The 71,841-nt window shown below is 45.9% G+C and overlaps 1 protein-coding gene and 6 long non-coding RNA genes across 8 annotated transcripts; 2 read left to right on the forward strand and 5 right to left on the reverse strand.

Annotated features, from left to right (window-relative positions):
• Positions 1-4,432: 4,432 nt before the first annotated feature.
• On the reverse strand, positions 4,433-12,253 carry LOC135378909 (uncharacterized). The gene is made up of 3 exons (XR_010418626.1): positions 12,164-12,253; positions 9,086-9,210; positions 4,433-4,782 (listed from the first exon to the last, which is right to left on the reverse strand). It is a non-coding gene; the product is annotated as an uncharacterized LOC135378909 (long non-coding RNA).
• A 13,479-nt stretch (positions 12,254-25,732) lies between these two features.
• Positions 25,733-41,575, reverse strand: LOC135378908 (uncharacterized). 2 transcript variants are annotated; one of them, XR_010418625.1, is made up of 4 exons: positions 41,561-41,575; positions 41,265-41,391; positions 38,514-38,638; positions 25,733-26,061 (listed from the first exon to the last, which is right to left on the reverse strand). It is a non-coding gene; the product is annotated as an uncharacterized LOC135378908 (long non-coding RNA). The 2 variants fall into 2 exon arrangements; XR_010418624.1 differs by lacking the exon at positions 41,561-41,575 and having other exon boundaries at positions 41,265-41,396.
• LOC135378910 (uncharacterized) lies at positions 30,323-31,652 on the forward strand. The gene is made up of 3 exons (XR_010418627.1): positions 30,323-30,414; positions 30,538-30,656; positions 31,640-31,652. It is a non-coding gene; the product is annotated as an uncharacterized LOC135378910 (long non-coding RNA).
• A 4,716-nt stretch (positions 41,576-46,291) lies between the features above and the next one.
• On the reverse strand, positions 46,292-47,257 carry LOC135374547 (uncharacterized). The gene is made up of 3 exons (XR_010416954.1): positions 47,213-47,257; positions 46,464-46,611; positions 46,292-46,379 (listed from the first exon to the last, which is right to left on the reverse strand). It is a non-coding gene; the product is annotated as an uncharacterized LOC135374547 (long non-coding RNA).
• Positions 47,258-48,133: 876 nt separating this feature from the next.
• On the forward strand, positions 48,134-49,605 carry LOC135374553 (uncharacterized). The gene is made up of 3 exons (XR_010416955.1): positions 48,134-48,220; positions 48,344-48,461; positions 49,460-49,605. It is a non-coding gene; the product is annotated as an uncharacterized LOC135374553 (long non-coding RNA).
• A 6,390-nt stretch (positions 49,606-55,995) lies between these two features.
• Positions 55,996-56,942, reverse strand: LOC135374558 (uncharacterized). The gene is made up of 2 exons (XR_010416956.1): positions 56,741-56,942; positions 55,996-56,141 (listed from the first exon to the last, which is right to left on the reverse strand). It is a non-coding gene; the product is annotated as an uncharacterized LOC135374558 (long non-coding RNA).
• Positions 56,943-64,136: 7,194 nt separating this feature from the next.
• Positions 64,137-66,282, reverse strand: LOC135392731 (uncharacterized). The gene is made up of 7 exons (XM_064623456.1): positions 65,932-66,282; positions 65,750-65,833; positions 65,190-65,348; positions 64,592-64,880; positions 64,362-64,427; positions 64,246-64,302; positions 64,137-64,152 (listed from the first exon to the last, which is right to left on the reverse strand). Exons 1-7 carry the CDS (start codon positions 65,948-65,950, stop codon positions 64,137-64,139), a joined length of 690 nt encoding a protein of 229 aa, XP_064479526.1. The 5' UTR covers positions 65,951-66,282.
• Between the last annotated feature and the right edge of the window lie 5,559 nt (positions 66,283-71,841).

The following is a 71,841-nucleotide window of genomic DNA, read 5'->3' on the forward strand; positions in this document are numbered from 1 at the left end:
TGCTCCGTCGGCCAGCAATGATCAGCGGTCGTTCCGGACCGCTTTCTTCAAGGTGGCGTGAGTGATCTTAGCTAAACTCCTTCTCTCCACTGTCTTTCTATCTTTTTATTTGATTTTCTACGTCTTTTTATTTGTTATCAGCTCAAGTAGGCGACAACACACACTGTGGTCTGGACACGTCTTAGATCCTCCCCAATTAGTGTAATGACTCACTGAATGATCGTTAGTTACGTGCACGACACTCCTCCTCCTCCTCCTCCGGTCCCAAATTGCTCTAATTGCTAATTAATGGCGTCCAGATCACTGTGTGGGTTGCCGGCTTCTTGAGCTGATAATATACTACTGTTGAGAAGAGCTCACAGTTTCCATGATCCAACAGCTCTGTGGGTTACCTTGGTCGGACGGAACCCTCTATAGCCTACCGCCATAACTGGATTTTCTCGCAAACGGGAGAAGCCGCTAGGGAACTCAGAGAAAGCCTCAACTTTCATCCAGCCAGAAGCACAGTACCCCAACTATGTAGATGATGCAGGTTTTCGACATTTACGTCATAAAAATGGCTGCACCCATGGCCATGGTTTCGTTGATTAATTAATTTTCGTAATAGGAAGACAGAACTGAGAAACGAATGTGCGTGTCACGTTGTGGTGTACCTTATTTTATGTTATTAGATATTCGAAACATCCATACGTCTTGTTATGCCTTTAATTACTTTGTTTTCATATGTCATTTTGAAGGTTTTGCGTAATTGCCGTTCCCACGCAATGGCCAGCACGTGTTAAAGTTATAAGCCACTTGACACAAGGCGAGGTCGGATTCCCCGAAGAGCTGAGACAATTAGAGCAACCGCAAGACCATAGGGTAAGAACAAGCAGCAGGAACACAACAGAAAGTCGCCACTGAGAGCCCAACCCCGTTGGTTGGATTTATCGCGGAGCAATGATCGATAGAAAAAAGCTACCGTAACGAAAATTACCGCGGTAAGAACAAGCAGCAGGAACCAGAATAAAAAGTTGTCGGACTTCTTGGACTCGATACGAAGGCAGTAAGCACAGTGTGGAATGACCCTCATCATTCGAAAGCAGAGGTGCAGCCACCACGACCATCCACCATCTCAATGCTCCAATCCATGTGTAGATGAATCCATGTGTGGACTGAATAGAAGAAGTGTAGAAGTGGGTGGAGAGAACTATATAGATGTCGTACAACTCGCAAATTTTATTCTGTGTAAGTCATTACTTTATTGTTTAATTACAATTCATTTAATTGTTTATTGTTTCGTGGCAAAATCCGTACACACGAAATATCCATTGCTAAATATTGCTACGCGAATGAGGCAAAAGTACACAAAGATGCGCTGGGGAAAAAGCGTTCAATCCACGTCAGAGCATGTGACCCTATGATGTTGATGTTTAAGCTCCAATAGGGCAAGTCACTTTTACTGAATGCCTACGGACGAGGCACATTAGGGTCTGGTCTCCCAAAACAGGAAGTGAGCGATCCACTTCCCAACGAAAGAAAGGCGCAGCCGCTGCACGGCCACCTTTGTATTTGTTAATCCTGCTCGCTTTTCCTGGGAACAATAACACTTTCGCCCTCAGTACGTGGAATTTTGTGTTTGCATTTGATTTGCGGAAGCTCTGTAATTCCTGATTGGATGGCTCATTACACGTCAGTTTCTGACACTGTAATTGGACAAAAACTTGAGAAAGTGAGTTTATCCTCATTAATTATGTATTTGATTGGTTAGAAAATATGATGCCACATCGTGGGCAGCACGTGACGCCAGTCCTGTGATATTCATTTAAAGCTGAAGTTTTCTTTGTGTAAATTATTATGAATTTCAACCTGAAATCTGAGCTTTACGAGACGCCATGTAGATACTGAAAATAAACTGCTGTCTTCATCGATCATCGGCTGACTGTTCGTTGACCGCGTCCACCACCGATCCACATCTTTCACTATGCGTTTCAGGGGCAGTTGAGTGTGCTCTTTCTGAATATCACAACCATTTCAACACATCCTTTAATTGTTTCAATTCTCGCACGACTTAAAATGGAAAACATACCAAACATGTTCTCCTCTGATTACTTTTGTTAATTAGCTTCATTTTCAAATTGGCAGTCTCTTCATATAGCGCCCACCGATTTATTTCTGACTGAGCACAAAAGATGCGTGCAAGCCTCGACTTCCAAAACTGAATGACTGAGGTGTCAAAACCTGGTAAGCGACAAGAAAGGCATACACCTGTCTGCTTAATGTTGAAGAGAAACGGTATTTCTAAAGTCTAGGTGGTTTCTTTGCCAGTCGCCTGTTTGGCGGTGTTTTCAAAGAGGTGTTTGTGAACACCAATTGTAGAAGCCCTAACACTGTTCAGTAATTTGAGACATCACCTCAAATTAAAGTGCAATCTACCTTCGGCACGCGAGACGGAAAACCATGCGCTCGTTGAACCGCCTGAGTTCTGTGGGAAGTCGTTGCACACTTCGTTTGTCTGCTCTTCGTAGAAACTAAACAGACCCCAATTCCCAGCAATTCGTGTGTTCCTTTTGTGTGTGTGTGTGTGTGTGTGTGCGTGCGCGCGCGCTGTTGTTCACGTGATTTCTCCTATACAGCAGTGCGACGTCGTCGATACCCGCAAAAGAGCAAAGCAACGCAGGGATCTTGGGCGCGTGTGTCACAATCGAAGCCCGCTCACCGGCACCGCTCAAAAAGGAAATGTGCACGCTAATAGGGTGCTTGAGAAGCAGCTAAGGAGACATAATTGTCATTAAAAACAAGTGTAAGAAATTAAACATCTCCTTTGTTGGTCCACAGCTCTGCGTCGCAACTGCGCCAACGGTATATTGCATATTGCAACATTGCATATTCTCTTCAAGAAATCCTGGAAGAAAGTCAAGAAATCCAGCCGGGATTCGGGATGTCCCGGATCCCGACACTGTCTGCCCTTTTGGTGATGCTTGTTCTTTCCTGCATATGCTTTCATTTGTTGCACCTGATTCACGCCAAGCAGTGTGTTTGACATGTATTTTAGGTCAAGTGATTGCGTTTGTTCCGTTTTTGGAACCGGAAACAGCGGTTATGTGTGCTGAGAGTTGCGCGTTTTCTTTTTTGAATTATCCACATTGTCTTTCGTTTGTCTCACCAACCAGGAATCAGTGCTCGCTCCTCACTCTTCGGAAGGATTCGAGAAAAAAAAAATATGTCGGGTGCCGCACAAAAACGTCGAGTGCAGCGCGTAGACCTAGACTGCAAGAGAGCCCCCCCCCCCACACACACACCCCCCCCCCTCAATCTCGCTAGTCGGAAAAGCTTTTCTCGTTGGCTACCAGTCCGTCTGCAACGTCATTTGCCTCGCCAATACTGAGGCCAGCGACTTCTTTTCTTTCTTTCTTTCTTTTCGCTGTTGCATTACGCGCCGCCCGTCCCGCGTCTCGACCGGTCTGGTCTGTCTCGCTAGCAGATGGTTCTCGGTGGACAAAGAAAAGTGCTCTGTCACATGACGTCACGAGACGCGAGGAGTCGCTTGGGCGAGGTCGCCGCCGCTGGTTCTCTTGCAGAGTAAGTTTCTCGGCAAATTCGCGCTTCCCAAAGGAAATATTTTGCGTGAAGGTTCTTGAAGGTAGTAGGCTTATGTGACGCAGAATAAAGAATATATGTTCGAGGTGCCTTCCATGCTCTTTTATAGGCTGATTCACACTACTGCGTTTACGGTCGCGCTTACGTGTTACGTAAGCTGACACCGAATCATTACAATGAAACATCCTTCAGGATAGAACGATGATGATGATGATGATGATGATGATTCCGGTTTTTATGGCGCACAGACAACTAAGGTCATAGTGCGCCAAAACTGTGGTGAAATTATGATTAATTAAATATGTGCGTGAACAATGATAGGGATGTGATCAGTTAAACTTCTATGCGATGTCCAGTAAAAACTTCTTTAAAAATACATAAAATAGCTATACAAAATTACACGAGATTGACTATCCCGGTGTCTTTCAAGAAGTTAAAAATGCTGTTAAAAGGGACGATAGCCTCATCACCCAGCAAGGATAGAACGAAGGTACACGTAAGACTCTGTACACGACCATAAACGCAGTATCGTGAATCAGCCTTAAAAGTCTTCTCTGTATATATCTTTTTTTTTTTTTGGGGGGGGGTGGCTCTCCTTGTTGGTGTCTTCCATTAGAACAGTGCTGTTTTTGTCTCGACCTGCTGAGACGTGTTTTGCAAACGGGATCATATCATCTCTGATGACGGGAGTGTGGTTGCCACAACCAAAGCCCCTGCTTCAGCCCCGTGCGTAAGTTTGAGGAGAATTAAACTATGTTAAAAAGTGTTTCCCTCTGAGCGCATCTTCAATTTCCAGTGCACGTGAAATCTTGTAATGCTTTCATTCCGGGTTTTTTTTTTCGAAAAACTGGCACAAGACTCGTAATTTGATCAATAACGTTCTCAATTCAGGTAATTCGATTTATCCCAAAGGTACCAGAAGTGACAAAGTAGCAGGTTGAGGCACCTTGTCGCAACGATTCATCTTCGGATATTGTTCGATGGTTCCGCATTCATCCGTGTCTAGCACTTCCTCTCAAAAGGTTCACAAGCTGCTTTTTATCAGGAACGGATCTTCTCTTTCGCCGGCCGAAGCTGTGTGCGCCTGTTCCACCGGAATGCTCCAGTTCGGGTTTAGCTAACCAGTACATCAAATTGTGTGTCTGGCACGTACCCAGCTTGCAGGCTGTTGTTCTACGCTTGGCACGGCTGTGAGCGTCATTGCTGCAAGTAAATAAAGATTAGTAAAATGCATATTTATTGCAGACATCTCGTGTACAAAGTACAATAGCGAATGTTAAAACACAGCGGCGACAGGATCCCTAAATTGAAGTAGGATTATTATTTAAGGCATACGTTGAAGCTTAAAGGGGTTGCGGCATATCATCCACGTAAACGTAAAAGACGGTTCTTTGCACTGATGTGAACCTGTATTGAAAGTTTCACAGCGAAGAGAGTAATAGAAACTGACAAAATGGGCACCGCGAATGCAGCAACTCATGCGGCTCTGACATCACAGCACTCGCAGCCGCCAATATGACAGCGCCCGAGAACTCAAGTGCCTACGACTGCCACTGGGAACGGACGGAACCCTGATCTCTCTGACGTCTACGCTCTGCTCGGGAGTGTGTTCGAGGGCGTGTACCACGCTGAGACACGTAGAATAATTCTTTTTTCTACAGCATTCTGCCGTGCAGTACAGTGCGTCCATGATGTTATTAACCACACCTACGGAAGCGTCCCAACTCCTTTAAGGTGACAGAGAGCCCTTCTTTCTTCTTCTTCTTCTTTTTTTGAAGCCAACTGGCGCTTAAGACGGCTTTATCGCTGCCGACCTTCAACGTAAGGTGCCACTACGGATTAAATTTCGTGTCTTCAGAATCCTACCAATGTTACGTTACCGAAATTTTCTTGTCTTGTCTCACTTTACATTCCTGTAAGGTATTCTGGCAGTACGTGGCGCGAAAAGTAGAGAGAATTAATTTTTATTTTTGAGAACTTTGACGGCATATTGTGCTCCGACATAGCGCCTTGTTCTCATGTGGCAACGTTGTTGCCCTCCGCGTCTTCCCTTGGGGTCACTTTTTGCATTCCGTTAGCAGAGCTCCATGTGACAAATCGTCCGAACGCTGCAACCTTCGAGAAAACGCTAAGGAGGGATAATTCATTTGTCCCATTTTCCCCTCTTCCGATCAGCCTCAGATGATATCTCCACCACGTGACCCTCCCAGGACGCCGGCGTCGTTGCTAAAAGACGAGTGCCCTCCCCAGAACATGACATCATCGCAATTTGTGGGGTCATGATTTCGCCACTCGCTCGTCGCCTTATCAAAACTTGTGGAGGCTCAACAGATCTTCACAAATTGACAGAAATGCACAGCGTTCGAAAACAGGATTGCAATTTTGCGTATAGAATTATTGAGGTACCTTCTTCTGATGGACTAAATAAAATAAACGGAGTTTTCTGAGTGCGGAGTGGCACTTTAACGACACAAGACCGCTGAAGCAGTTGTTCAGGTTAACGAAACGAGCAACTTTATCGATGCTTTGCTGTGGTCACAATGTGTGCTCCTCGTGAAGCTTGTGCACGTTACGAGCGCTCACGTGACGTGTTGCGGTGACATCGCAACACGTGAGCGCTCGTAACGTGCACAAGCCGCTGTCGCCGTTGTCGGCCTCACAGAGGTGGCCAACGTCACGACTGGAAGTCCCTAGGGGAATGCGCGTCCTGCGCCTGCTTCCAAGGGAACTGTGCCGACATATGTCTGAAAGCGTCTGAGGAAAACACAGGAACAACTCCAGACAGTACAGTCGGCACTGGAATTCTAACCTGGGCACTTCGTAGTCTCGACGGGACATGGCCAGCACGCTAACCACTCAACCACGCAAGCTGGTAGGCAGCGTAGGCTTCGCTGGCCAGAGCAGGCTGCCAGCTAGGCTGCACCGACGTTTTGTCCGACCAATAGGACTGTCGGAAGCGTGTCACGTGTCCGTAACACGGACACGTGACCCGTTTCCCATGATGCGTGACGCGCTTTTTTCGTTAACGGGACAAAGCCGTTATATCTTGGTCGCGTAACGTAACGACCAACCGTGTCGTTCGGCTAACGACTGTCTTTATGTGCTCTCAGGCTTCATCGCCTACATTGCCTTCTCTGACGAGAGCCCCGCCCCTCGTTAGTTGGCGAGCGGTGGAGGCAATTAAACCCCCGAGACGTGAAAGTGAGAGAGCTTCATAAAAGCTGCGTGGTTTACCCCGAATTTATCGGGGAATATAAATCACAACATAGTCTTAAAACTATGCGCCTCAGCACAACCTTAAAACCAAAAGCCAATACAAAATTGGCCCGCTTGAGATACGGAAAACTTTATGCCTACATGGCGAAGTAGCGGTACCTAAGTCATAAAAACACAGCTTTTTTTTGTTGTTGTTAAATTTAACGAGTGCAGCGATTAGTCCCCCAGTGTTTCCTCGGACATTCATTTATATTCTGCGCTTTTCTGATAGAATCCAAAACGCGGAATTCTAGTTATGCAATATGAGTATGTGTCTGAAAGGTTGAAGGCGGCGTCAGGGGTGCTTCTGAGACGGCTTGTTTCCTTAAAGAATTATCGAGTCCATCCCGGTCGATTCCGAAACTTGTATGCACTGAGCAATCTGATAAAACATATCCCTCGACGGATTGCGGAAGTCCTTCTCCGCAAACACCTCGAAAACGTCACGCGTAATTACACCAATGAGAACATGTCTTCTCGTACAGCTGGACAGCGGGCGTCGGAGAGGCGGGCGAGCGCTACTTATGTTAAAATCGTCGGAATCGCGACGTCGCTTCGCTTGCAAGCGATTCTGAGTATCACACCAGTGTTGAAATTGGCTAGATGATGACTCCGTGCACCGTCAGCCACTCCATATGCAGGCAGCGCGATCGAACCATCCCATGACACTTTCGTGTACGCTTCAGATGTGGTCGCTCATGAAAGTGCAACAAGCACAATTTCGGCAAAGCGTTTTTACCGTTGTCTACTTGAAAGCGAAAATAGCGTTAGCTATGTGTCAGCTGTATTCGACGTGTGTCTATGGACGGAGCTCCCGCTGGGTTACGCTACGCAATCCATCTTTTGTCGCGGTGGCCACAGCATGCGTCTTCTTGAGCCACTTCACAATAGGTAGAGTGACAAATAAGTCTCATACTTATATTGCCGTTACCTATACCTATTGATTAGCCTATACCTATTGATGATACCTATTATTACCTATAACGTTGATTCCATACAAACACGCCGGTTTCACTTGGAGCATAACGCTGCACTGAAAATATATTTTGTGTGTTATACATGACGTACACTGCTGGAAAAATGTATACCTTTTGGGGTATAAATGGCTTGTCCCAGGGCGCATACCTTTTCAGGAATAAACGCTATACCGTCCTCAGGGTATACTGTCTTTATACCTCCCTGAAGGTGTATTACTTGCACCTCAGGGTATAAACATATACCTTCTAGAGGGTATATCTTCAAGACCTTGTGGTATAATTGACGAAAGTGGTAATATTCGATTTATTTCACCGCCATAAACGAATGCGGTTTTCCAGCGAAGCTTTCCACAAATTTTGACGAAAAAAAGGACCAACGGTACGATAACGAAACAAGAAAATATCTGGAGACGCTCGCGCACAAACTCACAAACCATGGATGTGTATCGGAGGGGAAAGAAAAAAAGAAAACAAGTAACAATTAGCATCGAATTTGAAACCAACAAGCAACACCAACACATATTAGGAAAAATGTTTCCACGAGCAGTTGGCATTTTCTGGAGAACACATACATATACAACGCACCGCAGGGGGGGGGGGGGCGCACACCGTTGCAGTGCGGATGTGACGACACCACGTACAGTTGACCAATCTGCTGCTCGTTTTGAGACCGGGCAAAAAGTGCTAGCTGGCAAATTCCAAGCGCTCGGAAACCACCACGCGAACATGCGAGATTGCTTCATTTCGAACAAGCGAACATGACTGCTCGAGATCTGGCAAAAAAAGTCGCTACGAAATGATCACTCGAATTCGCCATTAATGTCGTACTGCCAAAACACAGCTTGTAGCGACGGCCAAGTCACGGGCGAATGCGAGGTTTAAAGAGAACGATATCCCGCGTGCCCCTGGATAAAATAAACACGTCCTCTTTATTGCCTTCACATCCTTTCAGTGAGACGCCATCTAATGGCATGCTCATTAACTGTTCTAAACAGTTCAGTATATAAGTATTTTGCATGGTGGTGGTGGCGATAGACTGCTTGGTGAATGAAACAGTGTTATGAGCAATGCTGGGTTAAGCACCATATCTTATTGATACACACAATATCACATTGTGAGACTGACGATTGCCATCGTTATTATCGTATCATCGTGTCCCGCACGCTGGCTCGCTCCCGTTTCTGCAAGTTCCGGGATTCATCCCAATAAACAGTTTTTCAGTTACATGTTTCCTCGCCATGACATCAATAGCAAAGAACGTGAGCACAACTTACCCACCTTTGGACGTAACTGGTGTGCTGCCCACAGCAATGATAAGCAAGGTCACACAACACATCAGCAAGAGAACGGCGTAAGCCCGTGCCATTCCGAATAAGGCCTTGGTGATGAACTGATCAGCCTTGGAAATAAATAATGATTAAAGTACGTTAGCCAAAAGAGCTACGGAGAAGTATAACATATTTGACGTATTGGTTGGGTTATATATGTATATATATATATATACAAGTGAAAAAAAAATGCAGAAGCTCTATGCCTGCACACGCGGAATGTGTTGATGCCATCGTGCCGTCCCGGCTGCGGACGACCATTTCGTCCTACTTGGGCGTGGTGCAGGCAAGGTATATCTACACTATTAGAAAAATGTATACCTTTTAGGGTATAAACGGCTTGTCCTAGGGCGCATACCTTTTGAGGTATAAACGCTATACCTCCTCCGAGGTATAGTAACTTTATACCTCCCTGAAGGTATATTATTTGCACCTCATGGTATAAACATATATCCCCGTGAGGGTATATTTTCGAACCCGGGCTGTAATCTTGAAAAACTGGAATATTCGATTTTTTTCAGCGCTATATAGGGGTGGCACTTCCCTGATGCAGCTCGTAACAAAATTAGAACAAAATAATATTGAGCGACAAGGGCTTTAATAACAACAACTACCTCAAGAAGGAAAAAGAGAAAGAAAATACCTGGACACGCACGCACACAAACGTACCCACAAACTCATATTCACAAAGTGCAGGTGTGAAACGTAGAGGAGAGCTCATGCAGATTACTCGCAACGCAAGAAGCAACGTGGGAGAACAGATACTGGTACAGATACAGGTACTTGGTGGAGAACAGATACTGGTATAATACATCGTGGCTTCGCAAAGTGTGGGGCACCTTCGCCCGGCAAGCAACTATATGAGTGAGGACGCGTAGATTTGGTCATTTCAGAAACAAATAGCACGCAGCTATAAACCATTCCCCTTATTAATTACGATGCAACTGTATTGGTGACTGTGTTTCCTAATTAAATTACTGTTTAGCTGAAATGGTATACTGTGTCCACCACTATAATTACTGTGGTACCACAGGTTCACATCTAAAGGTATACAAAACACCGAAGGTATAAACGCAAGAGAGAAATACCTTATTATACCCTCAACTGGCGTTGAAGGTATAGCCTCGGCGATTTATACCTCCCACATGGTTTAAACGGGGTATAGACGTTGGTGATGAGGTATAAATATGGTAGTTTAGTCCTGGTTTATCCCTTCGTTATACCTCTTCTATACCTTTTCTTCTAACAGTGTAGACAGGTAGCGAATCTCCCATAGGGCCCCGTGTCTTCAGCATGACAATATGATAGATACCGTTAGTGCCATCCAACCCTTGAGCAGACTACTACGATTGTAAATGAATAACGTCCGATAAAACGTCAGAGGTATGAATAATGAGCAGTGCATCATTACCAATAGCGTGTTTGCCGCTGGCTCCTCAGCCTAAACAAAATCTCTTTTATCACGACTGAATCATATGAGAGCATAAAAAAAAAACATATCCTAACATGTTTAATGGAGACGGACACATAGCAATTCGAAGTGCATGCAGTTCTCAAAGGTGTTGACAATTTCAAACTGCAGGATATCGTGATGACCACAGACAACTTAAGTAATCGGAAATTAAATGGCGGGTCCGTTGCATAAACATGACATCGTTGGCTCCTAGTGAAAGTTCGAAAGCCCACGTTACCACAATTACCAAGGACGTCGAGATATTCCTTTCCGAAATAAAATTTGATTGAATGATTTTAGTTAAGAAATGCGCGTTTTGGGAACAGATAGGAATGGTGCTGACGAAATGCTTCTGTAACATGAATATCACTATATATATAGTGAAATATTTTGGCCACCGATTTCGTACTGCAGTGCTTTACTTGATAGCTCGGATTTTCGAAACGTGCTTAGCCAGTGGCTTCATTGCACTAAAGAAGTGTTCATCAAGGAAGTTATGTGTATGTTATTCTCAGAGTTACTCTCACTTAAGTTAAAAAGTAATGAAGTTACATGTACAATTACCTGCAAAAAGGTAACTGAGTTAGTTACAGTTATTTTTTCTGAAAACTAACTAGTTGGCTATACAGCTACCACATTAAAATAGCTCGGTTACGTTACAGTTTCATTTTAAAAAGCCAATAAATGTAACTAAAAGATCCTTAGCCCATGTACTGTCGAAGCTAGCTATGCTGCGCTATAAGAGCATTTCGCATGCTCGGCTGTAAAGTTACGGGAGTTACACCCGTGCACCACGGACACGAAAAATTGCCTCTAGTGCGTCATGAGTTAAATTTGACTGTCATTCGTTCCGGCGTTATACGGATATATTTAATGGCATTCGTCTGAATGAAAGTTTTCGCGTAATGAGACTGGTAAAAGAAACAAGAAAGGTTTTCAACAAACATAAACATTCGCCAATGAAATGCGCACCCTCTCTCCTTTTATCTGAGCACAAGAGCAATTCAAAACATCCATAAAGACGGCGCGCAAATATTATATAAATTGTATGAAAATCAGCATTTTTGGCTAAATGCCTGGAGTGGTTAAAGATATTTTACACCAGCGTTTTTGGCAAAATGCCTGGAGTTGTTAAAGATACCTTTTTCCCGCGATTCGTGTCCCACAATTCCGCATACCTGGTCCTTTTCCGGGTTGTTACTTTTGCCATGCTCTGCACCGTTCATCGATAATTCTGTGGCACCACATCATATGGCGCTACACGGTGTATTATAGCACTGTATTTGTAGTATTTGGTAATATACCCAAGTTAAAGAATGCAGTTACTACCATTCCCAATTCCAAGAAACCGTTCCATCGCGAAAGGTGTGTGACTCGTTTTGCCGGACTTCTGGTCGAGTCTGGTTGAGATAACATCATTGACAACTTTTTGCAATACAAAGCCAAGAATTATCATTCTGAAAAAGAAGGACTCCACATCACGAATGACGTGTAGCTGTCTCGTGGGCCCCACGAAACTTACAGCACGAAGCAGCAAAAACTTTTGGGAAACACCATCATCAACTTCTCACCTGTTTTCTTTGTCCAATGCTTCTTCTCGCAAGCAGCTTTGTCTCTCGGAAGTCTGCTGAACGTTGGGACATAATGACTTTTATATTACTGATCGCACGTTATGATTGATTGCTGTTGTGTGACTGACTGAAAAAAGAGAGGAACAATGTGGAGTAAGATGTTGTATGGAGAGCTGCAGACTAATGGGTGATCTGTTGCAGAGATAGGTTTCAATTACTCAATTATTTTTCCATATATTTTCACTTGTTCTGCATTGTTCTATCTACGATACTGCACGATACGATATTGGAATTAATAATAATTGGGAGTGTATTTACACGTCAGTTCAGTCAGCCTACGCAATACATTGCAATTGGCTTTTAATATGCGCAGCCAGAAATGTGAGTACGTTGTGCTAATGATGATCGATTGTAGTTTTTAGGGCGCACGGGCAACATTGGCTCTATTGCTCCAACTTTATGATGAGAGATACGGGTTGTTATGTGGAAACAACTTAATTAAAAGCAGTGCATGTTTCCTTGAAACGTACAGTTCGAAGGAGAGCTAACTGCAACGCAGCTTCGACCGCGGGAAGGGACAGAGAGGCACCCTAGCGATGCTTATGAGAAACAAAGGGAAATAGTATTTCGACTGCCCCACTTGTGCTGCGGCGGTGTCTGATTCGGTATTACCCTCCACTCAGGTTATCGTCCGGACGTTTCTTTGCGTTTACGGCGATCATGTAAAGATGTATAAAGGTGTATATCGCAGGGATGCGATGCTGTTATCTCAGTGATACAAGCGAAGATGGAATGTAAACCCAATACGTTTGCACTATACACGGTAGAGCCTTGCACGGGCCGACTTTTCCGGGCCCAACTCGGCCCGGGCGCATCGAAAAATGGCCCGGCCTGGCCCGGGCCCGGACCTTCATATTTTTATGCGGTACGACCGGGCCCGGCCCGGTGACCCAGTGACTAGAGCCCGACCCGGCCCGGAATCTAAGCAAATAGAGCCCGGCCCGGCCCGGTGAGTACATCCCGGCATAGTGTTTCCAGCCGCGACGTTCGCGTTTCTGGCGATTATCAAACAAATATATCAGTAAATTTATAAGGAATGAAGACAAACATACAAGTGATGGCGGTTTAACACCATGACCGCACCAGACAAAATTAAATCCAGAACGTACGCGGGCATGGGCGTTATCGTTACACTGTCAATATTCTGCGGAGGTAGAGGATGCTGTCGACGAACTCCTTCTCCCTGTCCATACCCCTCTCACCAAGCTTTGCCAAGTGATTGTGAAATACGTAAGGACTGAGGAGCCCTGTAAAGTGGCTTTCAGAATGTTCTAAAGGGTCAAATCATTGGCCTAATGCAGCGTCCCTTGCTTGTCTTTGCAAAATATGCACAGGAATGACGCAAGCGCATGATGATATGAGCTAATGCATCTCCATTGTGTGGAATTAGCTGCGTGGCCCGGCCGGGCCTGACTCTCGGAAACATATTTGTCGGCCCGGCCCGGCCCGCTGTGGTTGCGTATTTTAACGGCCCGGGCCCGGCCCGCGGTGCTAGGATATTTTGTCGGCCCGGGCTCGGCCCGGTGCGGAGCACACAGCCAATAACAAGCCCGGCTCGGTCCGCGGGTTGGGCCGGGCCCGTGCAGGGCTCTAATACACGGTGCATCCTCGTTTGTTTGATCACAATGCTGAAGACGCCCCACTCAGCGAACGCGATCAACATCGCTACATCTGTGACTTCACGGCATCGCATTCGTTCGATATCGGCCATACATACATTGCCACAACCTCAACGAAACGTCATGTTTGTAATCACAACTGAGGGTAATGCTGAGTCAACAGTTCATAGCAAGGCGGACACCCCAGCAGCACCAATGGGACAGACGAAACACTATTTTCCTTATTTCAACCAGGCACCGCTAGAGGGCTCTATTCGCGTTTAGAAGGTCGAAGCGGCGTTCCAGTTAACCCTGTTGAAAGCTGTGCATCCTGTTTTGTCTTTCTCAGCCTCTATTCTCAGACGTTCTAACGTATAGTCACTCACCAAAACCGAGTCCACACCGCGTGACTTCCACGTCGTACTCCGTGTCCCATACGCCAGTGGCGCTCGAGAGAGTGTGTCGGCTAGTTGCAGTTGCTTTCCTGGAACATACTGAAACTCGTAATCGTATTTCATGAGACGAATGAAGAACCGTTGTAAACGTGGAGGCATGTCACCAAGATTTTTCTTTGAAATGGCTGTTAAGGGCTTGTGGTCTGTCTTTATGGACACTCGACGACCATACACAAAAGCGTGAAAACGTTCGCAGCCTAACGCGATGCCCAAAGCCTCCTTTTCCATTTGAGAGTACCTTGTTTCGGAATATGTGAGCACTCTCGATGCATTGTTCCGGGATCCGGCTGCATTCCATTGCTGGTTATCTTATCACCCAAGAAGGTAATTTCTTGAACACAAAACACGCACTTTTCTTTGTTCAACGTTAATCCTTCGTGCTGAGCAAGTTCAACAGCCCTACGTAGTCGCGAGTCATGTTGCTCTCGCGTTGTGCCCCACACCAACACGTCATCGATATACACCTTGATGCCGTCTAATCCGTCAAAATTTTGGGTCATCACTCTTTGGAAGACTTCTGGTACAGATGAGATGCCAAACGGCATAATCTCCTGTAGCGATACCGCCCAAATGGAGCTCCAAACGTACAAATCCGGGATGTGGCATCGCCAAACGGAATTTGGTGAAAGCCTGCGTTTGCATCAAGTTTAGAGTATAACTTGGCTCCTGCTAACTCTGCCTCGATCTCTTCTCTTTTCGGGACGATGAACTGATCCCGCTTCAAGCTTTCGTTTATGTACCTGGGGTCCACGCACACTCACACCATCATGGCCGCTCGTCCCATGACGAAATCTTTTTTTCTCGGGTCCAGCAACATGGGATCATTGTATTCATCTGTTCACTTGTGTTAATGTTGATTTACAGCACGGAGATGTGAACGTCGCTTCCTGTTTAACCCAAAGAGTGTACGAACTCCGTATTACAATGCACGGACACACGGTACGGATACAGAGACGCACGGATAAACAGACCCAACTGTGACACATGCGCAAAGGAGCAGGATACGGAAATGTACTGGAGTGGTAGATGATCTCGTATATGTGCACGAGCAGGGCAACAGAAAGCTTTTTCTACATTGAAATTATGAATAACCTATTAGTACACACACAAGCCACGTCCATGTTGTAAAGTTTTTCTGTTTACAACCGTACATCCACTGTCAACACCCAGGATCGCTCGCGCCTCTTGCTGGTGGTTTTGCCGATGGGTCTGATTTGGTATTTTCGCTTGTTTTCGCTACCAGTTTAGATATACCTTGCATGAACAGCGGCATCAGATTCGCTTGCGACCCGGTGTCTACCTTCAGCCGTACGTCCGTTCCCGCCACCGATGCTGTTGCCATCCAGTGATCGTTATCTCCTCCTCCACCTACTTCCAAGATAGTAAAGTCTTCGTGAGCAGCTTGATTGTTTTCGCAGAAAACACCGTCGGAAACTTTACCTGCTGACCTGCAGCAGACGGCAAAATGGTTCTTTTTCTTGCACTTATGGCATACCTTTCCTTACGCCAAGCATTTCTTGGGTCCGTGCAGCCTGTTGTACTTCGAGCATTTGTTGCCGGCCTTTGGGCCTTGCGCTTTGTGTTTAGACACAGGCTCAATAGTCTTCTCAGTGTTGCCCCACGCTTTCTTGTGCTCCTCCGTTAATTCAGCTGCTTTGCATAGCTGCGCCGCTCTTTCAAGAGTCACGCTTTCTTCTCGCAGCAGCCTCTCGCGCAACTTTGAGTCCCCCACTCCGTAGAAGATCTGGTCCCGGATGAACGAGCTTGCCAGCGTGGATAAATTGCAGGACTGTGCCTTGAGATGCACGTCCCTGAAGAAGCATTCAAATAACTCTCCCTAATTTTGCATTCGGGTCCGAAAAACGTACCGCTCATACGTTTCGTTGCATTTTGGAGTGCAGTAGTCTTCGTACTTTCTGAGCAATGCGGCATAGCTGTTCCTGTCTTCAAACGTTAGTGTAAACGTGTCGAATATTTCCACCGCTTCCGGACCTGCCAAACGGAAGAGTATCGCCGCCTTCTCCTTGTCTGTCCGAGGTTTGCCGTCAACTTCTGTTGCTTCCAGGTATAGCTCGAGCGTCTGTTTAAAATTCCGACAGTTCTCTGCCACGTTACCTGACACAACTAAGACGTCTGGTGGATGGAGGCCTACCATCTCTCAGGCACTACTGCGCGAAGAATCGGCCACTCCTGACACTTCTGACACCATGTATCGGCAAGTCGCATGACGACAGGTTCGGGTGTCAGTGCCGACTGCGCACACGGTTTATTAGCAGGTTCTTTTATGCAATAGGTAGGGCGTGCACCGAGCTAGTTATCTAAAACATATGGCTATCTCTGGCATTCCGGTGCACGGGTGACGGGAGCGCCATATTGAATTGTCAGCGCTCCCCCAGCAGGGCTCTGCTTCGCCGGTAAGCTTAGCGGATGGCATAAGTTGGGTACAGCAACGTATGTACACAGCACACTAATTAGAAAACAAGGCCTGTGCTCAAACGTGAAACACATAAACGGCACACACGCCAAGCGTCCATGTTCGCCATCGTTCACTGCCACCTCCGCTGCCTCGACCAGCTTTGGCTACGAGCCTGGGTAGGAGCGAACAGTGAGATAACCCGTAGCCAACGAATGCGGCGGAGCAAGCGTTGCCAACAGCTTTCGGAATTGCGCCTGTTTTCAGGAGCTAAATATAGGCGGCGTTCTCCCGGCTGATTCTGTATGGCTGTCTCCTGGCGCATACATTGAGAGAGAGAGAGAGAGAAGGGCCCCGTTCAAGTTAGAAAGCCCATGGCCACAGCACCCCATTTCAGTCACAATTACAGGATCTTTCACGATTTTTACACAAAAATGTGACCCCGGAAAACACGTAAAAACTGCAGAAAAACCGTCGCTCATCAAGGCGCTCTCGCTTACGTTGCCCCGCCTAAGGTATGGAGAGAAGGAAAGGACAACAGAGGAAACAGCACAGAATATCCGATGTCAGTGACTATCGGTAACTGATGGCTGCGAACAGATAAGCTTGCGAAGACAAATTGCGTTATTGGTCCGGTCTCTGCCCTTCCTTTCTCTTCTGTTTTTCTTATACTGTCTCCATGTGCAGTGGGAGTGTCTCCGGGCCTTGCCCATAGCGCCGCCATTGATGAAATCCGAAAACGGGCTTCCAGAGATGGCTAGCTTTCGGGTGTCGAATTTTTGTGGAAAGATCGTGAAAGATCCTGTAATTGCCACTGAAATGGGGTGTTGTGGCCATGTGTCTTCTAATTAGCAATTTCTAATTAGCTTTCTAATTAGCGCAAAAAACGTTACATTTCGTTGGTATCTTTTCAGTTCAATTACGCTAATTAGACAAATGAATGAGGTACGCTGATAGAAACCTGCTGTTTGGGCGGCAAACCTTCACAAATATGACGCAAAAGGTTTCTAATTTTTATCTCAAGTGCATTTTTTAAATAGTTTAAATAAATTATTTCCACAAAAATTTGAACTACCGAAAACTTGCCATCTCTGCAAGCCTGTTTTCGGATTTCATCAGTGGCGGCGCTATGGGCAAGGACAGAAGACATTCCCACTGCGCATGGCAACAGCATGAGAGCAAAAAAAGCGAGGGCGGTGACCGGCCCAATCACTCATTTTGTCTTCGCATACTTCTCTGTTCGCGGGCATTAGTTACTGATAGTCACCGAGATGAGATGTTCTGTGCTGTTTTCTGTGTTGTCTTTTCCCCCCTCTCCATACCTCAGGCAAGGCAACTTGAACGAGTGCGCATGAGCGACTGTTCTTGGAGTAGTACAGCCAAGCAAGCTACACAAGCAAGCCGGCAAGGCAAGCCGGCATACAGGCAAGCCGGTTGAGGTACTTCCTAGACGAAAAACGGCGTAGCGCGGACGAGAAACACACAGACAAACAAGAGCACTACAGCTCAAACTCCAACATGATTCACAGTATGAATGGAGGCCTGTCCAGGTTGCAGAATGCCAACACCACCTAGGGGCCTCTCTCCTCCACAAAAGTGCTCTCCATAGCTCCGTGACGTCACTACATCCCGTCTGACGGGAATATAATATGGATGTCCGCTTGTTTCGGTTGTGTTCGGGGGAGATGCTATGCCAAGACGAACCAGCGCGTACTTTCGAAGAATGGGATTCTACTGCAGCATTTATGATCATAACTTACGGAATAATTGAGTACACAGCAACAAGTCGATTCACTCACAGCTTCTTTTGTTAGGAATAAACGAGAGCACGAAGGAAGGTGAGTTGAACAGCTTAACTACTCGTTTGGACTCGTGTAGCTTTCATACTTCGTCATGAACTGTTCCAGAACGGTGTCTGAGTAACATGCTTCGAAATACGTGCAAAAGTTGTACTTTAAGGCGTACAATTACACGTAGTGCACACATGTTTTTCGATGCAACATTGACTATGTTATAGATAGCACCCGTAGAATACTCTGATGAGATGGCACGATATCTATTCGCCTTGTGCAGTTTTATCTTTTGTTTATAAGAAGCTCATTGCTGCTTCTCCTTGTGCAACTGATCTCCCGCAGCTTGGTGTTGTTATTCAACACCTGCTTACAGCTGGGACGTGTTGAAGCAAAAGTTCCCGATATGTCCAGAGTTGAACCACCATAGTGCTACCTACTGCTGCTACCTTCTTCTCCTTCTTCTCCTTCTTCTCTTCTTCTTCCTAATGGAACGAGCAATGACGCTGTATGTCCCTTTTTGATTATTCTACTCAACGTTAACCCCCCCCCCCCTAAGAGAGGAATTTGTGATTGTTCTCTTTTGCGCATGTATAGCTTGTCGAAGCTTGTACGAAGAAGATGATACCCATCATGAAGACCCATCACGGTCAGCAGGACAAGCACGCAGGACTAGAGGTTTTGCTCTCCTCAAACACGGCAGCACAACAACAAATGTCAGCACAGTTCCCTATGGAGTCGGATCAGGACGCTCGCCCCTCTCCCCCGCCCGAGGAACACGTGCCACAAGACAGGCAGGCAGATCGCTCGGAAATAGCCCTCCACCTCTTATGCTACAGAGGTAGTGTATACCGTCCTGTTTTGATACAGGATCCGGGACCCGTAATCTCAGGATCACTAATCTTTATCACTTCGACAAACACATCGTCTTTTGCTGTTATCAGGTATCATGATGCATGCCGAGCGCCGCTGCTTTTACCTTCACCTTCTTTTTGAAGGAAAGTTTTGTGTGTCCGCTACGAACGAAGCTATTTCATTATATAGTTTGTTTTTTTCTTAATTCAATCACCAATATTGTTTTCCGACTACCCGCACTTTCACGCGTTCCCGCTGGTGAATATTCGCGGAACAAGGACGCTGTAAAGTTCATTTTACTGCAGATTTTATTTTGTCGTTATTACTTGCAACTTTAGCGACGTACTTCCATTTCTTGTTATTGAGTACTGAGTACAAGCTAGCTACATACAAAAAATATTACATTATTTATAACAGACAATTTATTACTCCGTTGGTGCGTACAATAAAACCAGTGCGAGATGTACACGTACATTCTACACTAAGTAGCGGGTTCCCGAAACCCACTTCCTTCTGGTCTTACATGGAGTCTCACTTCTTCAAAATAGCGAGCAAAATTGGGAGTCATGATGTGACAGCAGGCGCATTATCATATTAAGTTATTTCCACTTGTACGTACACCTGCTAAGGGGCCCAAATGCTAAGGGGCTTGGGGATTCAGAACACCGTGAATAGAAAGGCACGAAAACATTGGGTGGCTTATCGTGAAGCGAAAACAAGTGGAGATGTTGCACCTGTTGTTGCCGTATGCTTTAACGTAATGTATCATATACATTGGGGTGTAGTACATATTATCGTCGTATCTGACGAGGCAATCATCGGTAAAGCACGATACTTGCGGTAAAGCACTGCGCCACCCTATGCGCTTGTCTACCGGCCAGTGTCTGAAGCGACAAAGTTTACCTGGGCCTGACCCCTGCCTAAACCGTCGAAAACTGCTTAGGAGCTGTTGAGGCACAGTTAGTGTTCTTCCCTACTTATTCCGCCCACTTCCCAGCCCAATACAATGTGAAAGAATACGCATCATAAACCTTGACCCCAAGTCGAGCTCGATAATTTTTGCATTGCGCAAGAATCCGACCTATGCTTTACCCTGTGAGTCACTGAGAGAAACGGTTTCGGAAAACCGTGTGAAATGATGTGAGAAAAATATAAAATCCAACGATTTGTTCCTGCTGATTTCTCTACTCAAACCGTCCTGTCTCGGTGATACTGTGAGATCCTGTAGTGGCCCTTCTCTTCCCTTCAATACACTATCCTGATATACTTGAGCCTGGATATGGTCCTAATACGTTGGCCGATTTGGAACGCGAGGAAATAATCACGGCTAGATTGCAAGGAATAGCCATTCTACTTCCTCTGACCAAATTTACCCGTACTTTACAATCAGGGATTTATGGAGGTCCCTTTCCTAAAACCCTAAAATGTTTGGCGACAGGTTGTGGAATCGGTTCCGGCCGAGGACGCTATCAGCTTTTCGGCAGGGTGTAAGTTGCTTATGAATACCACGCCGCCTTTTCAGGGAACGTAAATACGGCGTGATGTGGTGGTCAGCTTTGGGCGCACGTGAAGGAAGGTTATGAAGGACGGTTATGATGACTGTTGTGTCACAACGTAAAGCATCAAATTATCAATTACAAGAGAGAGAGGTAGAGGGAGAACCACATGGGGCAAACAACGACCTTGTACTAAGCAAGAGCGTGACGCCCTGATAAGCCATCCATTGGCAGTGTTCGGTTTCTTACCCGGCGCGGTGCGAACCTCTGAATTTGATGGGAAGGGCATGTGACTCGAAAAAGAAGAGTACTTCGGATCCGCACAAAAATCCTTCCGCAAGGCCGGTACCGAGCGCCAGCGCATCCATGTAAACAATTCCACGTGGCCAGGTGCCACGGCCGCGCTTCCATGCATTGGATAGACCGGTAAGCCCACCAGTCATTCTAGCTCACCATAGTCGGACGGAACCCTCATAGCCCACCGCCATAACTGGATTTTGTCGCAAACGGGAGAAGCCACTACAAAAGTCAGTGAAAGCCTCACAGAAGCACTATACCCCATCTATGTAGATGTTGCAGGATTTCTACATCTACGTCACAAAAATGGCTGCTCCCATGCCTTCTTTGGGTTTCTTTGATTAATGAAGTTTCGTTATAGGAAGACAGAATTGAGAAGCGAAGGTTCGTTTTGGGGGCAGTTGCATGTACTCGTTCTGAATATCAGAACCCTTTCAACACATAGGGAAATCGGCGTTCCTGACTTTTAATTGTTCCCATTCTTGGAAAACTTCAAATGGAAAACGTACTTTTTATGTTCTTTTATTGTCCAGTTGGATTCGTTACAACACTCATGCTATGACAAGGAACGTCTCTGTTCGAGACGCTCGAACCAACTGACTCCAAGTGGCCGGTAAGTGCCGGCGCAAAGTCCATTCAGAGTTCAAAGACAGGAAACGGCGATCCTCACGTTTCTTCCGTCTCATATTGCCTTGCTTGGGCTGGCAACCCATACCAATACACAACAATCCCCTCCAACCTTAATGAGGAATGGGGCATCCGTAAAAGAATGTTGGATGCCGCTCTCTGCTTGATCGGCGTAGCGGTTGCGGTGCGTCTTGAATTGTAGTTGTCGACGTCCGCAAGATCTGCTTGGTGAGGTCCAACTCCGCTCGTTTGACGACGGCGTATCTGATTCACGTGTACGCGGTGTTCTAATCCATCGCTGCGTCGGACTCCGTAGATACAGCTGCCCTCTGTCGCCGTAATTGTCGCGGAGCACCATTTGTCTGCCCCTCTGTAACTTCGTACGAACATCGCGTCACCTCTGTTAAACCTTCGCGCCGCCATAGGCAACTTTAGGTCCTGTTGTCTGTCGTTAGCAGGTCGCAGCAGGTCAAGTCGAACTCCAAGGCGGCGCCCGAACATGATCTCTGCTGGTGTCTTTCCGGTTGTGGCACTCGGGGAGGACCGCAGGGAAAATAGCAGCCTTGACAGTCTACCCATTCACAGTCGCTCCCTTGCAGTCTTGAAAGACCAGACTTGACGGTCTGTACCATGCGTTCTGCGGAGCCGTTAGAAGCTGGATGGTAGACTGGCGTGAAGACGTGTTGAATTCCATTTAGTTTCGTGAATTCTCGCATCTCGGCTGACGCGAAGCTTGTGCCACTGTCTGTGACAATCACTTCCAGAAGTCTGTGAGTAGCGGACATCCGTCGCAAATGTTTGATGAGCTCTGATGCGGACAGCGATGACACCTGTGTGACCTCGGGCCAACGTGAGTAAGTGTCCACTCCCACCAGGGAGTTTCGTCCATAGAAAGGTCTTGCGCAGTCGAGATGAACCCGTGACCAGGGTCCGAATGGCGGAATCCGTGGGTGCGGAGTTTCTCGTGGAGGCATGTTGCGCGTCATCTGGCAGGACCGACAACTGCTGACCGTGTTTTCAATATCGCTGTCAATACCGGGCCACCACACGTAAATCCTTGCCAAAGCCTTCGTTCTCACTATTCCGGCATGCCCTACATGAAGCATACTCATAACGCTTGTCTGCAGTGTCGGTGGTATAACTACTCTGTTCGCCCAGAGGATGCAACCTTTCACGAGTGACAGCTCGTTCCTCCCAACTTGAAACGGTTGAAATGATTGATCCTTTATTGCTGACTCGGGCCATCCTTTCTCTGTCCAGTTGAGTACCTTGCCGTGAATGGCGTCCTTTTCTGTTTCTATTGCAATCCGTTCCGCACAGATAGGTGCGTCCTTGAACTGAAAGAAATGGGTGCTTCTTGTCCGTTTGGCTGAACGTGGGAAATCACACCACCCACGCCATAAGGAGAAGCATCACAAACAAGACTAATCGGCTTAGTTGGATCGTAGTGCGTCAGAAGTAGATTTTCGGACAGAGCACTCTTAATCTTCTTGAATGTCACTGCATGCTGGCTGGTCCACTCCCACTTAGCGTTTTTGTCGAGAAGTCGGTGCAGTGATTCGAGTAGCGTGGCCTTGTTCTCTAGGGACCGTTCATAAAAATTCACCTGCCCCAAGAAAGCTTGCAGTACTTTTTTGTTCGTAGGTTCGGGAGCATTGTGAATTGTGTGTGTGCAACTTTGCTTTTCGAAGGCTGGATCCCTTTAGCATTGATGTGAAAACCGAGGAATTCTAGCTCATTTTTAGCAAACAGTGTCTTGTGGTGGTTTACTCGCAAGCCTGCTTGACCCAGCTTGTCGAGTACTGCTTGAACACGTTGGTCGTGTTCCTGGAGTGTGGAACCGGAGATTATGACGTTGTCCAAAAATGCTGCTACGCCGGGAATCCCTTTCAGCATGGTGACCATCATGCGTTGAAAAATTTCGGGTGCTGCCGAAACGCCGAAAGGCAGACGCTTTACTGTGAACAGACCCTGAGTGTCAGGATATCTGATGAGTTCTTGTCAAGGGGCAGTTGCAGGCAAGCCTGATTAAGGTCCAACTTCGTGAACAGTTTGCCGTATGATAATATGGCGAAGATTTCAGTGGCTGTAGGTAACGGATACGTATCCGGCGAACTCAGTGTTCACCGTGCATTTATAATCACCGCGGATTCGAATAGTTCCATCCCGCTTGCACACAGGCACAATCGATGTTGCCCATTTTGAGCATGCAACCGGCTCTAAAACTCCGTCCTGTACCATTCTGTCAATCGCTGCATCCACGTCTTTTTAAGTGCGAACGGTACATTCCGGCACTTCTTAAAAATGGGAATAGCACCCGGAGCGATGTCAACCGACACCGCAGGTCCTGTGAACTGCCCTAGTCCTCCTTGGAAAGCCTTGAGGTTTCGCCACTTTGTCGCAGAGACTGGAAGCGAGTGATTCCCAAGTCGTTAAACCAAGATCTGTCAAGGAGACGAGGTCCGGAACCTTGTACGACGAGCAGAGGCTTTCTGGCCGTTCTGTCGCGGTATTGGACTTGCACACTTCGGGAACCAAGCACTGGGAGCTGGTCATGAGACCGCGTACGAAGAACAACGTTGACGGGTTGTATGGCCACAGTCGCTTGTACACTGTTTCGTTTATGATTGATGGGTTGAAACCCGAGTCGACTTCCATTGTTACAGGGTTGCCGTCGAGTTTGACCTCGACTCGAAAAGGTTCAGTCCGTGAAAAGTGGACTGGCGCTTCCAAATGAAACATATCATAAACCTCTTCGGTTTTGGATGCGCTGTCTAAGACGCTGTGTAACTCTAAAGTGGACTGCTGGTCGTCCTTCCTGAGTTAATGTTGCTTGTTGAAACATGCTGTCTCTATATTACCCTTTGTCTGGCAGAAGTTTCATGTGACATTTCAGAACCTGCAAGTCTCTTGTTCTTGCCGCCCGCATAAAGGACGTTTTTGTCACATGCTCGTAGCTCTGAAACGTTACGTGACGCTGCTTCTGCTGCCAATGCAAGGTCCATCGCTTTCTTGAGCGTCAGTTGAGGATCGGCAAATAGTCGTTTCTGTAGCGTTTGATCCTAGATTCCACAAACCAGTCGGTCTCTGAGCATATTATCCAGATCCTGGAAGTTGCAAAACTCGCAGAGACACCGTATTTCAGCGATGTAGTCCATGATATTCTCTCCATTTTTTTAAAAATCCTTTTTATGAAAATGGTACCTGCGAAGGATCTCTGATGGTTTGGGGGCAAAGTCCCGTCCTCGCGTCTCGACCGGTCTGTCTCGCTAGCAGGTGATTCTCGGTGGCCAAAGAAAAGTGTTCTGTCACATGGCGTCACGAGATGCAAGGAGCCGCTGGTTCTCTTGCACAGTAATTTCCTCGGCAAATTCGCACTTCCCAAGCGAATTATTTTACGTGAAGGTTCTTGAAGGTAGTATGCTTATGGGACGCAGTACAAAGAATATATGTTCCAGGTGCCTTCCATGCTCTTTTATAGGCTGATTCACACTACTGCGTTTACGGTTGCGCTCGCGTGTTACGTAAGCTGACAGCGAATCATTACAATGAAACATCCTACAGGATAGAGCGAAGGTACATGTAAAACGCTGCACGCGACCGTAAACGCAGTATCGTGAATCAGCCTTAAGGGTGTTCTCTGTTTTTGAGCGAGTGTGGCTCTCCTTGCTGGTGTTTTCCATTTGAACAGTGCTGGTTTTGTCTCGATGTGATGAGAGGTGTTTTGCAAAGAGGATCACGTTATATCTCTGGTGACGGGAGCGTGGTTGCCACAACCGACGCCACTGCGGCAGCCCCATGCGTAACTTTGAGGAGATATTAAATTATGTTAAAGAGTGTTGTCCTCTTAGTGCATTTTCAATTTCTAGTGCGCGTGAAATGTGGTGGTGTTTTCACTCCGTTTTTCCGAAAAAGTAGCACAAGCATAGAAATTTGATCAATAAAGTCGTCCTCCCAGATAATTCGAACGACTTGAAATTGCGTTCTTGCAATATTAAAATATATTTATTCCCAAGGTACCGCAAGTGACAAAGTAGGAGGTTGAAGCACCTTGTCACAATGATTCATCGTCGGATATGGTTCGATGGTTCCACATTCATCAGTGTCTAGCACTACCTCTCAAGAGGTGCACAAGCTGCTTTTTATCAGGGACGGATCTTCTTTTTCGCCGGCCGTAGCTGTGTGCGCCTGTTCCACCGGAATGCTCTAGTTCGGGTTCAGCTAACCAAGATGCCAAATTTTGTGTCTGGCACGAACCCAGGTTGCAGACTGTTGTTCTATGGTTTGCACGGCTGTAAGCGTCATTGCTGCAAGTAAATAAAGATGAGTAAAATACATATTTATTGCAGACATCTCATGTACAAAGTACAATAGCGAATGTTAAAACACAGCGACGACAGGATCCCTAAATTGAAGTAGGATTATTATTTAAGGCCCTGTTGCATACGTTGAAGCTTAAAGGGGTTGCGGCATATCATCCACGTAAACGTAAAAGACGGTTCTTTGCACTAATGTGAACCTGTATTGAAAGTTTCACAGCGAAGAGAGTAATAGAAACTGACAAAATGGGCACCGCGAATGCAGCAACTCATGCGGCTCTGACATCACAGCACTCGCAGCCGCCAATATGACAGCGCCCGAGAACTCACGTGCCTACGACTGCCAATGGGAACGTACGGAACCCTGATCTCTCTGACTTCTACGCTCTGCTCGGAAGTGTGTTCGAGGGCGTGTACCACGCTGAGACACGTAGAATAATTCTTTTTTCTACAGCATTCTGCCGTGCAGTACAGTGCGTCCATGATGTTATTAACCACATCTACGAAAGCGTCCCAACTCCTTTAAGGTGACAGAGAGCCCTTCTTTCTTCTTCTTCTTCCTTGTTCTTTTTTTTTTTTTGAAGCCAACTGGCGCTTATGACGGCTTTATCGCTGCCGACCTTCAACTTAAGGTGCCAGTACGGATTAAATTTCGTGTCTTCAGGATCCTACCAATGTTATGTTACCGAAATCTTCTTGTCTCACTTTACATTCCTGTAAAGTATTCTGGCAGTACGTGACGCGAAAAGTAGAGAGAATTAATTTTTATTTTTGAGAACTTTGACGGCATATTGTGCTCCGACGGAGCGCCTTGTTCTCATGTGGCAACGTTGTTGCCTTTCGCGTCTTCCTTTGGGGTCACTTTTTGCACTTCGTTAGGAGAGCCCCATGTGACAAATCGTCCGAACGCTGCGACCTTCGAGAAAACGCTAAGGAGGGAGAATTCATTTGTCCCATTTTCCCCTCTTTCGATCAGCCTCAGATGATTTCTCCACCACGTGACCCTCCCCGGACGCCGGCGTTGTTGCTAGAAGACGAGTGCCCTCTCCAGAACATGACATCATCGCAAATTGTGGGGTTATGATTACGGCACTCGCTCGTCGCCTTATCAAAACTTGTGGAGGCTCAACAGATCTCCACAAATTGACAGAAATGCAGAGCGTTCGAAAACAGGATTGCAATTTTGCGTATATAATTCTTGAGGTACCTTCTTCTCATCGACTAAATAATATAAACGGTGTTTTCTGAGTCCGCAGTGGCACTTTAACGACACCAGACTGCTGAAGCAGTCTGGTTAACGAAACTGCAACGAAACTGCTGAAGCGTTCAGGTTAACGAAACGAGCAACTTTATCGTTGCTTTGCTGTGGTCACAATGTGTGCTCCTCGTGAAGCTTGTGCACGTTACGAGCGCTCACGTGTTGCGATGTAACCGCCCTGAGCGAAAAGCAGGTGGTGGTGGTGGTGGTGGTGGTGGTGGTGACGGTGGTGCTGGTGCTGGTGAAAGGGCTCGCTGTTGTCGGCCTCACAGAGGTGACCAACGTCACGAATCACGCCTAGGGGAATGTGCGTCCTGCGCCTGCTTCCAAGGAAACTGTGCCGACATATGTCTGAAAGCGTCTGAGGAAAACACAGGAACAACTCCAGACAGTACAGTCCGCACCGGAATTCTAACCTGGGTACTTCGTAGTCTCGACGTGACATGGCCAGCACGCTAACAACTGAACCACGCGAGCTGGTAGCCAGCGTAGGCTTCGCCTACCAGAGCAGGCTGCCAGCTAGGCTGCACCGACTTTTGTGCGACCAATAGGACTGTCGGAAGCGTGTCACGTGTCCGTAAAACGGACACGTGACCTGTTTCCCATGATGCGTTTCGTGCTTGTTTCGTTAACGGGACAAAGCCGTTATATCTCAGTCACGTAAAGTAACCACCAACCGTGTCGTCAGGCTAACGACTGTCTTCATGTGCTCTCAGGCTTCATCGCCTACATCGCCTTCTCTGACTAGAGCCCCGCCCATCGCTAGCTGGCGAGCGGTGGAGGCAATTAAACCCCCGAGCCGTGAAAGTGGGAGAGCTTCATAAAAGCTGCGTGAATTATACAACTACATTTCGTTGTGCAGACGGGTAAAAATCCAGCGAACCGGTAGGGAAGCACGAAGGGACTTGCCTGAGGACGAGAGCCGCCGATATTTCGAACAGAGACTGTTCTTCTTCTGGGCACCCAGAATAAGAACAGTCTCTGATCGAAATATCGGCAGCTCTCGTCCTGAGGCAATACCCTTCGTATATTTCGGTGCTGTATAGAAGAGAGAGGAGATGTACTTTGACTAAAGATGCACTGATATGCAAAAAATTCCCCACACAAAATGAAAGCGGCCGTTACCTTGAGAGCACTAGAAAAGTACTGTGGTTCATGCTTTGCGTTGTTCGTGATTTATGCCCGAAGGAGATCGCAACGCGCGCTTTCACTATTAGCGAGTTTTAGTATCTCGTGCGCTATCGCCTTTGCGTATTTAATGCATTGCGTTCGTAGTTCTGCGCGGGTGCAGAGCATAAAGAGAGCTTAGCACAGTGCGCTGAACTACCACGGATATCAATTTCGTATACGCAAAGGCGATAGCGTGCGACATATTAAAACTCATTATTCTCTCCTCCTGAAGAAAGTCCGGAATGCTGAGCGGCCCGCCACTGCTTTCTACTGACGGTTTCTCCAATCATCGCGGAATATCATTTCAAAAGACCAGTGAACACTCCGCTCTGAACAGGACGTCGCGAAACCGTTTTACTTTGGTGCTCCTGTAATGGAGAACACTCGTGATTAGCGGAGAGGTACTATACAGTGGCATCTCTATAACATGTGTCTCCAACCCAGGCCAATAAAAATTTTATTTCAGCTGTTGTCTTACGAGCGCCATAGTGACCACCCCATGGTGAGTCGTGAGGTAGCTGCAGTACCTCGTCGCGTCTGCACTGCGGTAGGACAAGTTGTGTCATAGGCCTACCGAAAACTTTGTCCTGGTGATAGAGATGTCCCTTATCTAAGTACATTCCGCCTTTGTTCTTCAATGCACCCTCGCGCGCTTTAGCCAGCGACGGGTCCATATTCTGCGCCGCGGCTAAATCCGGAACCTCGCTATCCCCTCCTTCTGTGGCCTTTATATCAAAAGTTGAGGCGCTGAGCATATTAGCCTCCTCCAAACGTGTCGTAGTTTTGCCTTGATCCGTCTTTGATTCACTTTTTCCCCCAAAGCCACCTATCGGCTTCCTGCATCCAAGTATCACATGCGGCCAGTGTTGGAGACATACGTTAGGCAGCACTGTTCAAATTGTCATGGATGTCAGCTTAGAGCGGACAGACGCAAGATTGACAGAGTACGGATTACTCCCTTAAAGGTCAGATATGCCGATTTTGAAGTGCCGCAGAACTGAGCGATACTCGCGCTGTGTTCATTACCTAACACTGAATATGTGTGCGAAATATCTTGCTCCAACTGTTCGTAGTTTTTTAGAAAACCGTTTTTTTAGTTCCCACGCCCGGCCGCCAGACCGTCGGCAAACCCTGCGCACAGGCGCACCGACGTCACTGCTCTCGGTTTATCTGTCTTTGGCTTGGCATGGACTCTTGGCTTGGCCGCTTGGCTTCTTTCGTTTCGTCCTCTGTGCATCGTACATAAGCGAACAGCTGTTATGTTATTGCTAAGCCGGAAACAAAGCATGTGAATATTTTTTTTTTGGCACGGCGTCGTTTGGAAAGTGCACTTCCTTGTTCTGACCTTGCCTTTTATGGGCTGGAGCGATATGCCACGGCGAAGTTGTCGAAGATGCGATGGTGCTACGTGCTACGCTGTTAGAACAATTCATCGGAGCATTCAAGTGTTACCTTTTATAAGCTGCCAAAAGACCAAGCAGTGCGAAGCTCTTGGCTGACAGTGGTGCCTGCTAATTTCCACTGCAAGGATTTCGTCAACGAATGTTATCATAGGTTACGCGCGACTCCTGAGGCAATTTGGAATATCGGCACGAAATCGTCGGATGAAAATCTGAGGTGCCGGACGCACAACATTTTGAACGTGCCACGGAGGATCAAGGCAAAAAACGAGAGCAAAAAAAGATAAGTCGAGGTTCAGATACAAAAAATAGCAAGCCTAATGAATCGATTGTGCAGCTGTCCTACTGCGCTTACTCTGATATAACCACGATTAACAACACAATAGTATTGATAATCTAACTTCTGCATTGTCACAGGTGCACGCTGAAGGCGGAAATGAAGCATGATCTGGCTTGCATCTGGTGCATGAAGAAATTGCTGGCACGTTAGTTGCAGTCTACCTCCACCAACAGGTACGACAGTGTGATGTTATAATTTGAGTATTCACCTATGTTCAACTTTTCATGTGCACTCGCATGCAGACATCTTGACACCACTTTTAAATCTGCCCTCAAAGTTACAACCTGTGCTTTCAGGGTGGAAAACAAAGGTCGCCATTCCAATTAGCTGCTATCTCCCAGTTCAAGCACTTTTGCTGTCTGGACACTGGTTCCTGTGGATGGGCTGTTACAAGCTTCACTGTCTGATATAGAAGGTACGTTACATTAGTTCAGTTAATTTGTCTTTTGCACATTTTTGTTACTGTTAGTTGGATTACTGTTGGACATACAATCCTTTGACACACAGAAGCTGATGTCGCCTCTGATAACGTTTTAGAATTTTCAGTGTCATCAACGTCCATTGAGGAAGGTGCCTTTGCTATCTGTGAACCTTTAAATGAAGAATAGCCCAGAATTCATGTTAACATTGTCTACTCTTATTAATTCACTGTCTGTGTTCTGAGAGCTTAGAAAAATCAGAACTATTTATTTGTCACAACTTCACACTGGGTGTGGTACTGGCTTGACATGTAAGCTAAAATACCTGGATTCTGCAATAACTGTGTTGAACTTGGTGCATTACCGTGGGCAATGTCACATTCACTACATTTTTAGTGCGTCTGGTGCACAAATACTGTGTGCATACTGCATACATACATACTGTTTGATAGGCAAAAATACCTGAGCAGTGCTGTGTAGTCTTTTTACCCAAAGTCCATACTCTTACTGCAAAGTCGCAGTATGTAGAACAGCAATGTGCAGGTATGCTGCGATAGAGATTCACAACAGAAAGAAGACTGTTGAGAGCATCTAAATTTTAATGGGACGAGACTTTTGTGCACAAGGCTGCTCTTGTTAATGTCTAGCATGAAGTTACAAACTCCCAGAATATATAAAACATGTTGTAATGTAGAGAGCGAGGGTTGCTACAGACATAAAAATAATTACACAATCATATATAATAAAATAAAAAGGGGGTACAACTCCCACCTCAACTTAACTCGACAACTCAATAACTCTACTTATTCTCTACCTTACAACATGTCATATGTTCTGAAATTTTGTAACTTGACGTTAGACCTCAAGAAGTACAGCCTTCTGTGCGAAAGTCTTCTTTCTGTTGTGCACAATCATTATACAGTAAATACGACTATCCATTTCTTGTCATTAAATGCTTTTTCTTTCTTTTTTTCTGCAGTGATGAGCATCCATAAAAACACATGGCAGAAAGGGAGTCTCTTTGCGATGACAAACCCTCATCACCTCATGAGGATACAATGGTTGACGAATGGTTCTCAAGTACATCGAAACTTCAACAAATAATTCATGAAAAAGCCAGTCAATGCTAGCACCAGGAATTGAACGTGGACCGTCCTGCTACCAGACAGAGATGTTACATTTCAGGCGCTCATTGACTTTTGGTGAATTACTTGTTGACTTTGTCCCAAGGTGGAGCTCGCCACAGCTCATTTGTCTATCTGTTAATGTTGTGGCGTGTGTTGCGTTTTTCTCTTTGTGTGTTCCAGACTCAGAACGGTTAATTTGGATCACGTCAGGTACGTTTCATTTAGACATGGCAAACATAAAGTGGTGTTTCTCAACACAACTTAGCAGTGGCCTTCATGCATTACTGCCACGGCCATTAAGCGTGAATGGAAGGCTGCACATTATGCATGATGTAAAACCCCAAGACTAGGGAACACGAAGGGACAAACACAAACACGTCCCTTTGTGTTCCCTAGTCTCGGGGTTTTACATATGCATCATCTTCACCAGCTCACTTGCTTCCTAGCCATTTTTTATGCACATTATGTTCACTCTACTTCTATCGTGTGCTATGTAATCTTGTTCAAGTTCTGTCAAACGACGTGTAATGCTATAAAAAAATTCAGTACACTGTTTTTGTGGGTTGAATGGTAGCGCATAAATGCAGAAAGGGAACTGTCATGTTATGGAAAGTGTTTACGTATTGTACATTTGACTACTAATTTTATTGGTTAGCTTTCGCCGGCGTATCATGTGAAGCCATGTTATATTAATTTGGAACATGTTCTTCTTAGTAGCCAGAGCAGCTGACACACATTGAGAACATAGCCCGTGTGTGTTTGTCTTTTCTACCGCAGCCCTTGGGTTTCCTCCCTGATGGCTACACATGTCAGGGATAGGTTTCAGAACCGATAGTTCCCGCCAAGTGTGAATTACTTTTCAGGAGATCATCACGCTGGCAGATGAAACATATCGTTTAAATTATTTGCAGGACAGGAATTGCGTAGCTTCACACAAATACTACTACTACGACGTAAGAGTGGTTTCAAATCTAGCTTTTTTGTGTTCCTGACATTATCGCACGAGATGTAGTATCCACTATGATCCTTTATATGAGGGGTGTGTACAGTGCAATCAACAGATGCTATTTACAAATCTGTGTTTTCTACTGTGTTGAAATGGGGTAGTTTGTATCTGAGAGATATAATGAAACACAGGCAGCCAAGGACAGACTTTTGATGCCCTCGAGAAACATGGCAACACATTGCAGGGATTCTGGATGCTGCATAAATTTCCAGAACACGCAGCTCAAGGCAGCGGTTAAATAACAAGTGGTTAGAGAAATACAAGACAGTTGCACGTGTAAGCAGTCTGCTGTTGGATTTGCTTCTGTCTGAGATACGTTATCTCAAAGGGAACGCACAGACACACTCCGAATGATACTAGGGCTGCCTGTGAAATAGAATGAGGAGAGGGGAAGATATATAACCCTTTTTTCTTGTCTGTTATTCTATTGGTTAACTTGTCATTTGCTTATCAGCATATATGTGTATATTCCAGAGTCTGCTAATAAATATATCAGTTGAGAGCTAGCAGTCGCATTGCAGATGTCTCATCCTGTCCTTGGCTGCTTGTGTTTCACTATGGCCATGCTTGCTATTGCAAAAACAGAAAACAAAAAAAGAAAATAGAAAAACACGAAAAGAACGACCTAAAAAGCTGCCTGTGCTAGTGTGCACATGGAGGGAATGCAATGAGGTAGCATGTTCCATTCATGAACTGTGCATACTAGTACATATCACAACAACAACCGATTATTCAGATTTTTTTTAAAGTACTTTGTTTTTTTTTTAGCTTTGTTCGCACAGTCTATTATTGGAGCTTTATGTGACTCCCCTCTTGAGATACTTTAAGATTGCTGATGCTGTGCAGTTTGTTAATTTTGAAACTGTACTGTGCTGAGGTACAAAAACAGAATTGTCATATCTGCATTTGAGCACATAGGAATAATTTGTAAGTACTTTCCTTGTTGACATTAATATTTGCACCAGGTCACAACATTGCTGATTGATGGAAAATGTAAATAAATATATTTATTTGCTTGCCAAACAATGCACAAATGTCTTCTTTTCTAGTGAGATATTCCCTGTTGACCAGAAATAAATGTGGAAAAGTTAAAGGGGCACAATGATGGTAGAGTCTAGCATTGCTTTTTGCCACTTCACATATATTCACTGTTGTTCGTGTGCACATGTAGGAATAGGAAGGTAGAGCATGCGCATAAAAAATTTCGTATGCAGCCACACATATGGTTCAGAAGATTAATTAGATGATGTCCAAGCATATATAATTGTGCTTCATGTGCAATGGGTATGCTAATGGATTGCTTCCATGAAGCCTTTTCATTTATTTTTATAAATTCTTTTTATAAATGTTATTTTTATTTTATATAAATTTCATGTTACATATTCTATACTTATATTTTTATAAATTAAAAACTCAAATTACACGGCCCCTGTAAGTGTGCCCTTTTTAAATGGTTTGGTAACGTGTCTCAAGCTGTAAAGGTAAGAGGCCATCTAGAATGCTGCAGACAAGGTTGCAACTTACATATTGCTTATCATGTCCTACATACAAAGTGATTTGTACAATAATTCCTGAGCACGGAATTAATTCCGAGGATGGCCAGTGATGTCACCTGGGACGACAAGTCATATAATTGCCTCTAACACTTTTACACCCCATGGGCTGAGTTGTGAATTGAAAGAGCACTCTACAGAAGGATAAGGTGCACATGATTTCTAGTATATATGCTATGCTCTAACTCTTTAGACACCACATTTCTAAAAACACAATTTCTAAGTGGCAATATGTGCTCTGGTACTTCTTTTGCGTCTGCATAGTGTGCAACCACATGGCTACTGGAGCTTTCGTGTGCATGTTTTTGTGCGACGGTGTTCATTACAAACAATATCCAGATGTTAGACATAAAATGCAGTAGTTTGTAGCGTGCCACACAACGCAGCGTCGGGGTGTGATTCAAAGATAGCTTCTGGAAAATGCACAGAATCCCACAAAAAGTTTAAAATGTGATTTGTATTTCGTTTTACGTCTCTCGTCGTTACATACCATCGTCGACGCTGTTGCACATTGATAAATCGTACGTAAAACTTGTCCCATAGTAGTATGCGGTTTCTCAAATACATAGCACAATATTTTCCTGCAGGAATAAAACGCTGTCGGCATTTTCTTGCTAACACGGCTGTCGAAACGTCAGTCTCTACAATGGGCAAGTGCTGTAAAGGGGCTAACGCAGACGAGGCGACTGGCTAACGCAGCTTGATACAAATTGTACATGCTCACAAAACACAAACGACGAATTCCAGTCACAACATCGCACAGAGGTTGGTTCGCGAATGAGTTCGCGCAGCTGCTGCACTGTTTACTTATCGCGGAACGATGGAACCCGGCTGTCCGCCATCTTCAAGCACAGATACGTGAATCCGCGAGAAGCCGTAGCTGAAATCCACTGGCAAGTACGAAGGCGCGTACACGTCACAATGCCCGTTTGGGTGCATCTACGTCATAAAAATGGCTGCGCCCATGTGTGTTTCGGAATGAATTATCTATTTTTTTGACATGGTACTGTACCGAACTGAGAGAATGAAGGTGCATTTTGGGGAGAGCTGGATGTGGGCTTTCAGAATATCACAACCGTTTCGACTATTTGGGATATCGGCATAGCTGACCTTTAACACGTCCGGAGAGGCGGTTTCAGCGTGTCAATGCGGATATCATAGGCCCCATTGAACCGCCTTCAGCTAGAGGACACAAGTATGCTTTATGCATTATAGACTTACACACCAGATGGCCAGAGGTGGTCTGTCTCGGATCTGTAACTGCGAAAGCAACGTGTGAAGCGTTTCTTGAAGTGTTTAGTAGAATGGGGGTACCTGTCATTTGGGATGCCTCTGAGGGCAGTGATTAGCAATTGAGCGGGAGAGAACTCAGCAGCTCAGGCTGCAAGTGAGGCTTGAGGAGTTGATGACCGACGCTGATGACTGCAGCTGAGACTGATGCTGCAGACTGCATGCGTGGGAGGCCCGGAGAAAACAACAGCGCCAGGTAACCTCCGTTGGCAACCTGATTGGGGGCGATGTGCGGCATGCCCCTAAAAATTGAGGAAACGCGGAACGCGGAGGCGGCTTTTCCCTCAGCGCGGCAAAAATTTTTCCGGTCCGCATATGCATTAGCGCGCGGGTTGCACCCATGTGGGTACGCAACCTTATGCATAAGATTCCGCGGTTTCCATTTCTATTTTGGGGCGGATTCGTCGCAGGTTTTTCGGTTTTTATTGATTTCGAAGAATTTGGCGTTCTTCAGTGATTTTTCTGGCGTGTACGGTGTTTACGCTGAATTTATCGGGGAATATAGATCACAGCGTAGTTTTAAAACTCCGCGTCTCAGCACAACCTTCAAAACTGAAAGCCAAGATTGACCCGTGTGAGATACCACCAACGGGGGCCGGGGGCGATTTATTGGCAGGAGAAACTAAGAAAAAAAGAAAGGGGAAAGGTGCATGCAGCACGCCGGTTTGCTATTCCATAAAAAAGGGGAAAAATAAACAAGAGAAAAGGAAATAACAAAAATATAAATAAATAAATAAAAACAAAAAAAATTGAAAAAGACACTCGGCTCACAGGGAGCCCAGGCGGCCCGTGTCACTCAGAAAGCGGAGCACCGCTTTTGTGACTCTCCACTTGTTAGCTCGCTGCACAGGGCGAAGGAGTGTTGCGAGAGAAACGGCTGTCCGTCCGTCCGTGCACCCAAGCTCTGAGAGGTGTTGCCAGAGCACGGCCCGATGATGGTGATGACGCTGACAGTGGAGGAGCTGATGAGAGATATAGTCTTCTCGGCGCAGCAGGCGCAAGTGGGAGATGAGACACGGCCCATTTTGAACAGGAGTGAACGGGTGAGGGCAACGCTCAGCCGAAGACGATGTAAAAGGGACTCCTCCTCGCAGGTACAGCGGCAGTCGATCACAAACTCCAGTTAGGGGCCGATGGACTGCAGGAACGCATTAGGTCAGATAGCGTCTACATCAAACTGGCGGGTGCCGTCGCCGCAGAGACGCCGTATAAGCAGGCGACACGCAGACACCAGGAGCGGCAGTAGGGGAACCGGCGTGGCCGCACCAAGCGCGGCGCGTCTGGCAGCCGCGTCAGCACAGGTGTTTCCGTGTAGCCCTGGATGCCCGGGTACCCACGGAAGGCAGATACGGTGGCCGACCGAGGAGAGTTGGGCGTACTCCTGAAGTACCATGGTACACAGATCACTCATGACGCTCGGGTGCTATGTTGACAGGAGCGCCAAAGACTTCTTGCTGCCTGTGAGGACGACCCCCGCATCAGGCACAGATTCAGCGATATGCCGCAGAGCGGCAAGCTGTCCGAGCAGCTCCGCATCCGTGGAGGGACACTATGTAGGGAAGCCGGAGGGCGAGGTCACGGTTTTCCTGCGAGACGTAGTAGGCCGCTGCTGATGTCTCATTCGCTACCGATCCATCAGTATAGATGGCGCGCCTCAGCGGATAGGCCGAACTGAGACGCTCGAGCGCGAGCTGGCGGGCTACTGTCACAGGCACATCGTTCTTCCTCTAGAGGCCGGGGATAGTAGCACAGATCTCGGGTCTTGCAAGCGTCCACTTCGCAGGGGCGTGCAAGGGTAGGGAGAACTGTGCAGGGACGGACCCTTCGAGGCGAACGAGTACACGACCAAAGTCAGAGGCGGGGCAGTCTTCGTCGACGTGGCGAAGGTAGTAAAGAGGGTATCGAGTAAGGTACCGTGCAAGAACGCGGAGGGTAGCGCCGTCCCGCAGAACATCGATCGGCGGTTCGCGTGCCTCGGCCAGGACAGAGGATGTCTCGGTGGTCGAAGGGACTCCCAAGCAGACGCGGAGGCTCCTAGCTTGGCTAAAGAGGAGATCTCGATTTGTGCTTCAGCTGATACCATGCAAGATGGGAAGGCTATACCGGAGAGAACCCAGCACGAGGGATTGGTGGACACGGCGGAGGTCAGAGAAGGACGGGCCCCATCGCAAACCAGCGAGGCAACGAAAAACCGCCACGTAGCTGTTGATCTTGGTGGTGAGAGTCTTAATGTGGGGAGACCAGGAAAGATCGCCGTCAAGTACCACGCCCAGGTACTTGCAGTACGGGACAAATGGCAGTGGTGAACCTTCAATGACGAGCGGGAACCTCGTGAATAATCGACCAGTCAACACCATGGCCACAGTCTTGCTGGGCGAAACGGAGAGACCACATTCGGCGAGGTACACGACGATAGTATCTAAGCCTCTCAGCAGTCGATGCTGAATGGTGTCGCGGCGAACGGCAGATGTCCATTGGCAGATGTCGTCGGCATGTAACTTGAGACGCGTGTGGTGGGGCAGCAGTGCAGGAAGAGAGGCCATCATGACATTGAAGAGCAGGGGGCTGAGCGCACTTCCTTGAGGAACGCCATCTCATGGCATGCCCCATAACTATTCTATACAGTTCGGTGTAAGTATTTTGCATGGTGGTGGAGGTGATAAACTGCTTGGTGAACGAAACAGTGTTTTGAGCAATGCTGGGTTAAGGACTATGTCTTATTAATACGAACCATATCATATTGTGAGACAGACGATTGTCATCGTATCCGGCACGCTCCCGTTTCTGCAAGTTCCGGGATCCATCCCGATAAACAGTTTTTCCGTTACGTGTTTCCTTGCCACGATATCAATAGAACACTACGTGGGCACAACTTACCCATCTTTGGACGTAACTGGTATGCCACCCACAGCATAGATCAGCAAGATCACACAACCCATCAGCAAGAGAACGACGTAAGCCCGTGCCATTCCGAATCAGACCTTGGTGATGAACTGATCAGTCTTGGAAATAAATAATTATTATAGTAAGTCAGACAAAAAGACCACACAGAAGTATAACCCATATGACGTGCTGGTTAGATTGCATATATACCGGGTCAAATAATTCGCGAACCAGTGCACCAATCGAAGAACTTTCTTTTTTACAAGTATCTGTCCGATACCGCCTAGAACCTGCGCACCGAGTGAATGAGTTGGACCAGCTCATTATTTAAATAAAAATTCAAATGAGTTTGGTGAAAAAACATGATTTCTAAAGCAGGGCGCCGTCGGCATTAAAAAGGGTACTACCCCTTTTGGGACCTTCAGTGGACACCTTTTAGAGAAACATCTGCCACCGAAGCGGGTCATTTGTTGCAGTAATTAATTGGTTTCGGTTTACATATTTTTGTCGCGGCTGGTCGCGGTGAAGCGCAAAAGGACGCTCTTCCACTCTCATGTCCACCAATGAATTACGTCCTTACACCAATGAATTACACCAATGAATTACGTCCTTTTGCGCTTCACCGCGACCAACCGCGACAAAATGTGTAAACCGAAACCAATTAATTACTGCAACAAATGACCCCCTTCGGTGGCAGATTTTTCTCTAAAAGGTGTCCACTGAAGGTCCCAAAAGGGGTAGTACCCATTTTAATGCCGACGGCGCATTGCTTAAGAAGTTATGTTTTTTCATCAAACTCACTTGAATTTTTATTTAAATAATGAGCGGGTCCAACTCATTCACACGGTGCGCAGATTGTAGGCGGTATCGGACAGATACTTGTAAAAAAGAAAGTTCTTCGATTGGTGCACTGGTTCGCGAATTATTTAGCCCGGGGATTTAACTGAGACACCCTGTATATATATACATAAATATAAGTGAAAAAAAAATGCGGAAGCTCTATGCCTGCACATAGGGAATACGTAGATGCCATCGTGCCATCCCAGCTGCGGACGGCCATTTCATCCTACTTCGGCGAGGTGCGGGCAAGGTATATCTAGACAGGTTGCGAATCTCCCATAGGCCCCCGCGTCTTCAGTATGACAATACACTAGAGACCGTCAGTACCATCCAGCCCTTGAGCGGACTACTACGATTGTAAATGAATGACATCAGATAAAACGTCAGAGGTGTGAATAATGAGCAGTGCATAATTACCAATAGCGTGTTTGCCGTTGGCTCATCAGCCTAATCAAGCTTTCCTTTATCCCGACCAAACGATATGAGAACATAAAAAATATGTCACAACCTTTTTAATGGAGACGGACAGATAGCAATTCGAAATGCATACAGTTCTCAAAGGTGTTGACAACTTCAAACTGCAGGATATTGTGATGACCACAGACAAATTAACTAACGCGAAATTAATTGGCAGGTCCGTTGCATAAACATGGCATCGTTGGTTCCTAGTGGAAGTTCGAAAGCCCATATCGCCACAATTAACATGGACAGTGACATGTTCCTTTGCAACACGAGATTTGATTTACTGATTTTAGTTAAGAAATGTGCGTTTTGCGAGTAGAATGGAATGGTGCTGATGAAATGCTTCTGTAACATGAATATCACTACAAAGTGAGATATTTTGGCTACCAATTTCGTGCTGCAATTGTTTATTTCATAGCCAGTTGACTTCATTGCACTAATAAAGTGTTCTTCAATGCAGTTATGTGTAAGTTACTCGAAAAAATAATGAAGTTACAGGTACGGTTACCCTACAAAAAAGTAACTGAGTTAGTTATAGTTATTCTTTCTGAATACTAACCAGTTGGTTATACAGTTACCGCATTAAAATAGCTCGGTTACTTTACAGCTGCATTTTAAAAAGCCGATAAATGTAACTAAAAAATCCTTATCCCATCTACAGTCGAACCTAGATATACTGCGCTATAAGAGCATTTCCCATGGTTCACCGTAAGGTCACGGGAGTTATACTCCTGCCACACGGGAACGAAAAATTACATTAACTGCGTCATGAGTTACATCTCCCTGTCATTCGTGCCGCGTTATACGGCGATATTTAATGGCATTGTCTGAATGAAAGTTATCGCGTAATGATATTGGTAAAAGAAAAAAAAGAAAGGTGTTAGTCCCAAAACATTCGCCCATGAAATGTGCACCCTCGCTCCTTTTGTCTGAGCACAAGAGCAATTGAAAACTTCCATAAAGACGCGCGCAAATTACACACAAACAAGCATTATTTCTGACAAAATGCCTGGCGTTGTTAAAGATATATTTCCCCAAGATTTGCGTCCCACAATCCGCATGCCAGGCCCTTTTTACGGGTTGTTGCGTTTGGCATGCTCTGCACCGTTCATCGATAATTCTGTGGTATCACATGCTATGATGCTACACGGTGTATTATAGCACTGCATTTGTAGTATCCAGTAATAATCCCAAGTTAAAGAATGCAGTAACTCTCACTTGCTGGTCCAAGAAACCATTGTATCGCGAAAGGTGCGTGACTTCCTTTTGCCGGACTTCTGGTCGAGTTTGGTTGAAGTAACGTCATTGACAACGTTTTCCAATACCAAGCCAATAATTATCATCCTCAAAAGGAAGGACTCCACATCACAAATGCCGTGTGACTGTCTCGCATGCCCCACGAAACTTACAGCGCGTGGGATCTTTATCGCATCAGCTGCTCACCTGTTTTCTTTGGCCAAGTCTTCTTTTCACAAGCAGCGGTACCTCCCGAAAGTCTGCTGTACGTTAGGACACAGGAACGTTTATATAACCGGTCGCAAGTTGTGATTGATTCCCGTTGTGTGACTGACTGTAAAAAAGAGAGAAACAATGTGGAGCAAGATGTTGTATTCCCTCTCGGTGAAAAGTTCGCCGCCATCGAGGTGTTCTTTCGGTTTCACGCGAAAATGAAGCGGTTTCTTAGAAGATGTGGTAATTATATTCAAATAAGTTGCTACGAACGTAATTACGTTACTTACATGAAACAATGGAAGACATACTATACAATATGGTACTGTGAAAGACAATTCAAGACATTCTCGTAATGCTCACTAAGCGATTCGTCGTCGTTGGGGTTCGTGTTTGACCTTACATGTAGCTTGCCTCGGCTGATTTTCGTTCCGCACTAATTGCTCTGTACCAATGCAGAGCTGCAGTGAGTGATCCGTTGAAGAGATATGTTTCAATTACTAAACTATTGTTCCGTATATTATCATTTGTTCTGCACTGTCCTCTCTGACCTACACGATATTGCGATTAATCATAATTGAGAGTGGACTGACACGTTAGTTGAGCGAACCTACACAGTATATCGCAATTGGCTTTTAATATGTGCAACTGGAGCTGTGTGAGCACATTGTGCTAATGAGCGAATGATGATCGATTGGAGTTTTTATGGTGCACGAGCAACTCCATAATAAGGGATATGGCTGGTTAAGTGGAAACGACTTAATTAAAAGAAGTACATGTTTCCTAGAAACGTACAGTTCGAAGGAGTTTTAACTGAAACGCAGCTACGACCGAGGGAGCGGAGAGAGAGCCACCCTAGCGATGCTTAGGAGAAATAAAGGGAAAGAGTGTTTCGACTGTCCCACTTGCGCTGCGGTGGTGTCTGACTCGGTATTTCCCTCCACAGGGGTTATCGTCAGGACGTTTGTTTGCGTTTACGGCGATTATGTAAATGTGTATAATGGTGTATAGCGCAGGGATGAGATGCTGTTATCTCATTGATACACGCGAAAATGGACAACAGACCCAATACATTTGCCACTAGACACCGTGCATCCTCGTTTGTTTGATCACAATGCTGAAGACGCCCCACTCAGCGAACGCGATCACCATCGCGGGCATCAGTGAGATAACGGCATGGCATCCGTTCCATATCGTTCATACATACAGTGCCGCAAACTCAAAAAAAACGTCACGTTGATAATTCCAACTGAGGGTAACGCTGAGGGTAACAGTTCATTGCAGGTCCGACACCTCAGCAGCAGAAATGAGACAGACGAAATACTATTTTCGCTTATTTCACCTAAGCACCGCTAGAGGGCTCTATTCCAGCTAACCCTGTTGAAAGCTGTACATCCTCTATAATAAAAAAACAGACATTGTATTAAATCATTCGAAATATCCAGTGCCTCTAAAAAGTTGTGACGTCGCGCAAAGGAAAAACGGGGCAATACCCCAGTGATAGCAGTGGGTGGATTGGTAGGCTATATTGGTGAAACTCCTGAACGTCCCGATGACGATAGGATTCGTTCGATGGACATGCAATCAGAATATGCAGGGTGTTTTTTAATCCTTTACATAATTTGTATTATAAAAGCCATGACAGCAAAGATGTTGTTCAGTTGTGTTGTACAGCCAGGAGAACATTCTCTCGAAGAAAGTGTGCAACACCAAGACGACTAATTACCTAAAATTCGTTAATTAACCTTTTAATCAGGGGATTTCGGGCAAAAGCGAGATGGCAGATTGATGGACTGTCAATGGACCGCCCGGGCAAACGCGAGATAGAAGCGCTATCCTACTTGCAAGCGATTTCACGTTTAAAGGGACTATCGCATCCATCTCGGTCGATTCCGAAACTTCAGTACCACAATATTTCTCAGTGCCCTCTGACAAGGGCAGCGAAAACCCCAAGTGAATAGGTCGCGTATATGCTGAGCAATCTAATGAAATACATCGAGAGAGCAGACGACGCATAATGAGGTCCCTCTCCACCGTCTCTCCACAACGCCTTGATAACGTCACGCTCAACAGCGCCAATGAGAGCGCTTCTTCCCGCACAGCTGATCGGTGGGGCCGCGGGGCATCTGGATGCGAGGCGGCCAGCAGACACCAAGCGTAATGTCGGAATCGTCGGAATACGAAAGTGACGTCGCGTCGCTTCCAAGCGGTTCTGAGGACTACAGCTCCGAAGAAATTGTGCTCGACGACGACCCTTATTCCACAGACCCTCTACCACTTGACCCTGCTGCAGGTCGTGCTGCAGGTGAAGGTGCAGCCAGTGAAAGCGAGCCGTCCGATAGCGACGACACTTTCAGGTACGCCATATCCTGATCATATCATATCTCATGATGATTGTGCACTGTTAAGCATTTTGACATTTGTCCACTTGGAAATGACAGATGCCTCTGCACTCGCTGCAGTCCAGTGGAACCCGATGAACGCCGGTGCCGCAGATCTGTTGATCGGGTGTCGGCTGTCTGTGAGGGTGCCGGGGTCAATTGTATCACCGATCACCCACTCTTCAATGACAATTGTCTGCGGAGGGAGCTCCTGGTTGTTTATGCACTAGTGTTTTGCCGTGATGACCGTCGCATGCGTGTTCTCGAGCCATCTGACAATAGGTACTGTGTCTAAAACTTCTCATACGTCGTAAATGTCGTGATTTCGTGCCACTTTCGTTTCGAGCACATGGATGTGTGTTACTAAAAGTTTGCTGCTCTTAGTCAAGTAAATCAATATTTTGTCTCCTTTATTATTGTTTCACACAGACGTCTCCGATACAGCGCGTATTGCGCGTTCACAACATGGATTCATGGATACCTTGGGATAAGAAACCGAAGGCAGATTCCAGGATGTGCTGTTCGAAGGATCAGGACGTTGTTCCCGTCGATTTCATATACGGGATACTACGAGTAACACCAGGCATATCTCCCATGTGTCATATATTGTAACATACTTCACTTTTCATAACACCTTTCAAATTCAACTCGTGCGGCAGGGTGTTTGCTCTAATTAACGTGTCCAGAGGTTTTATCTAAAACAAGTGCTACTTTTCAGCTACCTCACCAAGAAACTGGAGCTGCTAGTGGAAGCATTACCTGTTTCTTACTGAAGAAACAGGTACTGCTTCAGTAGCAGCACCTGTTTCTTAGTGAAGTAGCTGAAAAGTAGCGGTCGTTTCTCTTTTGTCGCTCGCTTTAAATATAATTTCTGGACAAGTTAGAGCTTTAATTATATACGCTTTCATTTTAGGACTCATCAGTGTCATTGTTGTTTGCGCATGTTCATGTAAGGTGCTTTGCTATTAGAAGATGTAACTGTATACACAATCAAAACCTCCATGATCAAGAGAGAACTGATGTTCTGAGGCTGGAACAACATAGAAGGGACAATCACATACAAGGCCTCAAGTTGCCTAAGAAATTAACGATGAAAGATGGAAGTCACTGAAAAGGTTAGCCAGCTGTTGGACTCGAACCCACATCTTCTGGATTACCGGTCCAGGGCTCTACCAATTGAGCTAACACGCCTTCTCAGCGACTTCCAGGGTGCGTCATCTGAAGGGACAAGAACCTGTTCCGGGTGCGAGCCGCTGTTCAAAAACACAAAAGTGATGTTTAAAAGTCATAAGTTAGGTGTTCTTCTTTATAAGGAAGCCTTGTTGATAAAACAGGCTGGAGATAGTTGCATTAGCGTGCCTTCCGTGTTGGTAACGGATACAATCCAGCAATTCATTGATAACTAACGCGAATTCTGTTTCGGGGGGGGGGGGTTTACCTGGTGCCTTGTTTGCGTGATATCTTTTTGATAACCTTGTGATAATTTGTGATTACAGCATGACGGCCTTGGCTGCCACTAAGGGTCGGGTGTGCATTTGGTGTATTTAAGATGTGTCCCTGCCATTAAAGTTGTTTGTCAGTCAGTGCTTCGTCTGTGTTGTCTCTTTGTGTCCCCTGCACCGGGGTTTTATCGCTTTTAGAGGGACAAACCAGTCACAGTAATCCAGAAGATGTGGGTTTGGGTCCTACAGCTGGCTAACCTTTTTAGTGACTTCCATCTTTCACCTCCATGATGTTTGCTTTCCATAACCACATATGGTGAAGAAATGTTGCAGAGCGAAGTCACAAATTATTGAGCAGGTCGTACTGTACGTCATATATGTGCATGCACAGTTCCGAAGGTTTGGACCCTTTGTTTCACTTCAAGAGCAGTGTACAGACTTAGGTCGCATACTGGAATGTGTAAACAATTTTCATTGAGAATCATTTGGAAGTACAAACCACAATGAGGACAAGTACTGGTGCAATACACATTTTGAATAGTCTATCCAGCTTCACCATAGCGAGGTTTCTTTTGTACGATGTTTTTCACCTATGTTTACAAAGAAAAAAAAAACTTATGCTTTTTTTTCCTTTAGCCTGGATTTATGCTTTATTTCTAAATGGAGGGTAGAGTTATTGCCGGTGTGTGTATTGCCACAGTTTTGTGTATATGGAAGCTTTCTGAACCTGATACACATATTAAACATTTCGAACAAGAACTGATTGTATTTAGTACATTTTATTTCCTCATTCTTGCTATATTTTCAGTTGCTATGTAGGGAGCTGGCATTATGGTTCATGTTGACAGGATGGTAACAGGTTCTTTTCTTCCATACCAGCAGTGCGAGCTCGATGTGGTGAAAAAAGTAAAAACACAAATTTAAGACAAAGATAAAAAAAACTTACCATCATATGCATGTCGGAGCCCGATACCACCATATTCTTGAATCCTCTGTGCGCTGAAATTGTAACTGGAATTCCAATAAAAGTCACACAGGTGCGCATATGGTTCATTAGATGGTATTAATAGCCACAGAAGGAATTAAAAAAAAGCACTTCATTTGAATCAGCAACACAATTCAGAAAAGTGTATGCAGCTGGACCAAAAGCAATAATGTGCACTTTGGTAGGTACATAACGCAACGCTTGCCTCTGCATAAACCTTGTGGTGGCCCTGAAAAGGGCCTTTTTTTAGCTTAGTTTCAACTTCAGTGTGTGATGCAGGTGGGAGCCTCATTTCTGGAACCTAAAAATAAAAATTCACAATATATAACAACATCAAGCCATGACAGTATGTGAGCAATATATGGCAGGAAAAGTGTGCACAAACCTTGCCTGATGCTTCACGACTGCTTCTGTAAGGCTTGGCGTCTCACCATATGTTGATGACCGCGTTGGCAGAGTTGCCACAGCTCCAGACTCCCTTCTGCGCTCCTGAATGCGTGTCAGCACCTCAGCAATCAAGGCTGATGCATAACCTATCCAATAAGAAGATGGGAGTTGGCACGAAAACTATCTGATCAATGCACTGAAAATTGCCCTGCTCCCCATTGAACGGGATGTTTGATGAGACACTCACAGCTGAATAATTCAAAAATAGGTAATGGTGAAGCAAAGTGTTTATGGACAGAGGGATATTCCTTGCCCAATAGATAGTTGGGCAAGGAATATTTGATCTCACTGTGGGACTCAATATTTGTAACATGTACAGTGGATTTCAGGAAGGTTCCTTTCCCATATTACTCCTATCTCACTTGTCTGAAAGTTGCGAAGGCCCGGTTTCACCAACGTCAATTTACATTTCAACCAAGATCTCTGGTCCCTTAACTTGAACTTAACACATAACTGTTCATCACTAAAAAGAGTCATTGTCACTGAAACGTTCATCACATGACCATCTAGCATTTGTAAAGAAAGAATTGTGTGTTAACTTTACGTTTTAGCAACCCTTGATCTCGGTTCAAAGTTACCCAGCGTTGGTGTAACTGGGCAGTGTGGTAATTTGTTGGCAAATAAATAAAACTAAAACTCAACGACTGCAACATAGATTCATTCATGCTGCATGCAACAAGCACATACCATAGCTAGCACTCTCATTCAGAGGTACAGCCACCCACGTCTTCTTAAAGGTCAGATATGACGATTTTGAAGTGCCGCAGAACTGAGCGATACTCGCGCTGTGTGTTCATTACCGAACACTGAATATGTGTGCGAAATATCTTGCTCCAACTGTTCGTAGTTTTTTAGAAAACAGTTTTTTTAGTGCCCACGCCCGGCCGTCAGACCGTCGGCAAACCCTGCGCACGGGCGCACCGACGTCACTGCTCTCGGTTTATCTGTCTTTGGCTTGGCATGGACTCTTGGATTGGCTGCTTGGCTTCTTTCGTTTCCTCCTCTGTGCATCGTACATAAGCGAACAGCTGTTATGTTGTTGCTAAGCCGGAAACAAAGCATGTGAATGTTTTTTTTTTGGCACAGCGTCGTTTGGAAAGTGCACTTCCTTGTTCTGACCTTGCCTTTTATGGGCTGGAGCGATATGAATCGTAAATATGCCACGGCGAAGTTGTCGAAGATGCGAGAGTGCTACGCTGTTAGAACAATTCATCGGTGCATTCAAGTGTTACCTATTATAAGCTGCCAAAAGACCAAACAGTGCGAAGCTCTTGGCTGACAGTGGTGCCTGCTAATTTCCACTGCAAGGATTTCGTCCACGAATGTTATCATAGGTTACGCGCGACTCCAGAGGCAATTTGGAATCTCGGCACGAAATCGTCTGATGAAAATCTGAGGTGCCCGACACATAACATTTTGAACGTGCCACGGAGGATCAAGGCAAAAAACGAGAGCAAAAAATGGTAAGTCGAGGTTCAGATATAAAAAATAGCAAGCTTAATGAATCGATTGTGCAGCTGTCCTACTGCGCTTACTCTGATATAACCACGATTAACAACACAATAGTACTTTTGATAATCTAACTTCTGAATTATCACAGGTGCACGCTGAAGGCGGAAATGAAGCATGATCTGGCTTGCATCTGGTCATGAAGAAATTGCTGACACGTTAGTTGCAGTCCACCTCCACCAACAGGTATGACAATGTGATGTTATAATTTGAGTATTCATCTATATTCAACTTTTCATGTGCACTCGCATGCAGACATTTTGACACCACTTTTAAATCTGCCCTCAAAGTTACAACCTGTGCTTCCAGGGTGGAAAACAAAGATCGCCATTCCGATTAGCTGCTATCTCCCAGTTCAAGCACTTTTGTGTCTGCACACTGGTTCCTGTGGATGGGGTGTTACAAGCTTTACTGTCTGATATAGAAGGTACGTTACATTAGTTCAGTTAATTTGTCTTTTGCACATTTTTGTTACTGTTAGCTGGATTACTGTTGGACATACAATCCTTTGACACACCGAAGCTGATGTCGCCTCTGATAACATTTTAGAATTTTCAGTGTCATCAACGTCCATTGAGGAAGGTGCCTTTACTATCTGTGAATCTTCAACTGAAGAATAGCCCAGAATTCATGTTAACATTGTCTACTCTTATTAATTCACTGTCTGTTTTCTGAGAGCTAAGAAAAATGGAAACTATTTATTTGTCACAACTTCACACTGGATACTGGTGTGGTACTGGCTTGACATGTAAGCTAAAATACCTGGATTCTACAATAATTGTGTTCAACTTGGTGCATTACCGTGGGCAATGCCACATTCACTACATTTTTAGTGGGTCTGGTGCACAAATACTGTGTGCATACTGCATACATACATACTGTTCGATAGGCAAAAATACCTGAGCAGTGCTGTGTAGTCTTTTTACCCAAAGTCCATACTCTTACTGCAAAGTCACAGTACGTAGAACAGCAATGTGCAGGTATGCTGCGATAGAGATTCACAACAGAAAGAAGACTGTTGAGAGCATCTAAATTTTAATGAGACGAGACTTTCGTGCACAAGGCTGCTCTTGTTAATGTCTGACATGAAGTTACAAAATCCCAGAGTATATAAAACATGTTGTAATGTAGAGAGCGAGGGGTGGTACAGACAAAGATAATTATATAATCATATATAATAAAATAAAAAGGGGGTAAAACTGCCCCCTCAACTCAACTCGACAACTCAATAACTCTACTTATTCTCTACCTTACAACATGTCATATATTCTGGAATTTTGTAACTTGATGTTAGACATCAAGAAGTACAGCCTTCTGTGCAAAGGTATTCTTTCTGTTGTGCACAATCATTATGCAGTAAATGCGACTAGTATCCATTTCTTGTCATTAAATGCTTTTCCTTTCTTTCTTTCTTTTTTTCTGCAGTGATGAGCATCCATAAGGACACATGCCAGAAAGGGAGTCTCTTTGGGATGACAAACCCTCATCACCTCATGAGGATACAATGGTTGACGAATGGTTCTCAAGCACATCGAAACTTCCAACAAATAATTCATGAAAAAGCCAGTCAGTGCTAGTACCAGGAATTGAATGTGGGCCATCCTGCTACCAGTCAGAGATGTTCAGTGGTGTAGCCACGAGGGGGCTAGGGGGGGCTCGAGCCCCCCTACCTGCCACGGCCTGACCCACACAAATCGTGCAAATCCGAGAACATAATATATGGGGGGGGGGGGGGGACCAGTGTGACTATCGCGAAAGTTCTTGCAGTTCATGGCGTCTATCTAAGAAGCATTCTTGAATGGTTTTCAAAGTATGAGCTTTTCAAAATACTTCCAATCTCGTGACACCACTTCATTGGTCATGACAGCCTATACATGTAATCGTACTGTGAACGTCTAAATCAACTATTTTCGTTTCCTTTTTTAATCCTCAGTTTGAAGTGTGCACAAGTATGTGTGTGTTGTCGACACAGGATCAGCGGGGGGGGGGGGGGTCGTATCGAGCCCCCCCCCCTACCTTTGAGGTCGGGCTACGCCACTGGAGATGTTACATTTCACGCGCTCATCGACTTTTGGTGAATTACTTGTTGACTTTGTCCCAAGGTGGAGCTCGCTACAGCTCATTTGCTATCTGTTAATGTTGTGGCGTGTGTTGCGTTTTTCTCTTTGTGTGTTCCAGACTCAGAACGGTTAATTTGGATCAGGTCAGGTACGTTTCATTTAGACATGGCAAACATAAAGTGGTGTTTCTCAACACAACTGAGCAGTGGTTTTCATGCATTACTGATACAGGCCATTAAGCGTGAATAGAAACCTAGCCAGAGCAGCTGATACACAGAGAGAACATAGCCCGTGTGTGTTTGTCTTTTCCACCGCAGCCCTTGGGTTTCCTCCCTGATGGCTACACATGTCAGGGATAGGTTTCAGAACCAGTAGTTCCCGCCAAGTGTTAATTGCTTTTCAGGGGATCATCACGCTGGCAGATGAAACATATGGTTTAAATTATTTGCAGGACAGGAATTGCGCAGCTTCACACAAATACTACTACTACGGCGTAAGAGTGATTTAAAATCTATATTTTTTGTGTTCCTGACATTATCGCACAAGATGTAGTATCCACTATGATTCTTTATGTTGGGGTATGTACAGTGCAATCAACAGATGCTATTTACAAATCTGTGTTTTCTACTGTGTTGAAATGGGGTAGTTTGTATCTGAGAGCCATAGTGAAACACAGGCCCTCGAGAAACATGGCAACACATTGCAGGGACTCTGGATGCTGCCTAAATTTCCAGAACACACAGCTCAAGTCAGCGGTTAAATAACAAGTGGTTAGAGAAATCCAAGATAGTTGCATCCGTAAGCAGTCCGCTGTTGGATTTGCTTCTGTCAAAGATACGTTATCTCAAAGGGAACGCACGGACACACTCGGAATGATACTAGGGCTGCCTGTGAAATAGAATGAGGAGAGGGGAAGATATATAACCTTTTTCTTGTCTGTTATTCTATTGGTTAAATTGTCATTTTCTTAGCAGCATATGTGTGTATATTCCAGAGTCTGCTAATAAATATATCAGTTTAGAGCTAGCAGTCGCATTGTAGATGTCTCATCCTGTCCTTGGTTGCTTGTGATTCACTATGGCCATGCTTGCTAATGCAAAAACAGAAAACAAAAAAAGACAATAGAAAAACACGGAAAGAGCGACCTAAAAAGCTGCCTGTTCTAGTGCTCACATGGAGGCAATGCAATGAGGTAACATGTTCCATTCATGAACTGTGCATAGTAGTACATAACACAACGGCAACCGATTAATCAGATTTTTCTTGAAGTACTTTGTTTGTTTTTTTAGCTTTGTTTGCACAGTCTATTATTGGAGCTTTATGTGATTCCCCTCTTCAGATACTTTAAGATTGCTGATGCTGTGCAGTTTGCTAATTTTGAAGCTGTACTGTGCTGAGGTACAAAAACAGAATTGTCATATCTGCATTTGAGCACATAGGAATAATTTGTAAGTACTTTGCTTGTTGACATTAATATTTGCACCAGGTCACAACATTGTTGATTTATGGAAAATGTAAATAAATATATTTATTTGCTTGCCAAACAATGCACAAATGTCTTCTTTTCTAGTGAGATATTCCCTGTTCACCAGACATAAATGTGGAAAAGTTAAAGGGGCACAATGATGGTAGAGTCTAGCGTTGCTTTTTGCCACTTCACATATATGCACTGTTATTCGTGTGCACATGTATAGGAATAGGAAGGTAGAGGATGCGCATAAAAAATTTCGTATGCAGCCACACATATGGTTCAGAAGATTAATTAGATGATGTCCAAGCATATATAATTGTGCTTCATGTGCAATGGGTATGCTAACGGATTGCTTCCATGAAGCCTTTTTATTTATTTTTTATAAATTCTTTTTATAAATGTTATTTTTGATTTTATATAAATTTCATATTACATATTGTATACTTATATTTTTATAAATTTTATACTAAAAACTCAAGTTACACGGCCCCTGTAAGAGTGCCCTTTGCAAATGGTTTGATAACGTGTCTCGAACTGTAAAGGTAAGAAGCAATCGAGAATGCTGCAGACAAGGTTGCAACTTACATATTGCTTATCACGTCCTACATACAAAGTGCTTTATACAATAATTCCTGAGCACGGAATTAATCACGAGGCTGGCCAGTGATGTCACCCACGACGACAAGTCACATAACTGCCTTTAATACTTTTACACCCCATGGGCTGAGTTGTGAATTGAAAGAGCACTCTACAGAAGGATAAGGTGCACCTGATTTCTAGGATCTATGCTATGCCCTAACTCTTCAGACACCACATTTCTAAGTGGCAATATGTGCTCTGGTACTTCTTTTGCGTCTGCATAGTGTGCAACCACATGGCTACTGGAGCTTTCGTGTGCATGTTTTTGTGCGACGGTGTTCATTACAAACAATATCCAGATGTTAGACATAAAATGCAGTAGTTTGTAGCGTACCACACAACGCAGCGTGACATGGGAGTGCGTGATTCAAAGAAAGCTTCTGGAAAATGCACAGAATCCCACAAAAAGTTTAAAATGTGATTTGTATTTCGTTTTACGTCTTTCGTCGTTACATACCATCGTCGACGCTGTTGCACGTTGATAAATCGTACGTAAAACTTGTCCCATAGCAGTATGCGGTTTCTCAAATACATAGCACAATTTTCCTGCAGTAATAAAACGCTGTCGGCACTTTCTTGTTGACACGGCTGTCGAAACGTCAGCCTCTACAATGGGAAAGTGCTGTAAAGGGGCTAACGGAGACGCGACTTGATACAAATTGTACGTGCTCACAAAACACAAACGACGAATTCCAGTCACAACATCGCACAGAGGTTGGTTCGCGAATGAGTTCGCAGCTGCTGCACTGTTTACTTATCGCGGAACGGTGGAACCCGGCTGTCCGCCATCTTCAAGCACAGATACGTGAAGCCGCGAGAAGCCGTAGCTGAAATCCACTGACAAGTACGAAGGCGCGTACACGTCACAATGCCCGTTCGGGCGCATCTACGTCATAAAAATGGCTGCGTCCATGTGTGTTTCGGAATGAATTACCTATTTTTTTTACATGGTACTGTACCGAACTGAGAGAATGAAGGTGTATTTTGGGGAGAGCTGGATGTGGGCTTTCAGAATATCACAACCGTTTCGACTATTTGGGATATCGGCATAGCTGACCTTTAACCTTCAATGCCTTGAGACGGTACTGCTTCGTGCCTTCCCTCTCCAACTGGACACGGTCTGCATTCTCGTTGAAGTGGATGATCGCCAACTGTGTCCTGCAAGTGGAGTACATTACATTCTTATGATACCCTTTGTCATCGTACTGGACTTGGCTCCTAGCTCGTGGGTCCATACGCTTCATACCTAGCCACCATCCCCTCGTCAGAAAAAGCGTAGGACTTCGGCAGGAAGTGGATGAGGACACTGTGAAAGGCCTCCAATCTATATGTCTGTTCTTGTGAGGACAGGAATGGGATATCCTTCAGGAGTGCAGGTGAGAACAGGATGTCCTGGACTAGCCTGTACGTCTCTGTGTGTACAATTGTGTGTTGTCAGGTGCTTGAAATGTTCATCATATACACTGAAAGGTTACAGCCCCTACGTTTCTGCAGTGATAATTTCAAATATACTGCGAACGACAAACTGATAATCTGCAGTTGTCTACAGGCAAAAAAGAAATAAAAAAGGGGCATGTGCTGGATTTCTTAGTGCCTATAAAAGTTCACAACTGACAGACAAACAGTTTCTCAACAGAAAAGGATCTAGTTATCTCTCAGATACTAAACGTCCTTGACCCTATTCTCCAGGCATAGTGCCATGCATCTGCTGTGCTCATGTATTTGGTATTTGAGTTTCGCATTTTTAACACCTTTGCTTATGCCAGAGAGATGCTGAGGCAGGCAACGCGGAGGGAGAAGAAAGGACTACCGCAGCCTGCGAAGGTTTGGAAACAACTGAATGTTTATTGTCGCCCCTCGCGCTCGCCTTAGCTGAGCGCTCGTCGTCATCTTTAGATAGCTGCGCTACAGGGCTCCCCCCTAGACACTGGTGCGTGACCAGTGGAGAGCGCCAGGAGACAGCGTTTTGCCGAGGACGGCTAGGCGGACGGCCCTTGTGTCGTGTCGGCAGAACGGGGAGCTGCGCCGGATAGGTGATAGCTTCGACATATGCGGGTTTGAGCCGGTCCTGGGAAACCGATGTACGATGGCCGTTGATGTCGACCGTGATCGTCTTGTCGTCGCGGGAGAGGACCTGATACGGGCCTGTGTAGACTGGAGTAAGCGGGGGCTTCACGTGGTCCGCACGGATGAACACGTGGGAAGACTTGTTCAGGTCGGGGTGCACGAATATCTTCCTGTACAAAGATTGCCGAGGCGGAGCCGGTTGGATGGTGCGGAAGTGATCCCTGAGTTGTCTGGCGAAGTCGTCACCCGCGGGAGGGTGCCTAGAAGGGTGCTCCAAGAAATCGCCAGGTAACCGTAATGGACAGCCGAAGACTAATTCAGCGGAGCTGCACTTAAGGTCCTGCTTAAGGGAGGACCTGAGGCCAAGGATGACCCAAGGGAGGTGGTCGACCCAGTTGGTGGAGTCGGGGCGCGCGCAGATGGCGGCTTTCAGTTGCCTGTGTAGCCGCTCAACCATCCCATTTGCCGCAGGGTGGTAAGCGGTGGTCGTGATGTGCTGTGCATCAATAGCAGCAAGGAGGGATGAGAAGCTGCGTGAGGTGAATTGCCTGCCCTTGTCTGTAGTGACGATTGCAGGGCAGCCGAAACGAGCGACCCAGGCAAGAAGGAAGGCGCGACCGACGGTGTCAGCGGTTATGTCGGGGATGGGGACGACCTCTGGCCCGCGCGTGAATCGATCGGCTGCCGTGAGAAGGTATCGGCAGCCATGAGAGATGGGCAGTGGGCCGACTAAATCGAGGTGAAGATGGTGGAAGCGGCCGGCTGGGGTCGGAAACGGCCGAATAGGCGTCCTTGTGTGGCGCTGCACTTTCGACCGCTGACAAGCGATGCAGGACTGGGTCCACCTGCGGATGTCCCTGTTGATTCCCGGCCAGACGTAACGATCGGCGATGGCCTTATGCGTCGCGCGCACGCCGCAAGTCGTGGAATTGCAAGTCGAGCAATGTCGTGGTATTCGGCGAATATCTTGCGTCACAAAGGCTCGGGGACGAATGGTCGAGGTCGGGGCGTGGACACATCACACAAAAGGGGATCGTCCAAGCCGGGTAGGTAGACGGGCTTGAGCTGCAGAGACGATGCGCCGGCTAGGTGGTCCTTTACTTCTGCGTCCTGTGCTTGGGCTTTCAAAAGCTGGGCGGCATTCACAGGAGAGGGCAGGAACGGGATGGCGTGGATGCGCGTAAGGGCATCAGCTGCCGAATTGTCAACACCTGGAATGTGGCGAACGTCCGTGGAGTACACGCCAGATGACGCCAGCTGGCGGGTTTCGCGTTCGGAGTAGCCGGAATGGTTGCCGATGAATGCGAACGTCAGCGGCTTGTGATCAGTGAGTACGTGGAATGCACATCCAGCCAGTAGATAACGGTAGTGCTTCACAGCAGCGTAGACGGCAAGAAGCTCGCGGCCGACCCTATTGGAAATTCCTACTTGACTCCATATGGTATTATGACACCAGGTCCTACATGATGAAGGAACCTACATACAAATAGGATCCTGTTTAATTGTGGGTCCTACATGCAAATGCGATCCTACATATAAACAGGATCCTATTTGGTTGTGGGACCTACATGCAAATGCGATCCTACATATTAACAGGATCCTATTTGATTGTGGGACCTACGTTGGGTCCTACATGCAAATAGGTTCAAGTCTCTCGTTGTGATCCCGTATAATTTGTGCACCCTATTGTGCTGTGTATATTAGGAAATAACAAATCATGCAGCTTCTATTTTTTATTTTTTATTGATATCGTTCATCATCCCTGTGACATGTCTGTTGAACAATCACACTCTTGCCTGATGTACAGCGTCTTCAACACCTTTACAGATCATGCTAGATGACAGCTCTAAGATATATTTCTTGTAGGCATCTGAAACAATAAAGTGAGTTAGGAAGCTAGATTTAACAAGGGATAATACATTATGTGTCACATAAAATATGCCAAAACTCGTGCACAGGTTAACCAGACTTCCCACATATGCTGTTACTTGAGGTCCAAAGACAATGGCTTTGTTTGTTAGCAGTAAGATCAATTAACTATGACAACTGGGGCTACAGCAAGGGTGTCAGTAAGGCATTACCAGAACAGGGTGAAAACAATGCACGTTGAGTTATAATATCCGCAACTATTTACATTCTGTCATATTCCTTCCACACTCGGGGAAAATATGCATGACACAAGCTGAGTTATTATGAATTAATAACCAAAAAAGGAAGATCTGTATCTTTAGAGCACCGGTACCCTGTAGCAGGGCCGCAGAAGCATCACACATGATATCAACCTGATGTTAAGTGATGATACAGGTTAACCAACAGGGTAAGAGCACAAGATTACAGATGGAGGATAAGGAAATAGGTAACAATAGGGTAATAATCGCACTGAGCGGATAAAGTTATAGGAACCCACACGCTAGGAAGAATACAAAGCAAAAGGTGCACGAAACATGGCATTACATGCACACAACTAACCTTCAATTCACGAAATCCAACAGCTTTCGGTCTTCCAAGGTACACACACAGAAACAGGTCCAGATACCACTAGTAAGGCATGAAATACAGTCACAGCACTGCGGGGCACCAAAACCACCAAAACTACGACGAAAGACGCTTCCCGAACGAGAGCTCTCTGGACATGCGTCCGAACGCTTCTATGATTTCCCTTCCAAATGAGCTGGAGAAATTCCAAGCTCCAACGGCGCCACCTGGCTGTAACGGCTCTCTCCACCATGCTCTCCTCGCGCTACATCCAGAAAGCAGAAAGTCGCGCGTACGGGTGACCAGTGCCATTGGAAAGAGGACGTTTTTCCCGTCAAAATAAGTCTTCAATCACATTTCTACGCCAACAAACAACCGACATCGAAAAAAATGCCCCAGCCCCATGTATAACGAGCCGCTTTTGCCATGTTTGTCCTCACTCGAGAATGGAGAGAGATAAAAAGATCCCGCAAGTTTCTAGCCGTTCGGTGTTCGGAGTGCACGAATCCATTAATAGGTGATTCAGATCTCCCACAGGGTTCAAACCTAAAAACAGGGACGAAGGTGCGCAGAAGGAGAGTCAGCCTAAGGAATTTCGGGAATAACGCCATAACCTGTAGTAAATAGACGGAAGGTGCGAATTGAAAAGTTGTAGAGCAAAGAACGAAGAACACGCATGCAAAATTTCCAGTAAATTGGACGTTAGGTAAGCGAGATTACGGCACTAAAGGAACGGCACCCACGGAAGCGTCTCCGAGCGGCGTCAGCCAGACTTGCTGGCGCCAGTGCCATGACCCTCCAACTGCAAAGCCCATATCTGGGGAACGGAGAGTCTCGCGCTTACGGGATTAAAGCGGTTGGAAAGAGCACGTCAAGAGCTTCAAAACTATGTCAAACACGACTCTGTAGGTGCGATGGAAACGGTTTTAGGGGAAAAACAGCCGGCAGTCCCATGTATTGGGAGGAGTGTAAACACGGAAACCGGTAGCTCGAGAACCAGAAGACTTTGACAGCTGTAGTAAATTTTGCCACGTTCACCGAGTTGAGGCGAGTACATTCTAGAAAGATGAAAACTGTCCGACGAGGGCTTCCGTCCGAAAAAGGGCATCAAAGCTTAAAAAAACAGAGTTACGAACGCGTCTCTGCCCACAACCCCCGAACCGCTAAAGACCGACTCATGGTTCCATTTGACCGATCGTAGAGCGACTCAAGTCCTACTAGGACGGAAATTCTGGCGTCGACATGACCACCGGGGCGGATGTTACGGAGCTCCGAATGTATCGGAAGTGCAGACGGAGGCCTGGAATTTTCAAGTATCTCGACTACTCTTAGGATTTCCTGCGAGCCGTGAGAGTGCACGTGAAGGCGAAGGATTGGGGAATCCGTCACAACAAGCCACGTCCTGATAGAACCGGTTTAGTCGTAGAAATTAGACCGAAAACCCCATCGACACCGCAATGTCGCTCGATGGGGTTCAACCGCCACCTCGACCTGTTGCGCACTGTTGTCGAAGTTTGTGCTTAAATAGTACTCAAAGGAATGCACGCATCATTGTATGCTTGATGTTTCGTCGACTAGTAATGGGCATACTCTATGCATGTTCCATAAATGAATGCAACCAGTCCATTCAGTTGTTTTCAACCTAAAAAAATATATTCATTTGCAGTGGTTCTAATAGAATTCGCACTTGATAACCTGCCGTATGTGTGCGCGTTGGCAAACATGATTGAATATGACTAGTTCGTTCTGGGCCCCTGTTTTGAAGGAATCAAATAATGTTTGTTGCTGTGTTAATATATCACTTCCATATCTGAAAATAATTCCCCACGTCCTCCCCACATGATACCAAACAGGCCACGTAAGATCTCCCATAGCTCCTTTTTGATGCCTTGTAGGATCCTACAAGTCTGCTACGTAGCCGGATATAGGCGATGTAGTGTCCTACAACTCTCCTATATTGCCGAATATGGGACAAGTAGGACACCACAACTCTCCTACATAGCCTAATATGAGACATGTAGGATCCTATGACTCACCTATATGTGAATTAATATAGGACATGTAGGATCCCACAACTTTCCCACATGATACAAAATAGGACATAAAGGATCCTACATCAATTTGTATAGGATAAATAGGATCGCATACAACCTATTTGGCTTTTTTTCAACAGGGGAACGTGCTGTAGCGTGCCTCAGCGGGCTTGAGGCGGCGGGAGAAGAAACCGAGCGGCCGCCACTCGCCGTCAGCAAACTGTTGCAGAACAGCACCAACGGATGTGGTCGAAGCGTCCGTCATCAGGCGTGTTGGGGCAGATGGAATCGGATGAACGAGCAAAGTTGCGCTCACCAAAGCTTGTTTTGCCGCCTGAAAGGAACTCTCTGCTTCCGGAGACCAGGATAACGGGGAAGTGGATGGTGTCGGTGCCCTTAGGAGGTCGGTGAGGGGATGTAGGACGAATGCGCAGCGGGGAATGAAACGACGGTGGAAATTGAGCAAGCCCAAGAACTGGCGGAGCTGTCGGACTGTTTGCGGGCGCGGGAAATAGCGGACGGCTTGACTTTTCGACTCCAGCGGGCGTATGCCGTGCTGGTCGATGTGATGGCCAAGGAACTGGGCTTCGCTTTGTCCGAAACTACACTTCTTTAATCACCAGGCCATGCTCTTGAAGGCATGTGAACACTTGGCCGAGATGATCGACGTGTTCTTGCTGGGAGGCGCTTGCAATAAGGAGATCGTCTATGTATGCATAGACGAATGGCAATCCCCGTAGCACGTCATTGATGAACCGCTGGAAGCTTTGCGCTGCATTGCGCAGGCCGAATGGCATTCTCACGAATTCATATAGCCCAAAGGGTGTAATAACGGCGGTCTTCGGGATGTCGGGCGGGTGCACAGGGATCTGGTGATAAGCCTTAACCAAATCCAGGGTGGTAAATACTGTGCAGCCCGCAAGATCAGCCGTAAAATCGTGAATATGGGGCAGCGGGTACCTGTCCGGTGTTGTCTTGGTGTTGAGGGCTCTATAATCCCCGCACGGCCTCCAGTCACCTGGGTCTTTCTTCGGTACCATGTGTAATGGTGATGCCCAACTACTGGAGGACGGGCGGATGATGCCCAGGTCCAACATATGCTCAAACTCTCGTTTGGCTATGGCAAGACGAGTACCGTGGAGCCGGCGGTAGCGAGAAGAGACGGGAAGGCCGGTGGTAGCGATGTGGTGTGTCACGTTGTGTTTGACTTGGGCCTTCAGATTACAGGGCTTCGTAATGTCCGGGAACTCGTCCAGGAGCAGGGTGTATGGCGAAGGAGGACGAAGCGCGCGGATACCGGTCGGAGCTTGCGGAGACGAGGCACCTGTCACCTGAAGCGTAGTGGTGCTGTCACATAAGCGGCGTTGGCGGACATTAGCGGCAAGGTTGAAGAATGCCAAGAAATCTGCGCCTAGTATGGGTTGCGTGACGTCGGCAATAACGAACACCCAGCGGAAAGTTCGCCTCAGTCAAAGGTCGAGCGTTAAAGAGCGTAGCCCATACGTCTTGATCGCTGTGTCATTTGCGGCTTGAAGGTTTGAGCCGGAGTGGGAACGGCGACGATCAGCAGCAGACGCTGGAATTACGCTGAACTCAGCGCCAGTGTTGACCAGAAAACGATAGCCCGCGATGCGGTCGCGTATAGTGAAGAGGCGGCTGGGAGTAGGGCCGGGATCGCCTGCCGCCATCAGTGATCGGCCCGTTGGTTTTCCTGCCAAGCGCAGGGTGGGACGCAACGTTGAGCTCTGTGTCGAAAACGATGATGGTACCAGCAAAGCCGGTTAGCGGCCTGGGGTTCTTGAGAAGGAGTCGGTGATGAGCGGCGGCGGGATCGGGGAGCGGAACGGCTACGGCGCCGAGGACCGGCAGCCGTAAGAGACTGCAAGGCATCAGTGAGCTGTTGAAGCTGGAGCTCAATGCGGTCCAAGCGCGGAGACTGCTCCGAGGTGGCTGCGGCCATAATGGACGGCCAAGGGGGCTCTGAGTAATCCGCAATCCGGTCAGCCAACGTGGCCAGTCGGTCAAGGGATAAATCTTCCGACCCTGCCAAAACCACACGCATCGCTTGCGGAAGTCTTTGAAAGAACAGCTCTCTCAAGATGGGTTGCTGTGCTTCGGTAGCGGAATCGCCGAGGAGTTGTTTCATGCGATGGAGCATATGCGATGGCTTTCGGTCGCCCAAGTCTTCGTCAGACAGTAGCTGCTGGAGTTTAGCGCGTGCGGACACTTCCATTCTGTCCAAGATGGCGGTCTTCAGAACGTCGTATGCCTGATCGAGCTGAACTGCGACGAGGACATCGTCCAGTTCTGCCGCAACTTCCGGAGGAAGACCAACCAGAACGTGAAAATACTTTGACTGTTGGGACTCGATATGTCGAAGCTGAAATTGGGCCTCGACCTGTCTGAACCAAGACCGCGGGTTCTGGCGCCAAAAAGGGGGCAACCGCAGCGTAGCGGTCGTCGAAATAGGCGGATCATCGGCGCTGGAGGAATGATTGCCTGAGGGTGAAGCCATCGACTCAGGCAAAGGCTGCGTATGTTCGACGTGGGTCACCAAATGAGGCAGGCAACGCGGAGGGAGAAGAAAGGACTACCGCAGCCTGCGAAGGTTTGGAAACAACTGAATGTTTATTGTCGCCCCTCGCGCTCGCCTTAGCTGAGCGCTCGTCGTCATCTTTAGATAGCTGCGCTACAATGCAAAAACACCCACCAACCATGGCTTCCAGCCAAGCAGGTAGGCAGTCAGACATGCCCAAGCCTGCCTGATCACTAGCTATGAGGTGCTCTTACACGCATGGGCAGGGGTTGTAGATCATCTCTACTTGCTCTGTTGCAACTGCTTTTTCTATAATTGTTTGGTGAGAATAACACATTCCATAGGGCACAGCAAATAATTCTAGGTTACATAATTTAAAAAAAGTAAAATTATTTGCAATACCACAACAAAACGTGTGGTCTGCAACAACAACAACAAATAAGTTAATGATAATGAATGGGGAAATTCGCCTGTGGTCTGCAAAAATTCATCACTTCTGCGAGATTTCTGTGAATCGTGTAAAGTTAAGGGCTTTCAATAACAACTACCGATACATTAATATGAATACAGGAGAGCCACATATAAAAGTTTATTCTTATTGGCACGCAGTACTCACCATAATTACTTGATGCAAAGAAGGATCATTGTGTCTGCCTATGTTCACATTTCATTTTAGTAAATTTTAAACCAATTGGTCTCTCTTGTCCCCTTGCTTAAGGCAGAAGAAAGAATTTACTGCGTAAAGAATAAGAGATAAATAATACTCAAGATCTTACCACCACCGAAATCGTGGATCAGAGAATGGGAATGAGGCTGCAGTATAAGGTGTGCAACATGTTTTTTTTTTCTGTTTTCAATTGTGTTAATTTTGTTGTAAGATTTTGGAATTTGTGGTGTATTTCACCCATAAGTGTCAGTAAGGAAAACTTTTATTACTTCGCTACTCTGTATATAATGTTTTACAAACTGCAAAATGTCTACCTTCTCTGAGCCATTGCCGTGGTTCAGAAAGTGCGCCGTGGTAGCAAATCGGGTACAACGGGTTGTCGTGCTCATGGATGTCAACAATGTGGTTAACTGCTGACACCCACTTTGCAAGACATAGGTCCCCATCATCCCCGCTTGTACGCGGACACCGATACGCATGTCTCGTCAAGCTATCAATCCAGAGCTGCACAACTTGGTGTTTCGTTGAGCGACTGAGAGCCAAGAGCTTTTTCTTGACTCCTGTTGGATGTTATCACGTGTGACATAAAACTCCCTCCAGAAAATTACACCACTCACCTTTGACAACATGCCACACATCAAATCTGTGCTTTATGTGTGGGCACAGTCGCCTTAGCATGGCTTTGATGCCAGAATGGCGGTCAGTGACCAGGGTGTCCACAGTCATGTCATGTACCTCGAGAAAGGCGAGGCATTTCTGTAGACCATAGGCTTCCATTGCATTGCTCCTGCTGACCTCAGTAGACTGCATAGGAGGAAAGGTCAGGGTCAGACATTGTATGTGAGGCACTACAACGAATTGCCATACTATTAATGAGATACTTTTGTGAGTAATGCGGCAAGTAATTTATTAATTTTTCCAAGCAATTTGTGAATAATTTCATTACGAGTGAATACTCTGTAATAGATAGTAATTAATCGTTTTGACTAAGCTTGATTTATAGACAGTCTTTCCTGTCGTCCATGCTATTGCACTACAATAAGTGATGGTCACTGAATGTAGCATTTCATATGTGCATTCTAAGTTTTGCCTGGGGGCACTTTAGTCTCGTCCTACTACAGCCTGCTGTATCCACACTTCACATTAGACAATCAAGTAGGCAAAAGCGAGTCACTTTTGAATTCCCAAATTAGAATGTAACATGACCAAGCTCTTCTATTGTAGGCGCTTTTTTATCCATGATAACTTTTGTCACAAAACTTTTCTGGTGTCCACAAAACAACTTGAGGTACCTTAACCAACTCGAAGTGCACGATACGGTTGGCTGCAGTCTCCAGAAGCGTGTAGGTGCCATACAATGCAGTGTGGCCGGGTGAGTCGCACCTGCCATCCCCGGCAAGGGTCAGGGGCAGTGGCCGAAGCTGGTGAAGGATCTCTGCTTGTCTCATGAGGTAGACCTAAAAACATTTTCGGATGAGTGCAAATTGAGGAACCCTGGGTACACTTGGTAGATGACCCATGATTGTCAGAGAAATAGTGGTAAAGCCAAAACCGTACTAGACTGCCTGCCCTACAGCATTGCATTTGCAATTGATTGAAGCACCTCCAAAGGAGGTTCTTACTATACGATCATAGCACAATCACAGAAAAATAGTTGTTCTTTCTACTTTTTACTTTGACTATTTCCTGAGGGAACTCAAGGCACAGCCAATAATCTAAGCAGCAGGAAAAATCAGGGCCATACACTCAACGCAAACATATCACGTGCCCCTTTTATCCCACTCTGTGGGGCATGTCACAGCAAAGTCATACGTCACGTCACAGGACTCACATCATTCACAGCAGGAAAGAGGTGCTCCTTCTGCGTTAGAAAGTACTGATACATTGTAAGTGTTGCCATCTTCATAAGCTCAAACATCCTAAACGCTTTTGAGATGTTCACAGCTGAGAAGAGCAGACCAGGACGTTCCCCAGTGGTCGGCCCCCCAGCCAAGGTTGGCTGTGCCAAGACCGTTCCCTCCCACACTTGCAACGCATGACAGCTTTCAAGCATGTCCCCCTTGTTGTGGTGTTGATGTCAACATCATCGTTCCCACAATAGGGGCACTGGGTTAGCAGCTCTTTCAAACTGGATTCTGCCACCAGGAAAAATCGCTAATCTGGATTTGGTCTGGAAAGCCAACCAAAATTTTTAATTCTTAGATTATTATGCAACCAGCGTCTTGAACAAGCTTTGAGAAATATTTCAAAATATTTCACTTACGTTTGATGCCCACGAGATTTTGAAAGCCCTCGTGGTTGCAACATCTTGTCTGCTTCACTGCAAGAAAAGAAAACAAATTCTCAAAGTTTCTATTTACCTCATGATCTCAAGCTTACTCTTCAGTGTCTGAGCTTTCTGCGGTTTCAGACAACTGGAATCTCACATCCTTTGGGTCGGGTGGGCTGTACGCACAAGTGAAACAGATTAATTTGCCTTCATCACAAGCGCTTTTCATCACTGCTGAGACAATGCCACAGTGTCATTTTTATGTACACCAATCCAAACAGAGTTCCCAGAAATAACAACAAAGCTGAATACATGTTGAAAAAGAAAATACTGCCCATACCATGTGGACACATCCGTCGTGTCTAAGTCCACAGGCACTGGAGTAGAGGTACGGCCACCAGGCGGTGACGTCGAAAGGCTAGCATGCTCCAGTGGGACAACACAAAGCTGTGCTGCGTCATCATGTGGCAGCAAAGCCTCTGCTAAAGAAACAGCTGCGCCTTTGTCTCCACTGGTTTCTAGACACTCTGCTGCAACTTGTGAGGATGTAAAGGAGAGTGCACCAGTGGGTGGGAAGGTTATAGCTGTCTGAGTTCCCCTGCTTGGCATAAGGATGCCTGTTTGAGTGGCTGCATACACACAAGTGAAAAACATACATGGTTAAAAAAGGATGAAACGAATGCATGTTGAGCTCATGTTTCTCACAAAGTTCTTTGAAAGCTTACACAGCAGTTAATTTGGTTCAATGTCACTACTGCTTCTTTATAATAAGTGCAACAGTGTTTTGGCTTATAACTTCATATACTCATGACGGAATTCTCCACCTGACCAGTTAGGCAATATGACGGAAGCAACCAAAGTATTCATTACGTATAGTTACACTGCATAACAAACACAAACATATTTGTGAAGCACAATACATTTTGAAGCATAATTACCAAGTGTTGCAGTGGGAACAGCTGTCTGTGTTTTCTCATTTGCCGTCTTTCCACCCTTCAAGCGTTGTTTCTGTGGCACCAAAGTGTACAAAAAGCCATATTGGCTGACAGTCTGGTATGGAACCAAAGGCTGAAGGGGCAGCTCATCCAGGACGAGAACTTAAAAAATTAAGCAAACACACAGTATATATATATTGTCAGTATATGTATTGTAGTATATATTGTATAGTATGAATATTGTCATCATGGGTACATTATTGATTACTGTATTTTCTTGAGACAAGCTGCATAGCTGTAGGCTCAGCTACACTTAGTGCTGGACAAAAGTTTCAGGTGTGGCACATTTTTTCATCGGACTGAGTGCAAAACGTGACTTGCTAGATGGGTGGTGGACTATTTGCATCCACCTTTCAAAATATGTGTACCCTATATTGTAAGATGCTAGAGTGTCACCCTCAGGCAAAACTCTGCCACCACCATGTCTGTTTTTGCAGTTCTTTTTTGGTACATAATTTACAGTCTTATTGTTTGAGCTGTGATAGGTGAACTGGAAAGCATACCATCCTCTGATGATGTGGCTGTCATGTGCTGCAGAACTGAACTCCCACTTGCATCACTTGTAGAGGCTGATACTCCTGCATACGCTGCCGGTTTCACAACATGAACATTCAGTGTAAATCAGAATTCACATTTCATTAACCGTACAACACGGACTTTCCTAATGGAAGTTTCTTGTACTCACCACCTGAAGCAGATTCCATCAAGCTGCTTCTCTTCACCTGTGACAGAAATTGAGCACCTGATGTGGGACATGATGCATAAAACTGTAATGCCTAATTATTATTCTGTTGGAAAGCTGCCTCCTTTGCTCTCACTAGCTCACAAAAATGACGTTGCTAGTTCACAAAAATGCTGGGTTACATGAGCAAAGAAAGACACAGGAGAAACAGTGAATCTGAATAATGCAAGTTATAGAGGGATGTCGCAAAAAAAAAAATACGTAGGGTGCTGGTGGGGGCTAGGAGTGTCTGGTACATCACAGCCGGTCGCGGTGTTTCATGTGTACTTTTTCTGGCGCGCATTTGCAGAAACAAATGGCTGAAATCGGCGGATAGTGCGTGAAAAAATGTACTTCCGTATGTACTTGTTGTTATATACGCCGAGCAGCACAACCGACATCTGGTAGGATATACTCTCCCCTTTATTGTACGTGATTACACTCCGAGTGTAGTGTGTTTACATTGAGTCACCTAGATCCCGATCGCCTACATGGAGGCACTTCGTGAGCTATTATATCACTACACCACACTTTTGTAGGGCTTCATTCGAAATGAATCGAAAACAAATGCTTACCTGCTCATCCGGCACGTCGGTGGTTTCCATTTGCTCATCGAACAATGTGGGCACAGCATCGGGCTTTAGTCTCTTTCGTTTGGCTGACAGTCCCATACGGAATTGCAATAAGTCCGATTCCACGTACGCCTCGTCGGCAAAATGCGAAGAACAAACGTGCCGAACATGCAGTTCCTCTGCCACGACAGGAAGACTGCCGGCGATTGCTGCTTCCCACTTTCGTTTAGTGTCTCTGTCCTTGGCCCCGTGAAATGTCAATTCTGGGTTCGCACCAGACGATTTTTTACAGCCAGGAGCATTACGACGTGTTCCCGAACTCGAAGACATGTTGCAATTTCACCACTGAGCGAAACTCACAGCACTTTCGAGGAAATTGGTTGTCTCATGCACAGAGACATGCACGACGCCATATGTACAAAGCAGACGATATCTCCGAGAGAAAATGGGGGAGCGGCGCCAGGCGCTGCGCCGACCTCGCATTGGTCCTGTTGAAGCCTTCGTCACAATGACGTCATCCGATGTTTCGCTGATCGAAAAAACTCGTTTATTTATTCCCGGAACATTTTCTAGCCAAGATAATTGATGAAATGAATTGTCGAATGATGCCAACCATTCTCGTAACCATTCCCTACCCATGTCTCCGGATGCGATAGTCCCTTTAAGGAATTCCGAAACACGCACGTGCGTTAAAATATCCATCCCCGAATTTTCGTATGCAAATGAGCTGAAACCAAAAGCGCGGCTACGGGAAACGCGATGAGTACAGCGCTCATTTAGTGTCAGAGGGTGAGATATTTTTTTTCACATATTTTTTTCTAAAAAAACCTTCGAGAGCCGCAGAGACGTCGCTTTTTCAGTTGAGTCATGCGGTCAAGAGGACATCTGGAAGGGGTATGTAACTACAAGATGACTAATTACCTAAACTTTATGAATCAACTCCTTAATTACGATAACGAGATAACAGAATGGGAAACAATTCCCTTCAAGCCGCGCTATTTTTTTTAAATTCCGAAACGCGCTCGTGCTTTCAAATATAACATAGCCGCATTTTGCTGTGCAAATGCTCCGAATCCGTAACGGCGGTGGCAGGCAGCGCAGGGAGTGCTGCTTTCGTTTCACGCCAGAAGGCCACGTGCTTTGAAGTGATGGATGTGACGAGAGATGACGTTGATCTGTTACTATCCTGTTGCTTGAAATCACAAACTGTCGGAGATCCACGTCAAAAGAATCCCTACATGGTCGAAATTATACACAGCCCTCCACTGCGGAACGTGCAGGATGTCGCCAGACAAATAGGCTGACTCACCTTACGTTTAAATCTACTGGCAATTTGATTTTGTTTGTTGCTTGAAAATATCGAGGGGTCCGCAAAATATATAGCAGAAGCAGCACCCAATAAAATACATTTACAGATAGACGTACATTATAAAACTATACCCATGGAAAATTTTTATTCCGTGTTAACGCCGCGAAGCAACTGTGCCTATGAGCAGCATATAGATGGAGAGAGGACAGCGGGAAGGAGGGGGGCTATTATGATTCCTAGGCCGATTTCAGGAGGAACTGTGCAGAAAGTCTTCGCGAAACCAAGGGAAAACTTCAGACAGCACAGCCAGAGGTGGGATTCGAACCCACCACCTTCCAGTCATAGACATAATATAGTTCACTACCTGAAAGCTAACTAGACATCGAGCTATCTGTAATAAAAAACAGCTATTTTGTAATAGAGTGTTTTACAATGTAAATACAACAAAACAAAACATAAATCTATTAGTCTATAACTGGGCTTTTCACACAGCGCAGTTCTCTACAAACACAGGCATACACAACACAGGCGTACAGAAAGCAGAGAAGAAAGCGTAGAAATAGCACAAACCTCTTTCCTCACGTGAAGGCACTTGTTGCCAAAACTTCGAGCACCGTTAACGTCCTAAAGCGTGTCGCAGGTGCGTCCTGGGGCCCCTCGTGCCGTGACCTCCATCGATTCCATACGGCTCTTCTCTTGGGCACGCTTCAGTATAGCCTCACTACCCTCCATGGAATCTACCCTACCCGAGACCGAGAGCTTCTCAGCCTTCCAGTCCGCAGCCTCCGTTTCTGCCTAGGGTCGCTCCGACAATGGAGACACACTCCGTCCTCGCAGAAGCTAGAGAACACCATATTCCTACTCTAGGTGACTCAACCACCCTGCGCGTATAGGCCCGCTGTTTGACCCGCCCTTCTCATCCCCTTCGTCAGATTGCAGAAAGCTGCCCTACTTCCACCTTCAGTACTGCCATTGCCCGCCTAAGGGATTATCTCCCGCCCACGACATCTACTCCCTCCCAGTTCAGCGAAAGTATTTTGCGTGACGGTTGATTGCCTGATAAATGAAAAAAAAAAAAGGTATTGAGTAGAGATCGGACGAATCCAGAATATTCCGAATCTGTATCCACGAATCTTACGAATCTCGATTTCTCTAAAGAAAAAAAATGTTCTGAAGGAAAATTTGTTGTCTTTGCTGCATGAAAAAACAAATTAGTTCGCTTTCAGGAGAAAACATACCTATATACTTCTCCTTAAATGTGATTATTATTTAACATGTTGTCCATCGACTACAGGAAATACATAAACTCTTGAGTCTGAATTATTTCTATAAAACTAAGAAACAGTCCAACGTAAAACCATGTTACTTTAAAAACTGTAATGTAAATGTTCCTGCCTGAACACTCTCAGCGTAGAGCAATGTAAACGAACTAGAAAGAAAGCACTGTTGAACGTTTCATCCAGCTGTTTGTTCAAAAACACCAGCATTCTCAGGCGCTCCTACTGCGGTTCTTATCAGCTATGACACACATTATGCAGAAGAGTGCTTCTGACATTACTGTCGATGGGGGAGTGATCAGGAACTTTTTAGGCCAACGAGAGTTTCGGCGGACTCCTCTCCACTCGGATTTCCGAATCTCGAATCCCTGCCTATAGGATTCGCGGATTCGGTTGGTCCATCCCTAGTTTTGAATTCAGCAATGCTGTTTAAGGATTATCTTAACGATACACACCACATCATATCAACAGAGAAGTTTATCATCTCAACTTACCCTGTTTTTGAAGAAACTGGTGTGCCGCAAACGACGTAAACCAGTGCAGCTAGACAGCTTATCAGCAACATAAACACGAAAGGTCGTGCCATTCTCGATCAGGTCTTGATGACGGACTGATGACTCTGGCAAATAAATAATGGTTAAAGTAAGTTATAGCGAGACTACACAGGAGCAAAACTTGTTTGATTTATGCGTTGCTTAAACTATATATTAATAATAATGTTGCAGTGCGCAAGAGAAGATGAGGATCGTGTCAGTAGCGGCCCTGTGATTCTGCACCGCCGACATCTTTTCTGTGCAGCTTTTCCTTTTATTTTTTGTGTGTTTGAATCGCGTGCGGACAAATGAATGAGCTTGCTCCAGTCAGCGTTCACAATGAGCACCCAATGAGCAGCGGCCGACATGGATTCCGCAGTCCCAACCGCATCCGGTGGCCCTGTCCACCTTCTGTTCTACTGCGTACCGGATCCGCAGGTGATCGGCGTATTATTCCGCAGAAGTTCGGCCACAGAAGCGGAATTTTCAGCTCGATAGATTACGTCACAAGTAATTAAGTTTGGACACGTCATTGGTGCGTCACCCACGAACGTCTCCGTTGAAGTTAGGGACCTCATTGTCATCAGCGGAAGAAAACCGTACGACAGGGTAAAATATGAACTTACTCAACACACAGGTGTCTTCCACTAACGGTGCTTACAGATGAAGATCCGGGAGACCAAAATCAGACACAGTTATTGCGGCGCCTGTACCGGCTTACTGGAGACATGACCACCATAAACGACATCCTAAATGAACTTTTATTCTAACGGCTGCCTCCCGAAGTTCGCTCGATGTTGAGCCCAGCGGGCGGTCTCTCTCTCTCTCTCTCTCTCTCTCCTTCTCTCTCTCTCTCTCCCTCTCGAGGCGTTGTCGAAGCTGGCTGCAAGCATCGTCGGGCCATCCCCAGCGTCACACGGTACACTCTTAACTCGGTACCCTTTATTGTAACTTTTATAGCAATGTGTAACCTTTATATAGACGTAGACTTCCAAATATCGTAGAGGTTACACGTCCGATACTTCTATTTAGAGGTTACACTGGAGAGCAAGAGGTTACACGTAGTACACACAGTAGTCTACACTATGTAGACGTTACACGTGACACTGGAAGAGCAATAGAGGTTACTTCAGACTTCAACGGAAATCCTATCGTCGTAACTTATAAATGTACCCTTTATAGGAACATCGTAACTTCTAAACGAATTCCGCGTTTGAATTTCCTTCATTTGTTTTTCGTGTTTCTTTGCAAGGTAGGTACTGCTCAAAAGTCACTGTGTTCTCGTTCAAGCCGCACATTCAATCATTCAGTACGAGAGTGTCGGATCAGTGTGCGTTACGTTATTGTGTGTCTGCGTCTGTACGAACTGTGGATAGTGTTCCGAATTCTGAAGAATGGACAAGGGTCAAGTGACGGAACTTTATCAGGATATTTCTACGGTATGGCCACTACAAAGCTTACGTGGTTACGTTTTTGCTGGACAGACTAGGAACACTAACCACAGCACAGTCTGTCTCTCTAACGCTGTTCAACACAGTGTGTACGTGTGTGTGTTACGTCCGTTATTTGCTTAGTCCTTTGTCATCCTTGTGTTTTACTTCTTCGTGTGCTTCGGATTAACCATAGCCGCGTCGCTGATGTGTCATTCTGACATATCAGAAAGGAATAGAAATGTTTTCGGCGTACTGGAGGGGAGGAAGTTGCAACAACGTGAGGACTGCAAAGAGTATATACCTAATTGAAACTGAATGTCGTTCACCACAGCTGGATTGTTGGTATTGTGACGTCCTTGTGCTCTTGCCTCAGCTGTAGTTCCAGGTTTGCCAATTAAATAATACATATGCTCTAGTTGGAATTTTCTTCTTCCTTTCATTTGTTGTGCATGTGAATCTGTACATGCAGTGATCGCTCACTTTTCGCCACTGGATGCCCTTAGATGAATTACGTATATTATAGCTATATGTTCCGAATGACAGTATGCGTTCTGCACTGATGAGAGCTCATTTTGAGCACAATTTGTTCTCTAGCGTCTGTGAAGAGGCGGGCGTCTTAGAGACAGCCATGCATGGCGAAACTGTAACTTTTACGTCGGTGTGGCGGTTAGGAGACAGAAACCTCTATTTATAGGTGATCTGTGTAACGTTTATAGAGGGTATTGCCCATAGGTTACAAGGTAGCTTCTG

The sequence above is a fragment of the Ornithodoros turicata genome, chromosome 1 (genome assembly GCF_037126465.1).
Source record: "Ornithodoros turicata isolate Travis chromosome 1, ASM3712646v1, whole genome shotgun sequence".
Classification (NCBI taxonomy): Eukaryota; Metazoa; Arthropoda; class Arachnida; order Ixodida; family Argasidae; genus Ornithodoros; species Ornithodoros turicata.

Coding starts and splice junctions, on each gene's coding strand:
- LOC135392731 (XM_064623456.1), bottom strand. Junction 65,349..65,749: donor AGCCACATCATCAGAGGATG/GTATGCTTTCCA, acceptor TAATTTTTTAAG/TTCTCGTCCTGGATGAGCTG. Junction 64,881..65,189: donor TGTTCCCACTGCAACACTTG/GTAATTATGCTT, acceptor GTGTGTATGCAG/CCACTCAAACAGGCATCCTT.